The 72,089-nt window shown below is 38.5% G+C and overlaps 4 protein-coding genes across 4 annotated transcripts; 1 reads left to right on the forward strand and 3 right to left on the reverse strand.

Annotated features, from left to right (window-relative positions):
- Positions 1-1,181: 1,181 nt before the first annotated feature.
- si:ch211-171h4.5 (sialoadhesin) lies at positions 1,182-13,384 on the reverse strand. The gene is made up of 10 exons (XM_062435379.1): positions 13,202-13,384; positions 12,095-12,245; positions 11,389-11,549; positions 10,679-10,832; positions 8,185-8,321; positions 6,819-6,957; positions 3,928-4,018; positions 3,165-3,183; positions 1,598-1,669; positions 1,182-1,277 (listed from the first exon to the last, which is right to left on the reverse strand). The coding sequence occupies exons 1-10, from the start codon at positions 13,382-13,384 to the stop codon at positions 1,182-1,184; spliced, it is 1,203 nt and encodes a 400-aa protein (XP_062291363.1).
- A 14,299-nt stretch (positions 13,385-27,683) lies between these two features.
- Positions 27,684-30,352, forward strand: LOC133996681 (C3a anaphylatoxin chemotactic receptor-like). The gene is made up of 2 exons (XM_062436295.1): positions 27,684-27,878; positions 29,257-30,352. The coding sequence occupies exons 1-2, from the start codon at positions 27,699-27,701 to the stop codon at positions 30,148-30,150; spliced, it is 1,074 nt and encodes a 357-aa protein (XP_062292279.1). The 5' UTR covers positions 27,684-27,698; the 3' UTR covers positions 30,151-30,352.
- Positions 30,353-43,518: 13,166 nt separating this feature from the next.
- On the reverse strand, positions 43,519-51,485 carry LOC133995867 (chitin synthase chs-2-like). Its single transcript, XM_062435380.1, has 22 exons — positions 51,351-51,485; positions 50,695-50,883; positions 49,709-50,579; positions 49,206-49,389; positions 49,005-49,103; positions 48,583-48,768; positions 48,313-48,487; positions 48,156-48,210; positions 48,106-48,125; positions 47,796-47,931; positions 47,449-47,649; positions 47,223-47,338; positions 46,834-47,002; positions 46,555-46,734; positions 46,157-46,432; positions 45,859-46,036; positions 45,730-45,770; positions 45,552-45,616; positions 45,085-45,195; positions 44,782-44,993; positions 44,594-44,687; positions 43,519-43,623 (listed from the first exon to the last, which is right to left on the reverse strand). The coding sequence occupies exons 1-22, from the start codon at positions 51,483-51,485 to the stop codon at positions 43,519-43,521; spliced, it is 3,798 nt and encodes a 1,265-aa protein (XP_062291364.1).
- A 7,707-nt stretch (positions 51,486-59,192) lies between these two features.
- LOC133995868 (chitin synthase chs-2-like) lies at positions 59,193-68,058 on the reverse strand. The gene is made up of 22 exons (XM_062435381.1): positions 68,033-68,058; positions 67,397-67,532; positions 66,436-66,624; positions 65,450-66,320; positions 64,875-65,058; positions 64,613-64,711; positions 64,191-64,376; positions 63,921-64,095; positions 63,717-63,818; positions 63,463-63,598; positions 63,114-63,314; positions 62,888-63,003; positions 62,484-62,652; positions 62,205-62,384; positions 61,807-62,082; positions 61,516-61,693; positions 61,382-61,422; positions 61,204-61,268; positions 60,739-60,849; positions 60,436-60,647; positions 60,248-60,341; positions 59,193-59,324 (listed from the first exon to the last, which is right to left on the reverse strand). Exons 1-22 carry the CDS (start codon positions 68,056-68,058, stop codon positions 59,193-59,195), a joined length of 3,879 nt encoding a protein of 1,292 aa, XP_062291365.1.
- Between the last annotated feature and the right edge of the window lie 4,031 nt (positions 68,059-72,089).

A 72,089-nucleotide genomic window follows, 5' to 3' on the forward strand; every position in this document is an offset into this window, starting at 1 on the left:
TAAAAGGAAACATTTATCTGAGATCATTGTATCATTTCTGCATAGATGCTGTCTGTGTTGTTTTGGTTCCGAGGATTTTGTTTGTCGACGAATAAAATTCTGATTCTCATTCAGCCGGACGACTCTTGGTGATTTTTCAGTTTTGGACCTTTTGAAACTTTAACTTCTTAAAATAACGAATTATTGGACTGTTAATTTGCTACTACAAAATGAAAAGAAATTCTTGCTGAAGTTATCATAATTCATACATGCAAGGGTTAAATGCAACAAATTAGCGATGATTTAACATTTCCAGCATCAACACTGCTGATGTTGCTGCATTTCTGCAAATTGAAGTTCAAAGCAAGTTCATGTCTGGGTGTTTTTTGTTCTTGTTGGAGATGAGTGTTTGACATGTCATATAGGTCAGGAAAAGTGCATCTATGCATCAGTACTGCTGCTGATTGGCTGACTACAGGCAACTGTTGCCTAATGGTTAAAAAATAATTGCAAAATAACATCCTGCATGTTTATGTTTTTCCACTTTGCTGAGAAAGGTCAGCTTCAGGTTTTTATTCTGTGTCAGAGGAAATAAATGAGGTGCACATACTACAATTATTTTGTGTGTCACACAGGAGATCCTGTGACTGAAATCATGTTAACTCACTAACTCAAGCATAGCAAACATTCATTCTATGTTTTAAACCTTTTAATTTACAGTGTTTACAATTCTGCATCTCTTTATTTTGTTATATCAGTTTACTGTTGAAGTCCTGAAACTCAGCACAGTTCACTGTTAAGCTTTAGAGCATCGCTGGTGAGTAAGAAGGATATTTTTGTAGGGATTAGATGAAACTGGTTATAAATAGTCTTTAACCTCTTAAAAATCCAATGGAAAAATATGCACCCCTCATTCCATTTTAGCTCACTGGGTGGGGTCTCAATACAAAAGCATGTCTGGCATTCCTCACACTTACAGACATTTATTATAAATTCCAAACATATGATGACATAAAAGGGGGTTTATCTCCATATAACCATGAATCATTATCAGATCCTCACAGCAGGTAGACAAAGAAAGGCATTACGTACTGTGTTCTTCATTGTCTGGGTGGAAAATGTTATTTTTTATGTCACTCTAAAGCTATTTAAACATATGAACTGTATACAGAGCACGTCAATGAAAACTTCAACACATTACTTCATTTGTGCTTTGGCAGTGGCTGATTTTTGAGAATGGCTCGCAGGGCGATGGGGTTCTCATAGTCTGGAACATCAGAAATGGACGGCGATTTAGGCTGAAAAAAGAGAAATATATAAAACAGAAAAATAGAGTTCATACAAATAGTAGGCATAACATGAAGAGACATATATAAAGAGATTTTTGTGGAACCTGCTGATAAGACTGATACAAATCTCTTACATCACCCTTTCTTCCTGCCTCAAATGATCTTTAATCCTACTTTTCACATAGAACCATGACGCTGACACTTCTTTTCAAGTGGGTAAAAGATTACTCATTTTAAAAACCTAGATTAGCTTTGACTCATTTTAACATTTGTTGGAATCCAGAAGATTTATCGCTTTTAAAAATACTTAAACAGTGCTTTGCAGGTACCTGGATGTGGTCGTAGTCGGAGTCGACCCTCCTCAGATTGGTGTAGGTTTGCTCCTCCTTCAGCTCTATCTGCTGATAGATTAAATAAAAACATCCTATTAATTCAGTAAAGACCAACAGACCACACATCGCTACCTTCACATGCTTGTTTAAGAAGCTGACACACACACACACACACACACACACACACACACACACACACACACACACACACACACACACACACACACACACACACACACACACACACGTTATTAATGTTGGCTATAGTTTTGGGAAAGTTGAATAAAAGCTGCCAAAACCAACTCTGAATGCAATAATTGACGTACACTAGGGTTCACTCAGTTCCAGTTCAAGTTCTGCCTCAAGGATTTTAGGACGTGAGAACAAAATTAGATACCCGGAATGAATTTCATTGTTCTGTGTAATGTGGAAAAGAGAATGAATTTTAAGGAAGTAAGCATTGAACAGGCTGCACTACATGAATGTTTTACAACTGCATCAGTGCAATGAGATGAAAGTGTATTTATGTCATCTTCCTTTTTAGCATGCAGCACGGAAAGAGAAAGAAAAGCTGCCATTCACTCATTCATTCATGTTTTGTGCATGGAAACAGTTTCCCTTAACATCAAATGAACCAACACTCATTTAGACTTGTTTTCTGTCCACCTGATGAATGTAAGTCAAATATTCAGTCTACTTTTAGCTCTGTTTTGGTGCTCCACCGACTCTTAAGCTGCTAACTAATCAGTTGTTTTCTTTTTTTAAATAATCTATCGTTTGTTTTCTTAATTAATCTATTAGTTGTTTGACATTTAACATGTCACAAAATGGTGAAAAAGAACACTCAGTTCACTATTTTAGTGATTTTAGTGAGTTTGTGCTATTCAGCTTGTTATGGATTATGGATCAGACTTGGCTGTATGATGATGGTACAGTTATTATATTTAAAGGAGGTCTGGACTAAAACTACATGAGGAATCACAAAGGGGGGTTTTCAGTTTCGGTAACGCAAAAGTACTCTAACCAGTTACTTTTCTCAGAAGGTAATAGTTACTTTTTAATGGCGACAACTTTGTAATATAATTAGTTACTTTTAAAAGTAACTTTCCCCAACACTGGTTATAGGAATTGAAAGTTAGACGCGATTACATTCATCCATTCATCGCCCCGTCTTTCACGTCCTTATCATGTTTCCTGCATGTGGGCCTCTCTTAGGAAGACTGTGTATCTCACTTATCACGCACAGCACACACGCTATATTTATATTTTCCTTTTAAGGTCCTGAAAAACTTTGCAAATTTAATTATTTTGTGAACGCTGCAGGCGGAAGACTCACTCTGAGTGACGTATCATATGTTTAAAGATTAGTCAGTCTGACCAGTCTCAGAGCGGCTGAGGATGTAAGTGAGACCAGACTGTGAGTAGAGAGTGACGTGCACAGGATGACAGAAAGTCCTTATCAGATCTAATGTATTAGAGCTGTTCGGATAGTATTACACACTGTGTCTTGTCTTGCTCGAGCTGTCACTCTTTATGTTTGGCGTGAAAAAAAAATTCCACTTACCTCCAACCTCTTGGAAAGACTTCGGGGGAGATAAACAAGAAAAAGGAATGTTAGCAAAAAAACTACCAGGAAGGATTATTTAGCACTGAGATGTAGATGATTTGAATTGTCCATGTTTTAAAAAGGCTTCAAATTTTAGAATGATAAATATGCTTTTGTATGAATAACTTGCACACATTTTTTGTGGATCATCATAAAATGTCTGCTTTTAATCCATTTTGAGAGAATATACTAGAGGATTATGGCAAAAATGTCTAAGTGGTGTAACCATAAAAAACTTGCATTACATTTAATCTGGGGAATCATGTCAATCAGGAACCATTTGCATTTTCAAGTCCACTTAAATACAATGTAGGTGGATAAAATATTTTAGATTTATCATCTTTTTGTGGTTACACCATTTGACATTTATAAGGAGCATTCAGTCTTACTTTTGGTTAAAAAAAATCATACAAATGTTATTTCAAATGACATAAAACCAACAAAAATACAAAATGTACATTTTTACAAACCTGGTGCCGCTTTAAAGACAATTTTAAAGATATCTTTTATTTGTCACTAACCTATAACAGCAACATGTGTGTTTTCACTGAGAATGTCTAATAATAAAACTAAAAAGTCTTTAAAACGGGGCTTTTCAGGAGTAAAACGTCTTCAAATCTTCAAAACATGACGGGAGATGTCCAGGCAGGGAGTGAGAAAGTAAAATGTGCACAATCATAATAAAGAAGAAGTAGAAGAAGTATTTTCTTACTTTTGATACTTGCACACAACCACAACAACAGTCAAGATGTAGAGAAACACCACAACTCCACCAATAACGTAGGTAAACATCACGAAGCTATCGCTGCTGCCTGAAAATAGACAGAATTACAGAAAGACAGGTTATTAAGAGTCAGGAAATTTAAGTAAAATATATTTTTTTTACCAGCAGAAATAACCAGTAACAGTTCATTAATGCCAGATGTAAGATGTCTTCAATCTGTGATTTTTTTTGTAGTCAAGTAAGCTTGTTTTTTTTCTTTTTTTGGGGGCATATCAACTTTCTGTCAGTTTGCTTTGTTTGCTTTAGTTGGCCCTTTTATGTAATTTCTGAGCATTCCTTTCTTTTACCAGAGAAAGGCAACCAAATGTTAGGAGATTTTGACTCCTAATGACTCAGAATGTATCCTCAGGGTATGCCATATGATGCTATGAGATTGTGAACAATTAAAAAGTCTCCATGATACATCTTTACAGAGAGATTGTTAGTATTGCAGTGGTGTTGAGCAGGTAGTGTAAAAAGTGTTTTTAGAGTTTTTTGTCTGAAAGTGACACCATGAGAGCGCTGAACCAAAACAGTATGAGTGGATTTGCCGATTAGGTTCTTCACTATGAGCCACACATTACACATTGTTATTTAATACCTTGTTATTACTTAAAAAGTGCGTCTTCATGTTTCCTTACAGCATCACTTTGATTTATCATGAGGCTTTACTCACGTCATGAATGCTTCAGGTTCGTGTGTATTCCGCTCTAGATTTTTCCTCTGTTTACATTTTGCTAGTCTCAGTTATATTTCTACATCAGAAGACAGTGAATCATCTAGTCAACTGAATTCTTTTGACTTATGATGAAGCGGTTCACTGATTCACCGATTATCGCAATTAACGAACTGCAGTACAATTCCGAGGTATTGCATGACAATGTACGAAAACAACACATGTGCTCAGAGCTCTGTAGACTTTTAAAAGTGCAGCTGATTGTTTTGTGTGTGTGTGTGTGTGTGTGTGTGTGCGTGTGTGTGTGTGTGTGTGTGTGTGTGTGTGTGTGTGTGTGTGTGTGTGTGTGTGTGTGTGTGTATGTGTGTGTGTGTGTGTGTGTAGAGTCTAATTCAGTTTTTTTAAGTACACACTGGAAACCTGACACTGACAAATGACAAAAGACTATGTAGACATGGTTTAACTTGATGAGTTTGGTGTTGATGGAGAGTGAATACACTTTACTAATGTAGGTAATGACAGTTGTTAAAGAGAGAATAATTAATCAGGGTTTAAAGTCAGTAAATATGATGTATGTATGATGAATATGATCTTATTCCAAACTCTTTTAAAACAATCAAGGTGCTTACTACATTTACATTCAATTTAAATGTGTCTTTTTTATAATGTCTTTTGTTTCTTTTACATATTATCTTTATGTTTTATGTAAAGCACTTTTTGCCTTATTGTTGAAAGGTGCTACACAATATTAAATACAGTTCACCGGAGCTCAGGGAAGACCTTTAATGTGACCTGTAATTATCTTTTATTTATTCCTTACAATAACCAAAGCAAATTTCTTGGCTCTGAGCACTTCAGATCAGTCAGGTAACCAGCGATCTATCCAGCACATAACCCACGGTGTAACAAACAAAATATACTGTGGCAGTTAAAAAGCTTTAGAGGTCTTGGTAGGTGGATTTTGTTATCTTCACACAGAGCCAACCTTTTGCAGTTTCCAGTCTTTGCAGACTAAGATAACCAGGAATCTGTGGGCGGTAGGTTCTTGTTTAATGGATGTAAGTGAGAGTGATATCAAATTGGCATCTAACTTTCCGCCGGAAAGCAAATAATTTAACAAATATGGTTGGAGGAGGTGTGATTAGAGATTAAGATCATTTTTAAGATTAGCACAGTGGCATTGCAAGTTTCACTTTTACTGTCTGGCTCACAGAGGACTGAAATCACAGTGTGACCATATTTAAAGCATAATCAGTGCTGCTGGAAAGTATGTGAACCCTTTACAATATTTTCTATTTCTGCATAAATGAGACCTAAAACATGATTATAGTTTTTACAAAAGTCCTAATACTAGATAAAGGGAATCCAATTAAACAAACCAGACAAAAACAATTAATGTTACTACCACCACCATGTTTCACTGATGGGATGAAGTTCTTATGTCTGAATGCAGTGTTAACTCATCGCCAACCAAAATGCTTCTCTCTTTGCAACTCTGCCATGAACACCGTTGATGTTCAATGTTCTCCTGATGGTGGACTTATGAACGATGATTGTAGTCACTGTAAGAAAGGCCATTAGTTCCCTAGATGTTACCTTCAAGTCCCTTGTGACCTCCTGGACTATTATAGTGGGGTTAGGGTTAGGGTTAGGGTTAGGGTTAGGGTTAGGGTTAGGGTTAGGGTTTACAGTGATTCGGAACACCATCGCCTCAATGTCCTCCATTGTTTATGTGTTTTCTGTTGCGTAAAAAATGACGACCCCACCCACGTTGAGTAGGTACTTTTTTGTAATGGAAAAGGTCTGTCCTGGAACCGTACCGAGTCAAGTCGAGCCAAGTAGTGCTGGAACTGTATAGTGGAAACGCGCCATTACACACTTGCTCTTGGTGTGATCTTTGTTGTTCAACCTCTCTTGGGCAGGGTAACAGTGGTTTTGGATGTCTCCCATTTCTACACATTCTGCCTGATAGTAGACTGGTGGAGTCCAAACTCTTTCAAAATTGCTTTGTAATCCTTTCCTTTCTACTCAGTATCAGCATCTCTTCTTCTAAAGTTGTCAGAAATCTCCTTTGTTCGAGCCATGACATTTAGGTCATACTTATGCAGAAATATAGAAAATTGTGAAGGATTCGAGCAGCACTGTAGTTTCAAAGCTTGATTTGTGTTTTTACCTGCTGCAGAGATGACATCAAGATACACCGCTCTGGATCTCTGAGAGCCTTTCTGGTTTTGAGCTTCACACAGATATAACCCGCTGTCCCTCTTGGTGACCCTCAGGACCATCGTTCTTCTTTCACCCATCTTTGTCAACTGAGATGCATAAAGATGGTACATGCTGTAAAACCGTTGTTCCACTCAGTATTTTGGAGCAAAAACTAAACCTACACAAATTAAAATGGTTGTAGCTCCTGAACCACAGTGACTATATACACAAATAAAGTCTTTCCAGAGAGGTGGAAGTGTCAGAAACACTAGAGGTGATACAGAAGTCTGTCTGTAGCTTCATTTGTAAAGGTTGAGGGCAGTAAAGGGCTGTAAACTAAAAGGATAGCACACAGTATTACGAATCCTTTTCGTAAAAAAGCCCAGGCAGATTTATTTACTGCATATTTATTTTGCAAACACAGGGTCCTAATTACAGAAACCCACGAAGGGTTTGACTTCTCAAGAACCTGAAAGGGAAAGAGGGCCAACTAAGCAGATGCTGGAGTCCCTGTGGAGTTAGGAAAGTTTAAGATGTTGTTTGGCACATGTTAAAACTAGGGCTGGGCAATTAATCGAAAAACAATCGAAACCGACATTTAGAAACTCTAATCGACTTAATCTTGCTCATGTCAATGAATGGTGGTGTTCACTGTTGCCATGACAGCAAAGGTTGCATATCTTTAAGGAATTTGAAAACTTGTCTCCAGTGATCATTTTAATCCAAACCATGATCTTTACATACGTAGTTCTAATCAAGTAAACTAGACATTAACCACAGCGTCACACCTTAAAACATCATTATTTTCACTCCCTAAAGATCCTCATGTGTGAGGGCAGCAGTGTAAAATACAAAACAAAAGAAACTGTGAAAATTCATAATCGTTCATTAATCGTAATCGAGGTTAAAAGTTCAATTAATTGTAATTTTGATTTTTGCCATAATCGCCCAGCCCAACCCAAGAGGGTGAAAAGTTCATCAGAATACACAGCCTAAAAGTTCAGCGGGAGAATGTGGTTCTCTGCTTACTAAACAGGGAATGGTTCAATTATAGTTTCTAATAATAGCATATGCACTTATCCTGACACTTATTTGTATAGCCTAAAGGCACGACTGTCATGCGGAAATAGGAGAGAGGCTTTTCCAACCTGTTGCCAAGAAGTAATACTGTTAGTGCTTTTACTGATTTCGCTCAGGGGCTCAAAAATTACACAAAAGTATCAGGAGAGAATTATCTGTACATAAGTTTGAAGTAATGATCAAACACTTAGAAAGTAAGTAGCTACACAAATAATACATAAAAGCTGAATGAAGTGAAATACTGTGTGTCTTACATTTCCTATGTCATTTCTGTACCAGGTGTAGTTCCTCACGGGAGGGTTGGCATCACTGAAACATGTGAACGTCACAGTGCGGCCCTCAGAAACAGCACCGGGCATGCTGAGTGTCGCCTCAGTGGATCTAGGAGCATCTGGAGGGAGGAAGTAATATCTAGTGTTAAAAATGAAGCATGTAATTGAAATCCTAAGTAGGCTGCCTGGATCCTCCACATCTGAGAGACAAGATAAATTTTGACACATCTCACATGTCAGGTCATTTGTAAACTGATTGGTTGAGAAGATAACGGTGACCTTTAACCCTCAGCACTGGCAAGGCTGTGCCTGATCACCGTGGATCTTCTCCTTAAACACAGACAGGTCAGTAATCATCCATAAACGAGGGATTTTTGGCTATTTAAACTGACATATCACAACAATTTCCACATCCAGCAGCTACGGAGCAACGTTATCATTCATTTAGAGTCGTGTTTTTGTCCACTTGGTGAAAATAAGTCCAATATTCACTCTCTTTTAGCTCTGTTTTTGCTCTCTACCAACTGCTGAGGGAAATATCTGGCTCTTTAGCTGCTAAATGCTCCACTATGTTCACCAGCCAGTCTACAGCTAACTGTGTCTGTTGGCCGTTTCGCTTTTTGGGGCGTTTTTGCGTCCAAAGAAATCATTAAATGCAGGTTTAAAGTAAACAGAACTGGAGTCACATAACATAATCATCTTCATTCTACCATAAAACTATATATTTTCAATCAAAATGTACCTATAGAGCTAATATAATGAATTCAGAAAGTCATTTTTACAAATTGTTTGCAACTACTGAGCCAGGTCAAAAGTCACATACACTTTTTTGCAGGTAATAAATAAAAATACACTGCCTGTAATACAGTAACAATGACATTTAGTGTTCTGCTTTCAGCCATATACTACTTCAGTGGTCCATTACATCTGTCAGCACCAAGTTAAAACAAGTTCAGCTCTTCAAACACTGACAGTAAAGAAATGTTTCCGCCTGTGCCAAAAAAACATCAACACAAAAAAGAAAATCCCCTTCAGGTAAAGTCAGACAAAGTCATGTTGAAACAAGTCACCTGTGGTCTTAAACTGTCTTATATTATGTCTGACATATTCATCAGCAATAAAATCGATATGAGTGAATTATTTATGACATAAGTTTGGCAGGAAGGAAGCTGAAGGCGGGAAGGAACTAAGAACCTGTCAAATAAAATTTAATCCAGAAATGAATTAATCATCAATTTCTGGGTATTATTTAGTTACCCAAGAGGAAGCAACTAAATTACAATGCAGCTTTCATTGATTTATTACTGGATAAATATTTGCACAATTTTCAAAATTCCAGTTGCGTGTCTTAAGTGTTTTGACTTGTGTCTCCTTTAGCCAAAGCAACTCCTACTCGTGATCTCTTGTTAAAGGTTAAATATTAGATGTATAACAGTCTTTTTCGGCTGAAGTGATAAAACTATCTTGTGTTTAATTTAAAAAAATAAATAAACTGTGATAGTAGAAGCCTGAAAGTTTCTGATTCTTTGCTATTTGTAAAAGTTAAGTACATTAATGCAAATTTGACCGTTCGTGAGATGATTAAAGGAAGAGAAAAGAGGAAGAAATAAAGTTCTGATTCACAAATTTGCATTCATTCTTCAGACTTGAATTTCTGCTTTTAGTGAATTGGATGAGCTGACCTGTTTTGGCGTCAAAGATTTCATTTAAAGGTTATTTAAATTAAATCTTCTGAGGAGTTTAGCCTGTAAATCACTCTTTGGTTGAACTGTTAAGGGGCCGATATACTCCATCAAAACTGCTTGATGGTATTGTAAGGTATTCTATTGTGCTTAATTTCTTGTTATATTTTAGATATTCTTTTTGACTTTTATCTATTATCTTTTTCGTTTGTTGTGTTGCTGCAACATGTGAATTTCCATCCTGGGAATCAATAACATCATATTGGAGAGCCTTTCCCGATTTTATTACTTTAGTTTTAATTTCCCCTTGAATTTATTTTTTAAATCTCCTTTACATATAGTTTGTCTATTATTGATTTTTTTCCTGGATTGAAATAGTTTTTACTGATCAAATAGTTTTATTTGTTCTCTTATCTCTTATTTTATGATGTTTGAATTTGCTGCCTTGTGAATCACTTTGTAACTTGGATTTTAAAAAGTACTATATAAATACATTTTATTATTACGTCTTAATGTCTTTTTCATTTAATCATTTATTCATTTAGTACATTTTCTGTTCATCCCCATATAAAGAGCATTTTTCCCCTTCTCTATAAGCATCAATAGAGACCATTTGGACTGAATGTTCAGCAGCGGAGTGAATTTCTTAGACTACATGCTGTTCTTACTTTGACTCATGAAGAAAATTCAGTATAAACTTTATCAGTTAACTTTTTTGTCACTTTCACTTTAAAAGATTTTTAGGCATTATAGTACTTCCATTTCTACAAACACTGAGGTTTAGAGTCTCTCACAGAGGATGTTGAATATCTGAGTTGTTGAAGACGGCTCGGTGCTGCCCCCTTTTGCCAAAGGGTAGGAGACAGAACAGATGATGCTCCGGTTGTGAAGTTCGGCTGAGGTGATGAAAGTCAGCGTGGACGTCATGTATGTCTGTCCTTCTGGATTCTGCTTTATGAAAAGAGGAAGAAAAACACCTAAATGTGCTGAGTCAAAGCATAAGCAGCATTTTATTGGCAGCTGGTTGAGGTAGAGCTAGTTTGAGCGGCTTGCATTTCAAATGAGAGATAAATCTTGCTTTATAAGAAATGATCTCCCTTATAAATCATATCAGTATCCATGAAAAACACCTGAACTTAGATTTTTTTTCTAATAACAACTGAAAGGGGATTTTGGAGGGGACAAAAGCAGCAAAAAAAACGCAGCTTTTGGTCACTTGAATTAAACCTTAAACTAAAAGGTACAGTGTGAGGGATTTAGCGATATCTAGTGGTGAGGTTACATATTGCAATGACGAACCCTCTGCTCACCCTCTATTTCCAAGAAAACACAATGATTCTTGTTTTCAGGTGATTATTCATTAATTAAAACTTAGTGATGAATATTATATTCTATTTCTGCCAAGTCTTTTCTGCAGGATGCCGCTACATTCAGCACACTGCACCTTTAAATCTTCTGTGTGAGTGAATGAATGAGTGCATGAATGAATTAATAAATCCATCACCTTCAGTATTTCTGTTTGCTCCTGTCTGGAGTCATCCCGGGGGAGCCAGGTGATGGAGGGGGGCAAGGCGGGGCAGGGCACCGGGACTGAACAACGCACTCTCATCATCTGGACTCCCTCTAACACCTGAGTCACGGTGGTCATCTCGGGAGGGGGTGGGTCTGTTGTTGAGGACGCACGTCAGATAACAGAGGTAACAAAGAAAAGATGCAGAGTGGTGTCACGACAGAGAGCAAAAGTAAAAGTAGAAAACTAGTTCAAGGATAATACTTAACAGTTGCTCTCAGTCTCAGCAACATTCACAGGTGTAATTGAGAAAATGTAGGTTTCAAAAACTGAATATTGTAGAAGTTTCTTGTTCGACTATTACACAGAAAAATTTCCTCCTCATTATGTGTTTTAAGATCTGACAGTTCAACATTCTCAGTCTACGGATGTAGACTGTGGAATAGTGTAATCATCCTACCTCAAGACCACACTGTTGTTGGAGCATTTCTTTTCTGTTTAAGGTGAGCTATATTTTTGAAGTAGACATTTTGTTACCTCAGGCTCATCACACTTCTTTTAATTTGAAATCAATCATAAAAGGCATCTTGTTGTTCTTTGACAACAAAAGTATTTTCTTTCTTTCTGTCTTTTCTTTCTCTTTCTTTTCTCTCGTAAGTGAAGAACTACATCTGCCTCTGATCATTTCATCCATTCATACCTTGTTGCGTAATGTAGACTCCATATGGAAAACTGAACTTGATCCTCTCTGTACACTCCAGCCTGAAGAAGTAAATGTCGTCGTAGCCCTTTGGGAGGCTGTGAAACATTGTGGTGCAGTTTTTCTTCGTTAAATCCCCGAGTAGTTGCCCCTGAAGGAGTTTTGAGAGCAGTAAGTAGCACTGGGAGCACAAAATACTATCTATCTATCTATCTATCTATCTATCTATCTATCTATCTATCTATCTATCTATCTATCTATCTATCTATCTATCTATCTATCTATCTATCTATCTATCTATCTATCTATCTATCTATCTATCTATCTATCTATCTATCTATCTACAGTCCCAAATATGTAAGGCAGAATTTTGGTGAAATTACTATAAAATGAGGCACAAGACATTTCCATTTGGCATAAGAAATAGTTGAAAAAGTCTTTAAACATTTTCAGGCCACCCAGGACACTGTGCATTTCTGTTTATTGAATGGTTCAGGAAAATTCTGTCGACAACTTGTTGCCTCACTCACTTTTAGAAATGTTTATCTTACAAAATGTCAGGGTTTCTTGTTGCTAAATAGTTCCCCATTGCATTTCAAGGCAGATTGAAGGCAGAGAAGAGAAGATAGAAAAAGGAAACACATATATCACTCACAGCTGTCAATCATGACAGAGCTTAATATAAGTCTTCAAATCTTATTAATGGAGCAATAATTTCCAAAATAACCACATTCACACATTTTAAAGGGCTTGAATTTACCGATAGAAACCAGAAAGACTTGTTAAAAAATGTATTGATTTAGTATTTCTAGAGAGAAGTTAACACTTTTTGAATGGGAGCCAGCTGGAAGGTCTAGCAGCTGTTGGTGGTACGTTAAGGTACTTCAACACTGGCCTTAGCATCAAGCCGTGTTACATGCACATTTTTTTGTCTGTTACAAATGAGACGTCGTTTTTTACACTCCCAAAAGAAGGCACCAAAGTAAGAAATGTTCAAACCTGCACACCAGGGCTTTCGAGTATATAATCAAAGCATTACTTGAGAGGCTGCTGTCAACTTTCTTGATGTACAACTGATTCAAGACGAGAAAGAAAGAGAGGACTTACTTTTATCTGAGTATTGGAAATTGTTTCTCCATTGAAGACAGGTGGATTCAAAGCATCTCCTTTCTTCCAAACGGCACCTTTGGAACAGTTGAGGACATCTGGTTCAAATCCCTTGGGGACCTCATATTGACATGGGATTGTAACACAGGAGCCATTGATGGCCGTGATCCTTTGGGGAAGCATCACATTCCAGTTTTTAGAAAGGACAACTAGAAAGGCAAAAAAACAACAACCAATCTTTACAGTCTTTACAACACAGATTAATCCAGATGTATGGGATGATGCACAGGCACACTCTCTCTATCATCATATTCCTCATGCACATTCACACCACTTTATTTTGATACTTTCCGAGAATAAGAACAAAGCTGTAGTTGGATTTGACTGACAAAGGGAAAAAAAAACCTTCCACAAACAACAATAATGATCTATATACAGTATGTACCAATGAGGAACTACCAACCTTGCATTAGAGCGATTAGCAAAGTGACGACTGTAAGACCAACTGCCATATCAGCTGGAGGTTTAAATCTGAAATGAACCATCAGACATTTGAAAATTAGGTTGAAGAATAAATTATAAGAAGCAAATACAATTCAGCATGGTACTTTTTTTAAATAGTTGGATGTAATTTATAACAGTCTACTGAGGAATTGAACTCCTAACTCTACAGCTGCTGTAAAAAAGCTCAAAATAGAAGTTGCACTGTTGAAAAGGAGAAAAATATGACTAATACCTCACAAGAAACTTCAGTTACCCTATTTTCCGAACACATCTTGACTCAATCAACACACATTAAAGTTTAGAGTACTGAGGAAATATAAAAGTTAAACAACATTCTCAGGAAAAGCTAACTCCCACTTTTCTTTTACTGTTTTACACAAAATCCGCTCTGTGATCCAAGAAAACACATTTGAATACATTCATGTCTTTACCTGTCAGACAGTAGAGCAGCTAATCCGAGGCAGACTTCTATGTGTTTGTGTATTTGAGTGAAAGAGGAATGAACCTTAAAAAAAGGAAGTTTTAGAGTAAGGAACTTTGCTGGTTGTGTAAAGCAGTGATTTTGAATGTGTTGTAAAATCTGGACTGTGCGTGTTAGCAAATCTGATGTTTGTAATAAATATCTGAGATGATGTGTGCATATGTCTGTATAAATACACTGCACAGTATATACAGAGCCTCTAGAAAATCGCCATAGCCTAACAGTTATATAAATATAAATAAAATGAATACTCAAATTATCATAACCCCCCGACCCCCCTTTGTATCATACAAAGTCATTGTGTGGCCAAGTCAAAATCTTGATGAAAATCTGACTGAAAATCTGAGAGGTGGACCTGAGGAGAGCCGACTCACAACAGTTCATCAAGAAGAAATGAGCTAATCTGCCCGAATCTGGTTGCACAAAGCTGATACAAACAAACTAATGGCTGTAATTAAAGTAAAAGGTATTTAATTAAAAGTATTAAAGGTGGCTGAGCACTTTTCCAACCCTGTTGTTCTATTTTTTTGTTGTATTTAGGTAAAACTGTTTTTGCCTTTTTTTTTGTTTGTTACTTGGATGTTGTAAAGCACAATGTGTAAATAAAGCTGGAAAAAGTGACTATTTCAAATGTTTATAATGATTTCCTACAAACACTGTATATGCTATTTGGGTGTGTGTTCTGTCATGGAGACTTAGGACCCATTAACTGAGGACAGTTTGTGCCACTGGAGACAAAAGTTGTGTTCACAATTGGGAAAAGGTTGATTTTTGGGTAAGGGTTAGGGTTAGGCAGGTAGTAGGATCAGGGAGGGAGTAGGATTAGGGTAAATCTATGTAATGTCCCCAAAAGTGACCTCGGTGTGTGCATATGAAGCTTTACGGCTCATAACACAACAATTTAGTAAAGCTTCAAAATCTGATAAATCACAATGAAGTAATTTCACGTCCTGCCACTAGATGGCGGTGTTAGCTGGAGAATCAGACACACACACACTCAGACTCACAGAGGTTTGTGCATGGGTTGACTCCACTCATTTTGTACAACCTAACCCAAACCCAAAACAAACCCTTAAGTAAAGGTCCGGAACATCATAACATCGGTGTTATTTTTCAGTAGCTTGAAGTAGCATTGTAGTAACATCAGCATCTGTGTCGAGTGGGTAGATTGTAGACTGTCAAATAAATACAGTAGAATTATATAATATGGCAACAACATTTATTAGTATTTACACTCAAGTTGTTGGATTCAAATAAATACTACTAATAATAAAATAAATAAAATAAGAATTTAAAAAAAGATAAATACATTTTCTTTTCTCATATAAAATAAAGATGGCATTTTAAAATAGTGCATTACAAAAAGCCTTAGAAAAAGAAACCCTATTTTACAAAAATTAAACCATAAACTTAATCTAATAACTTCAAAACACGCTCCACTTCTACCGTCATAGATGGAGACGCTGCGGCCATTCACACAATTTAACAATCCTCAATATTTCATCAGTTATAGGTCTGGGTCCAGATCTGAACTGCAGTCCGCCTGTTCGTGACCTCTGACATACAGTAGACAAACAAACAACCATTCACACTCACATTCACACCTACAGGCAATTTAGGGTCACCAAATAACCTAACCTGCATGTTTTTGGTCTGTGGGAGGAAGTACCTGCTGTGTGTACAAGGTGAGAACATGCAAACTCTACACTGTAAGGCCCGAGCTGGCTGGTGGGTTCAAACCCAGAACTATTTTACTATGAGGTGATAGTGCTAATCACTGCACCACCATGCTGCTCTATAACCAATTCACACCTTATCCTTAACTTTAACCATGACCTCAGATATGACATTTTGAAGAAACCAGAAATGGTCCATATTAGGTAACAGAATCACACATTCACACATGTTTTAAAATTAGAAAACCCAACTCTAATGTCTGTACCTATATACCTGTCAGGACATTCGTTGACAGTGCTTTATCCTTAACATTAGACTTTAAGCATCACTATTAAATACTTTATCCTCAACTTAATTTAAAACTTTAACCGTTACCAATTAAAAATGTACTGTAAACATGTACAATGCACATGCTGCAAAGTGTATAATTTAACAAACAGTAAGGTTGAGTTCATATACTGATTATTTGTTGCTTTTGATTTTTAGTGCCAGGAATTGACTTTTACAATCAAGTAGGATTTAGCGACAAATCTTAAAATATGAGACGCTTAAAAGTTTGGTTGTTTGGTTTGTCAGGCTGCTGACGTCGGCCTGCATGATGATGATATTTCTGTCATGACAACATCTTGACAACATCAGGAGGTCATGTTTGGTGCGTCCTGGTTGACTGATAGGGACAGCAAAAGAGAAGGAAGAAGGCAGAAGGAAGTTATTGCACAAAATTAACTGGTGCTTGAAAACAGAAGGGAGGGGGAAAAGGTGGTTAATTAAAGCTGAATGAGTGAAGCCATGAACAACAGTAAATCACCTACTTAAGGATGCAGTGACGTTGTTCCCTGAGGCTAAATACCGAGCTGAACACACATAGTACACTTTTAGAGTTTTGTTTTTAATGTACATCTAAAACAAGTGAAATTCTGATTTAAAAGTACTATTTGTTATGAAAATACTATTTATATAGAAACTTTTTTTAATTTGTCATTTTTTTATTTTTCCAATATTACTTCGGAGAACTTAATTGCATCAGCAGCTCAGTTGCTGTTCTGCATTTGCTTTCATTTTTAATCTTTACTTTCAATTACTGAAAACCTTTCTGTGGAGGACACTGTTTACCATAACCTGCAGTGAACAGTTTACAATGCGTGGGACCCTAAAATCACACTGCAAACAAGTTTAAACCCCTTTTACTGACTTAAACCTTTGTATTTTGAAATGTTTATTCAGTGTGTATCATGATGCATCACTTGCACATATTCTCCTTGTGGGATACAAAGTTATTTGTTGTTATAACAGAAGGTCGTCGGCCTCCTTTGGAGGAATCCGATTGGTTGAAGACACTGAGGAGGAACGTTATAACAATAATGTTTGAAGCCAAGACGGCCATTCACTCTGTGTTTGTTTGTTAGTGTGTGTGTGTTTGTGTGTGTGTTTATGTGCAAGGGCATGGAGGCAAAGTGACTGTGGTCAAATGCAAAAAAGAGAAGAAACCAGAAAGGAAGACAAAACCAGACACATGAGTTTAAAAGAGGAAGGGTCTATATGTGTGTGTGTGTGTGTGTGTGTGTGTGTGTGTGTGTGTGTGTGTGTGTGTGTGTGTGTGTGTGTGTGTGTGTGTGTGTGTGTGTGTGTATGTGTGTGTGTGTGTGTGTGTGAGTGAGATAGAGAGGGAGAGAGAGAGAGAGAGAGAGAGAGAAAGAGAGAGAGCATGCACACACATTTAGCTTTTGGCAATAAAAATACACAGAGGAACTTCACTTCATTTGAACACACACATACATACACACACACACACACACACACACACACATATACACACACAGAGCTCGTGAAGCGTCTCCAATTCTGCCTCTGACCACCGAGACTGAAGCAGCTGACCTCAACGCTGCAGCGTCTGCAGGTAAGAAATCAGTATATTCACTGTTTTTTCATTAGCTTTTATTGACCTCTGATCTCCACACTCAGTATGATCACACTCTGAGTTTTGTTTGACATTTGGTCACGATAAATAAAGACTTTTGTTGCTTGATATCTCTCCTACTTACACCTAAAACTAAAGTAACAGGTTTAAGTGTTTGTTTTCCAACCTTGTTTCCCAGTATTGTGTATAAACTGAATGTAGGGCAGTGGTGGACTGAAGATTAGAGAGAGTGAGCTTGTGACAAGAAGGTAGTCAGTTCAATCCCTGGCCTAGCAGGATCAATCTTAGTCATTACCACACCTGGTTGTGTTTTTGACTATTTAAATAGCATACCAACACTTAAAAAAGCTGGTGTTGACCCATTAAATTAGAGCATCTGTAGACCAGTTTCTAAGCTGTCGTTTATAGGAAAAACACCTTAAATAAACAATGGCTCTACAACTCATGGCAGCCCTGAAAGATTACCACCACATATATAAAAAACTCAGTCAGGCTCCAGAGAAAACTGTAGCAGTGAGACTGAAGCAAATAATGTATTAAGGAGTGCTGATTCAGGTCATTTGTCGCTTCTCATTGTACTAGAGTTGTCCACAGTCTTTAATACAATTGATCACAACATTTTCAAGCAGCTCAAATGAAACAAGTGCCACACCTTCATGGGAGTCACAAGGACATGGAGGTGCAGGACTTTATCACTAAAGGCCGAGGTTCCTGTATCTGGTTAAATTTAGGTGTAAAAAAAGAGCACTTTAAGGAAAAAATCAGTGGTTTTGGTTCAATGTTGATAAAATAAATGCACAGTATTCTTTTTTTATTTTTTATTTAACCATGAGCACAATCTATCATGGACCCTAACCAAGTGCAGTGAATGCCTAAACATATCGTAGGTAACGTTGTCAGTCAACATGCTTGTGTGCAAACTTGACATCATCTGCAAAGAAATGTGCGAACTGATCTACTAACATGGTGCACTGAGGCTTGCGTCTTTCAACTGTGTTAATAATATAATGTAATAATAATATGTGCTGTCCATTTAGTACGCGTGCCATAATGAATATGTAATATGGGGCGTTTTCACCCCAGTGGGCAAAATACAGGGAGGAGAAAATGTAAAATATGTTATCTAGCATACGCATTGTGGTTTACCAAACTTGAAGGTAATTCTGCTGACGGTAACTGTGTCTATAAATAATAGGTTTAAAGGGCAGCTGGTAACCAGCTACGCACTGCGCACAGATGACCGCTGTTACTGTGGTGAAGAGGAGACGGAGGGACAATGACAGAATATGCAGAGAACGTGTTTCTCGGTTGATATTTTTGGAGTGGTATTTTGGTTTTATCAACAGCACTGACTTTGTCACGAATACTCTCCCATATAGCGCTTTTTCTGGTAATATTTTTCTGATGTAACTCAATATGTTTGTTAACCTCTTCGACTACAACCTTTAATTCCAAGGTGTCAGATTTCATTTTGTGCTTGCGGGCCTTTTGCTCGTCCAAACTCTCATTTAAATACCTGTTGTTATTTACGCAGTTATTTTTTGTACATCACCTGCAAAACGCACACTGACCAAATGTGGAATCTGTTGCACTGCACACGCAATTTAGGGACCTTTTTTTTTTTGGATCTTAGTAAATCAGGCCCACACTCTGTATTCTGTACTTCTGCTAAAAAGCTATTTCCAGTTGTGACATATCAACACATTTTTGTGTTCAAGTTTAGACTTCAGGTTTTAATTATTTTCTCATGAGCAAATTCATTTCTGGCATTTTGACTCATGACCTTCGCTTATACTCACGACCCCTCGTCCAATCAAGTCTGCCAGCAGTTCGACCTAACAGTGCATGGTGTTTCCTTCCCAGACAGTTTCATTTTAAGTTTCTAGTCTGCTGAAAAATGACAAAGAACGAAGACAGAAGTGAAAATGTGTAAAACTTCTTCTAGTGAAATAACCAGATTGTGGAAAACAGAAGTGATCCCTCGAAGATTGAAGTTGATCTTTTACGTTTTTACAGGTTGTAGATACAAATAGACAGCATTGACTGTCAGCTCGAAATTTAGATTCAGTTGAAATCTGCAAGTTTTTAGAAGTCTGAGTGACATAACTGTTTTAAGCATGCAAATGACTATATTCAAAGTGCACTTAAGATCTGTTTCACACTGAAAAACTGTCTGTAGAAATAATAGTTGTATGTAATCATTGTGTTCATTCAACTTTAGAGTACAAGTTGCTATCTATATGTTTTATTTAACTCTTTTTTTAAACTGCTACAAAAAGTCCCCCCTACTCTGTTTAGGCTACTTGTTTCCTTCCCTCTACAGATCAAAATAACTTTTCTCAGCTCATGCCATATAATATAATTTGTACATTTTACAAAGAGTCAAAACTGTTTAGTGTGTGTTGCAAATGTGAGCTTTCTTTACTGGACGTTTCTTTACTTAACGCTAATGTTACCCCTGACTTTGCGCTAAAGATTTATATTTTTAATATTGCTATTAAATGCAAAATGAAACTGTAAACAATCACAATGTTAACAATCAAAATGTCAAATTATAGTTGTAAATAGTTTCTGATGGGAGAAGAGTTATGATGACATAGCAGCTGATGCAGATGGTTTCTGGTAACAGTTTGGTTGGGTGAGAATTTCAACACCTTCATTATGAAACTGTTTACCGCAAACACTTTAGTGCATAATGCTACTGCATGTCATGTATAACCTACATCTAAAAACGTTCAAACTTCAAACATGTTTAGCCAAGTTTTAACTTAGATGCCTTCATTTTTTTTTACCTGTAAATCACCAGATTAAGGTGTACTGCGTAGACAAAATGATGATGAGTTTGCACGTTGAAAGAGTGAAAGTTTGTTCCTTTTAGGCCAAAGCTGTGAACTGCACAGAGCTAAAATCTATAAGAAAAATCTATAAGTAAATAAGTAAAATTGTTTATTTACAGGAAAGCTAAATCAGGTTCAATTTATTTCTGTCTATCACAAGACTGATATTATTGTCTGCTGTGTTGTTTTCAGATTGTCGGACTCTAAAAGAAGCATTTAATAACTTTCTGTTTTCATTGCAATCAGTCGGAAAGTTTAACTAGGGCAGTAATGCATCACAACCTTAGAGTTTACTCAGTGGTCTGTGGTTTAATGACACAGAACAAGACTCCGAGTTGAAACTGTGTTTGTGGTGAACTGCTGTTTAATGATCAGCAGTGGGCTCATGACTTATTTTGCTCAACTTCCTCTCAGCGAGCCCAGTGCAGCGATGCAACAGTGGATCATTTTCAAACATCTGCTTCACACTGACAAATGTCCACTTTACCACATTTGAATCCAACAATAAACACAACAACAACAACAACAACAACAACAACAGTGTTCAGCTATTTGAAGCTTTTAAATTGCAACTCTAAAAACTCCAATTTGTGCAAAACCAGAGGGACAAGGTCTATGATAAAATTATCTAACAAACTGCTGACGTCTGCAAAAAGTACCTGATTCTCTCCTTATACATTTGACACGGGTCGTTCCTGTCTCATGCCCAAATGTGATCCTCCTGGATTTTAAATTTTTCATACACCTTTGTTTTCTATCTAACCCCCTGCAACACTAGCTCCCGTTTGTCTGATGTTTTGAATAGGGGCTGCACCTGGCGCTTATCTCATGGCCTGGCTGTGATGCCCCCCCCCAAACTTTCTGCCAACATCATTATTGTCAAACCTTTGCCTTGGTTCTTTCCCTTTCCTTCAAAATACACCATTCAATCAGTAAGAGCATATTAAATCACATTAACTAAGCAGATGGGGGTTGGAGAGTGGCGCTACACTTCTGTAAAAACACAGACTGCCATTATGGTTGGGGACAGAGTTATTTACCTTTAATTCTTCTGCAGTCTCCACTCAGGACGAACACATTGAGGAATGGAGGACACTACTCACTAAGCCAATGTGACATGAATAGCCTCTTAGATGCTAATGTGAAGTGTGGAAATACTGAGGTCAAAAAAATGATCAAGATCATTTCAATGTATCATACGATAAGACCATATATAGACATGTTGATGTCGATCATTACGATATTGTACGATAAGTCAATAATTATTGTGACAGGCCTACCCAGTGACTTTTAGTGTGTAGTGTATCACCTGGTTGAGTCTCTGTCTACAAACAAAAGCACTAAAAAATGACCCTGATGAAATGGTACACACTCCAGATGATGACAATAATCATATGCCCTTGTTTTCCCCTTTAGAAACAGTGACAAACCAAAAGGCTGAAGCATTACCTTATATCACCTATCCTTTTTTAACATTCTATACACTGCCCACAATGTTGTAAACCAAACCCTTTAGTGGCAGTCTTTGTCATTGCAATAACCCTTTAGGCCACCTAATGATAGACGTCAGGATTGTTGATTGGTTTTGTTGACGCCCGCTTGCAAAAAATGTATTTGTGTACGCTGGACCACCCCTTAAATCCTTCACTCTACACTTTTGCAGCTGTGAAGGATTATAACCTCTAAAACAATTCCTCACACATATTTATCACAGAGAGAGATTTCCAAAGGGCAAAATAGTTGCGTGTTAACTAAGATAAATGCCACATGCCTTTTCAACTACTGATTGTGATTAATGAAACATTTTTTGGTTTCATTTCAAGAACATGGTAACACAATCAAACAGTCTGCAAACAAACACAAATTATTTTGACAGTGCAAACAAAGACAAACTATTTAATTACTGCTAAAACATTCCATAAATGTCAGATTAGATTTGATAAAGATGTGACCTAGTTTACTTCCTCCAGATCTGCACATACACACACCCGTGGCACAAGACAGGTATGATAAAAGTCTACTTTGATCTGTGTTAACAAGTCATGTTTGTGGTTAAGAGTTAACCACATCACAGGTGTGTCAGGAGTGGAAACAATGGGTTTGATTCAAAACAAAGCTAATTTTAACTGGTTGCATGTGTCACATTTTTTTCCAAAACATCATAATGGTGACAGTTACTTGGATCTGCTTTCTTTTTTTCTTTCTTGCCTGTTTATAACCAATCTGATGGAAAATTCTCAACCAAACTGATTCAATGAGCACATGATATATCAATTTAAAGGAGTTAAAAACTACTAAAGCAGCCCCTTAGTTCAACCTCTTTCCTTTGGACAACAGTAAAAACTTAGTATAAACTTAGCAACAAAGACTATTGAACGGACGGCTGTTTGTAGACGTGCGAAACATTTTGCAAGTTCGATTGGGAACATTTCTACATACATTCACCAAGTTTGATTTAGCATAGACATCTGACATGACATGACATGACATGACATGAGAGAAAATCATATGTGCCCTTTAAATAGTTGGACCTGTCAGTTATCATTACGGTAAAACATGACACATCTCCCGCCCTGCAGCGTATATCATAATGTGCTGTGATCAGTCAACTGGGTCATGTGGATACGATTCTTTAACCCTGACATAACATACTTTATATCTACATTTGACTGTATCTGCTTAGGCTAAAGTATAACTGACCCAACTGTCTTGATAGGCAGTATAATTTTAATGCCACTCTTATCTACTAGCCACAGTAACCCTCTGGTATGAGAAACTTTCATGAATCATGTCCCTTCATCTGCAGAAGTTGTTTAATCAGATTAACTTTCTGTTGTTGCCCTCTGAAACTCGTGAACCTCAACCACACAGAGATAACTCTCAAGAAAACACATGTGACTATCAATCAATTTTTATTCATATAGCGCTAAATATATAAATAGAGAGGAGGTTGTTTTGCAGACACTGTTAGGTTTATCTTTATCTCAGAATTATATTCTTCACATTAACCGCATAGTTTATGTTTCGATTCAATTCAATTTTATCTATGAAACACAAAAACAGAAGTTATCCCAAGGAACTTTTCACATTAAACAGGCCTAGATGGACCTTTTTATTTTACAGAGACCCAACATTCCCTCATGAGGAGCCCTTTGCAAGGAAAAACGTCCCTTTAACGGGAAGAAATCTCAAGCAGAACAGGGTTGGGTAGCCATCTGCCTCGATTGGTTGGGTTGAAAAAGAAAGATATGATACTAATAGAAGCGTAATTAATTGCAGGCGTCGGTTTTGGGCAGGACCACAGTGGTCCCCAGAGCCACCGTCCATGGAAGCCTGTGTCCACAACTATGGGGTCCACAACCCTGATCCACAGGAATCTGTGAGACAAGAAATCACAAAATCTCTGGGGAAGAAGCCAAGTTAGTCACATGCATTAATGGTACATGACTGTGCGCAAATGGAGTGAGAGGAGTTCAGTGCATCATGGAAAGTCTCCCGGTAGTGTATGCCTATCAGAGCATAACTAGCTCCTCTCTCCTCCTCTCCATGTGTACTCATTTATGTACTATAAATGCTTGTGACTAAGTTGAATTCTTCCCCATAGTTTTTGTGCTTTCTTGTCTCAGAGGTTTCTTCGGATCAGTGTCGTAGACGGCCTTGTTATGAATCGGGGGCTTCCATCAACCATGGTTGTGGACCACCTCCTGCTACAGTATAATTATTATTCTTAGTCATATTTGGTTTAACGCCATATTTGTTTGCTAGCAGTCTTCGTCTTCTTGCCTTCAGATCACACACTTCTTCCACTGATGCTGGAAACAAACCTCTGCAGAACCAAAACTGTCAAAACTTGCTGATTTGTCACATTGCAGCAAGACACGTATATAGATATGTATTTCTCTTGTTTTGCTGTCATGTCATCATCCTCCACTTCTTGTAGATCCTTCTTTATTGCTGGAGCTGACTGCCATCCAAACCTGTCATTTCAGAAATTTACCAAATCCTGGAGAAGTTTTCAAAATCTCATCAATTCCCCATCAAGCTCCGAAAGTTAGTGTTCTTCTCTTTTTAGTGGTTCTCATCTGTTGCCCTCAGAAGTTCATGACACCTTACATTTGTTGTTAGTCACATGATCTATTGGGTTTATCATATTAGGATGCAGCTTGGGCCATCTCTGCTCTCAGCTGCTACGGGGCACAGAGGTTTTTTTTCCCCGTTTTTTTTTCTCTCCTCTGAGTTTAAAGGAAGCAGTACTGTTGCTGCATTGTCTTCTTCATTTCCCCTTTCAAGGCAGCGGTCTCCCTCCTGTAAACTGCACAAAACTTTTTTATGCTTGTCTAATGCACTCTTCTCCTTTACTTTGAAGCCAAGCTGCATTTGACTGTACTGGTAAGGTTGCATCTAATTTATAAAATATGTCATCCTTGTTGTTTTTATCCTCTTTGACAGAATTTCTATACTTCATTTGACCAGCTTAGGCTTTCTTTGTCCTGTTCATGCTTAACAATACAACACACTCCACTGTAGCAGCTTTTGTCCTAAAAGGTTTTATGTTTACATGTCAGATTTCATTTTATGTGTCTCTGTGTTTTCTAGATCTGATACTGTACATATCCAATCTGTGGGCACAGACCAAAGCATGATCTGTCAGATTCATAGTTTTTTATAGGTCACATTTCATTGTACTTATAATACCAATACATCTACAAAAAGCCTCTAATGAGAATGTGACATGCATATACATACATGAATATGTCAAGTTTTCCACTTTGGAAAACCTCCATTCAATTAGGTACAAACTTGCTTTTAGAAGAAACCTAATTGGATGGTCTATTGTAGTGTATAGCCTAATAATAATGGGTCAGAATGAACAATCACAGATTTCAATATAATACACGTGTTATAAAGAGGACATTCAGTCAGTTAATGAAACCTCAGGCAAGGACTTAATTATAATAACCTTAACTTCTCACTGCTTGTGCTAAACATTGCTTACATGTCAGAAAGATTGGTGGATGGATTTAGAAAGATGAATAAAAACAGAATAAGGCCTATACAGCCATACTGAACACACTATGGATGGTTAATAAGAGCTGGATACTAGATTGAAAGTGGCGCCCATTCAGTCCAATAAGAGTTGCTCGCCCTGGTGCATACACCAATAAAAGCTTCTAACATTTGTGTTGTGTGGCCCACTGAATAAACGCAGTAGTGTTTCCCCTGCCTGCAAGTTCCTGCTCAGCTCGTAGACTTTATATCGTAATAATGTCACAGATGTTTAAATTTAAGCTTTTCTTGAGTCAAAGAAAGTTAAAAAAATATATAAAACCTTGATGGAATCAAAAATTCATAACATAAAGAGTCATAATTGATCTTGTTTACAGTTCAAGGTGTCCTGTCTACAATTTTACAGGCATCTCACTTACAGTGGTGGTCTAGGCCGGGGACAATGCTTTTAGGGCTGCAAAGGAAGTTTCACTGCAGTACCGCAAGTGGCCACTGGGAAAAAACCGTATTTGGAGCTTGGAGCGTATTCTTCAAAAAAATACTAAAACACATACACAAGAAAACACACAAACATTAACACAAACTCTGTGACAATTTGTGGGATTTCTTTTTTGCATTTCCTTAATGTTTGTGCCTTTTTCTTTGCATGTGTTTTGTCTTGGGGCCACCGTACCTCTAACTTTTGCTAAGAGAGAAAAATAGCTAATTTAAGGCATATAATGTGAACATACACGTCTGTGGTCATTTTTGATTGGCCACCGTGTTTAGCTACTGTTCCCACAGTCTCACAGTTGTGTCAGATGTTGAAGGCAGGATTGTATGTGTCATTTTCTCCAAAGATCCAAATCCAACACACACGCACACGCACACATACACATACACACACACACACACACACACACACACACACACACACACACACACACACACACACACACACACACACACACACACACACACACACACGTAGACAGTGACACAGAAACACATACGAGCTTCCAGTTGTATTTTAAACATGTAAATACACACGTGTACAGACTCCTCAGTATATTCTCAGACACCTCGGCACAATGACTCAGCTGGGTGCATCTGACTTGTCAAAATCATGCAAGTCACACAAACACACACACACACACACTTAAAATACATTTTCCTCCATCTTTATTTACAATCTCGTGTTCATTCATACAGCATCTATTTTTATATCATCATATACCGATTGAGGCTTGTGATCAGAAAAGTTTAGTCCTTTGAGAAACTTTTTTTAATAACTCAGCTTATTTTCCTCATCATGACTGTCTGGCTGCAGGTATGTGTCAGTACAAGCATTGTTTTTACTTTAAGGTTGGATTGGGTTGTTTTTTTAGCATGAAAGTAAAAGAGGAAGTGACCCAAAACCACACATGGCATTCTTGACTTTCCAGACCAGCTTCTAATTCAGAAACTGTGGTTGAACTTGAGCTTACATTTAGACTTCGCAGCTACTGCTGTGCTGAAAAATAAAACAAAAAAACAGGAAGGAAACAAGCAAAGCTGTATTTGTTATCATCACCTATTCCATTTTCTGTTAGGTAAATTAGAGTATTTATAGCATATTATGAATAGAATAGATGCTTTGAGAGATAATTGTCAACCTGCCTTGTTGACATTCAAACCAGCATTTTCTGTTTTTCATTTAAAACTGAACTGACTGGACAAAACAAGCTTTTGGGGCGTAACGTGTGAAGTTGCAATTTTGTGGTTAATGGTTTTTGTTTCGGTTGACACAATCGACAAGGGCATTAACTGCAGAGAGTCACAACAGTGTCACTAAGTAAGCTGCTTTATTTATCTATTTTCCAGCTCCATTTCTGAGGTGTACTACACCTTTCCCTAAATGGTCATTAGGTCAAAACTGCTCTGAACGAATGTAAGTGTTATCTGTGACATTCAGTCGCGTATTGGATATAAGCATCTTCATATAGCTACTATATTGGATGGTCAGCTTTTATGCCTGGTGTTTCCTCATGTTCTGTTTGGATAATGAAGGGTTACAGTTTGATTTTCTTGTATTCTCTCTTTTCCAGCCACACCATGTCTGCCAATACCTCCAAGCCTCTCCAAAACATAAAATCTTCCAAGAATGGAGAGGCGACAACGATCGACATCGACGACATCATGGACAACGTCAGCATCGTCCTCTATACACTGACCATCGTGATCGGTGTCATAGGGAACTCCATGGTGGTCTGGGTGGCTGGATTCAAGCTCAAGGTAAATACTTTTTTAAATTAATGAAATTATTCCCTAATGCTCTTCGTCTTCTTTATCTTCATGTCTGGGGATTAACAGTATTTATAAAAGGACACATTTGAATCAAATCAGATCAAAATCACATAGTATCATATATTCATAGTATTTCGTAATAGCTTTTATAAGTTAAAGCAAAAGATAATCTAAACATTGCTGTATACAGAAGTGTTTTGACCTCCAGCATAGGTCCCCCGCCGGAATCGAACCGGGGACGCTGCCATTATGTGCAGGTTTGGGGAGTAACGGAATACATGTAACAGTGTTACGTAATTAGGATACAAAAAAAAGGTAACTGTAACTTCCGCTACAGTTAGGCTACAGAAAAAAAAGACGTAATCTAATTACAGGTACATTTAGTAAACATGGGGATTATTCAGCAGGATTACAATTTTAAAACACATTTTACAATAAAGAAAGATATACCTACTATTATGCACTTTTAAAATACCAAACTAAACAGACCAGATACGAGAGGGAGTATTACAGTAGTAATGCAGTATCTGCACAAGCTATCTGCTCCGTTTTATGGGCCTACGCCCAAATGATTTTTGCGCTAAACTGCAGCTGATAGTAACAATGTTGCCTGTGTGTCAAAGTTGGCTGCGTTCGTTCAGCAGCTGAAACTAGAAGTGTGTCTCCAAACTGAGACAAAGGTTGTGCGCATTTACGCACGCTGTACAGCAGTGGTAACCACTTGGCAACCAAGGTGCTCCACAAGTGCTCTTTTTAAAAATAAATAACTCAGTTATACTGTGACTGAACATCAGACTGATGTTAATTAATGTGTGATTTCCCTCATAAAGTAAAGTCTCTCCATTTTCTTATTTATATTTGAACTGTGTGTCTATAGTCCAATTGTACATGTAGTAGGAAGTTTGGAAAATAGCCCTCAAATAAGACTTTCAACAGAAGGACGGTGGTGGTCCAAACACAACACACAGAATATAAATTATTCTGTATATTATTCTATAATTCTGTATGCTGATAACAAACTCAATATTTGTAAAGTATTCAGAGCACAGAATATCCTTTGTATTTAAGTGATAAATGATCCAGTCTACTAATTAAAGCTTTCATGTATGTTGCTGATATAAGTAAAATCACAATGATGGCATCATGTTTTCTGCTGTGTTGTGGTTATTTCATTTTGTAGAAGCTGTTCCTAAGTTGCAAGACTACTGTGTACAGATACAAAACATACAAAATATATTGCTGCTGATTTTTGATAGCAAAAATACTGTGGAGTTTTCTTTAAACATGTATGCATGAGAGTAAAATATATTATTCCCTGTCCATGCCTTTTCTTCATTGATTTTCTTCTTCTCTTTTTCCTCCTCAGCCAAAAGTCACCAACGTGTGGCTGGTGAATCTGGCGATTGCAGACTTGATCTTCTGCTTCACGAGGGTCTTCTCGCTTGTTAAGAAACTATTCTTTGACTACTGGCCCTTTGGCATCTTTGTCTGCAAGTTCAACGGCTTCTTCAAATACGCCAACATGTTCTGCTCTGTGTTCCTGTTGGCTGTAATCAGCATGGATCGAGCTCTGTGCGTCTGGCGACCAGTCTTTGCCAAGCGCCGACGCACCCTATGTGTTGCAAGGATTGTGGCTGTGTGCGTCTGGGTTGTCGCTATAATCTTTAGCACTCCGTATTTTGTGGCCCGCCATATCTACCTGGGGAAGAACAACGCAAGTAAGTGCTCTGTGGACTCGAAGGATGGAGGTGTGGGGAATAACGGCGCCAAATTGGCTCTGTACACTATCCGCTTCCTGTGTGGCTTCATGTTGCCCTTCATGGTCATCCTCATCTGTTACATCATGGCCGGACTTGGCATCAGACGCACCCGCCTATCAGGGAAATCCCGCCCTCTACGTATATTAGCATCATTGGTCATTGCTTTCTTCGTGTGCTGGGCGCCGTACCACTGCCTCCTGCTGGTGAAGATGGTGAACAGTAAGAACAAGGTGGTGAAGATCTGGCATCCTCTGGCAAAGGGGATCGCCTACTTCAACAGCTGTGTTAACCCGCTGCTGTACTTCTGCATGGGGCTGGACGTGAGGGGGAGGTTCAGGCAGAGTCTGGCGGGGGTTTACAAGAGAGCTCTAGCGGACGATGTGGACGGACAGACGACTCAGTCAAATGACCGATCTTTGGATGACAGCGCAGTGTCGAAACACAGTGCTGTTGTGGTGTCAGCGAGGAATCAAGCTTTAGAGGATGTAGCTAAAGTTTAAGTCTTTCCCCAATAACTCTTAACCTTTAAAGGACCATGCAGGTATTTTTTGTCAAATCATAAAGCCGCTAACTTTCTACCTTTTTTTTTATTGTCAACAAACCTCTGACTCTTACAAGTATTGTGTGTGTATCTTATTAATCTGTGTCAAAGACCTCCGTTGTTCTCCAAAAACTATATTAAAAACACTTCAATGACACATGTTCCTTCACCCCAATGAGTTCGGTCATGTCAATTTGTTTAGAAAGGGCTCCAAAAACTAATAACAGTGATCACCTTTTTAGTCTCCGGAGAGTAGTTCTGTGTAAAGCTGACGCCACCAATCCAATGCACTGGAATACAGTTCTGTTTACAGCTCTGCTAGCTGGCTGTGATACATATCACAACATTTTGACTTTGTATTACATTGGTAATTTCTAACGTCACCATAATATTCATAATGAAATAACATTTCACCCAGTGCATTATGACTCATTATCATGTTTTTTGGCTGACAAGGGACATCTGGGAAGAGGAATAAGATATATCAAGCTTTGTACAGACACACAATACTTGTTAGTAGGATGAATTTATTGTTGGTTTGAGTCTGCACAACACAAACAAGTCGCCAGTCAAATCCTTCAACTGCAATTACAGCTGGCCATTTTCTGTTGGCTTTCTGAACCGCATATTTTCTCAGCGATTCAAATAGATCTGGTGTTGTGCTCGTGGGTGGCCGTTTCCCTGGTTGGTGAATGGAGGAAACTGTCCTCCCAATATAAACAAATGGATCAAACAAACTTAAGTTCAAGTGACTGGCGTCCTCTTAGCAGTAAATATGACAGGAGAAAGGGAGGAACTCAGATGACAAACAACAATCCTCTAAGTTAAAGTTTAAGGTTTTGTAATTGTGGTTATAATAATAACCACCATCACACTTTAACACAGTAAATCGTTTTGGTTTCAGTTTTGGGAAGCACAAATGATGTTGTCTTGCTGGTTTATAGAGCCCCCTATAGCCCCCTACAGGGGCTTCACATCACAAAATACTTCTATGTGTATTATTTAATTTAATTTAGAGGAGTTGGTGGAATGGGACTGACCTGCTTTTATTTACAGGTTACCAGGGAAGACAAATAAGTTCTGCATCAATCTACATGACATATGAACATTTTGCCTTTTAACAGCTGAGACAACCCTTCTTTTGAGACCAGTGTAAGTATATTTTCCATCTCAGACAGAAGCACATTTTTGTAGATACATTTGAGAAAATTGCTCTGGTCCAAAAGATGAGGGAGGTGCTAAGTGATTTATGGAACTAAAGTTAAATGCTAATGTATGGGTTTTTTTAGCAGTGTCTAGAACATTTGTTGTACATATCTAAATTCATTTAGAATTTTATTTGACCTCTATGCTGGATAAATGTTGACTGTATCATAAGTATACTTAGGTCAAATGTAAAGTTCCCTCTAAAATATTCCATCTGATAAGTTTCACATTTGAAAAGTGGAACTGTGGTGAGTCTGAGGAGACGAGAAAGAAGGAAGGTGGAAGTGAAACTAAAGTCAGTAATAACTTTAGTCTTGGGACTAGTGTTAGATTAATTGAAAGTGCACAGTACTTCAAATCTGTTCTGTCCATTGTATTTCAAAGTTTGTCACTGTGTTTACTATGTCTATGTATACTTTCGTTTTCAACCCATCATATCACAAATCAAATGGCAATTTGTCAGATTTGAATGTGACTGAGTTGTTATGACAAAATGACTGACCAAGATCTCAGCACTGAACTGTGTAGAGCATTTACGGCTTTTATGCATATAGAGAATGAAAGAGCCGACAGCTGGTCAACTGTTAGCAACTAACAAAGCAACCTGCTCATAAAACCCAGCTGTACTTCTGTAATACAGATTACTTTCACATCACTAGGATACGTCTGTGCTGTCAGACTGTTTAGCTTGGACTCACTGTTCTTTAAAGGTTTAATGGCTTTTCTGCTCTGCTCTGTGGCAGCGGTAACATGTTGAGGGGCATGGTCTTGAACTCACAGTATTACACTTAGTTTTACAGCGCACCGCAATAAAGGATCATAAACTTAGTTGTTTTATTTGTTGTAAAATGAAATTATATTGCTTTGTAAATACTGCTTTAAGATAAATAGATTTATAGACAAACTGTAAAGTTATGACAAAAACCTTTAAAGGTTTAGGAAAGGACATCTTTATTTAATCTGTTTAATTTCTCAAAGTTGTTAATATGTCAAAAACTGCAACAAATCCATCAGCGTTGGTGGTCCAGTAAAAATAAATGTGATGTGTTTAATGTGTTTTTCAGTGGTTGAAAAGCTTATAAATAAAGATGAATTGTATGTGTGCCAATTAAAGTTTAGTGCCAATGCAGGAAGTAGCGTGTCCAGTACGTACCAAAACAGAAAGTGTGGAAGGTTGAGTTTATTTAATGTCACACCGTCACAGACCTGCAACTGACATTTGCTTTGATATTAACCTTCCCTCAACTTTAACCAAGTGGTTCAGTTAAAATCATCATCAGCAACCTTCGTCTTATGTGTGTCAATCAATCAATGTATCGTTGTCAAGGCTGTTGCTGTGATGCTTAAAGCTGTTATTCTGACAGAACCTGTCAATATGCTGCCATGCCAAAGAGAGAGTTGGTCTTTTCTAAAGAGCTGCAGTAGGCTTACTTCCTCCTTTATCAAGTAATGCTGATAAAAGTGCAGATATCAAAGATTATATTAAGACAGCCAAAACGATAATCTTTTTAAAAAGTAGTTAGTCCCAGTTATGCAACAAGATATGTAATTGTCCAAAAATAATGAGGCATGACTATGATAAAGATTTAAAGACATTACTTAGCTCTTTGTCTCTGCCACGTGAGGCTCAACTCAAAGAAATTAGGTTACTTTAAATAAAACCAATATGCCTGATCAATGCAGATAAATAAATAAAAACATCACACAACATATAATGGATACATTTCAATGTGCAAGTCAGTGTACAGTTCCTCATCCGATCAAGAGGATGTAAACTGAAAGATGAAAAAAAGAAAGAGGATGTTTTTTCTTTCCTTTTTTTGGTAACTTGTTCATGTTTATGTTCAAGCCACAATACTGCATATGAAAGTGGAAAGGGAATTTTTTGGCAGTTTCTATTTGCAATATGCGTTACAAGACTGACATGCAGCATGGCAATCAAAGGTCCTCTGTCTCCTTACAGTAAGATAAACACTGCCACCTGTGTACGAGGCAGTAGATTACAAGCAGTTCCTATACATGGAAAGCATGAGCACACACATTTACACCTCACATGTAAAACTAAATTCAGTTGCAGCAAAACAACTATGAGTGTACCTCTAATTATACGACAAAAATGACTGAAAGATACAATCTCCTTAGTGGAAGACATATAAAAACTAGAGTCCCACAACTCATGTATCAAATACTTGTTCTTTGTAGTGATGGGAGTATTGAGCCAGATCATTTGGCTCTTTTGGCTCCCAAATGGCTCTTCATTAATTAATACCACCGGCTTTTAATAATTCAGCCAAATTTTTAAAAAATCTTAGATTTTGTTACAATAATAAAAAAAAAGCTCTTGGAAGGGAGCCAGCTCATAGAGCCGACTCGGTCACGACCGACACATCCCTAGTTCTTTGTCCTCCTGCATTAGGCCACTGTTCACTGCATTTTATTATATTCTGTTGTTAGCCTGATTTCATATTGAATAAAACCAAACCAAACATTTGCCATATTTTTCTTTTTAATTAGAAACTAAAAATAATGAGCCCAAGCTGTCAGACATTAACAGTATTGGATTTACTCCTTTGGTCTTGCCTGTTGATTTCACTTACACAGAATACCCAACACTGCCATAATGAGGCATAATCAACCAATCAATCAATCACACTTTATTTATATAACACATGTAATACAGGTTAATGTAGCTCAAAGTGCTTCACAGTTGATTGACAAGCTGATAATGACATGTTTATGAAGCTTTTGACAATTACAAGTTGTTTTGTAACAAGGAAATTACTAATAATGAAGGTTTCATAAGAGTCAGTGCGTGAACGCCTTACATCACAGCAATGAATCTGATGGGGCATTCAAGATTTCAAGATTCAAGATTCAATACTTTATTGCCATGTCGACATAGTCGATTGGAATTTGTTGCAGTGGGTCTCACAAATACATCAACATTCACTCTGAGCATTCCAGGATAAAAACAAGTGCATTCAGGAGGTTCCTGTCAACTCAAAGGTTCCAAATTCATCAGCAGAAACTGGCTTTCAATCAGTGAACAGAACTGAATTTGTTAGCAAACAGTTGCTTATTTCCACATCGAGCAGGAGCAACATTATTGTTCATTTGGAGTTGTGTTTCTGTGACTTATTGTCATTTCTATTTTCCGAATCTGTTGTAGTTGAGTGTTGAAATCCCTCTGGGTTCATTTAGAGGGTAATTCAGAGGACCTGTTATGCAGCGTGTGGGGTAAATGAAAGCAGCTGGGTGCTTTCCCCTCTTGGCCAATCAGGATGTGGCCATGTCCTTTTTCTGCGTTTTAAGAAAGGTGTGAAATTGCACACCAGTGTCATTCTGGTCTTTCGCTCTCAGCCAAAAGCTCTGGTCTGTTCAGGCCCCTTTTGAGTCTTCATTAATGTGCTTTGCATTTCTGATTGAGGTCGATTTTTGAGCATTTTGGAGCCGAGCATGAGAGAATATTAAAAAAATAACCTTTTTGACTAAGGCATTAGGAAAGATCTTAGTGCTATACGTACCAATTTTTTTGCTCTTACTGCAAAAGTGAAAAGAACCCCAGTATCAAGCTTTTTGCAGCTTCTCAGGGAGCTCCGCATAAAGTCTACCTTACTACTAGTAAAACACACCAAAATCTCTGATGTGTCGCTGGTTGAGTTGCATTGTGGATATTGGAGGTGCCAGCTTTGACAAGGAAGAATGCATTGAAAAACAAAGACAGATCCCTCTGCTTTTCTCTTTTTTGTTTATTTTTTAAATGACCGTGACACTGACAATGTAACGTTAAACCTGTAATAAAACTTTAAATCTTTTGGTGTTGTTCTAGAAACTGGATTTGGTTCAGTCAACATTAACTTAACAAGCCGTGCAATATCAAAACAGTTTGAGTGTTTATGAGGATACAGTCTGTTTTTCTAACGACATGATTTTGATGTGTTGTGACACGATAAAGAGGAACAACTCTTAATGCTAATAACCCGAGGCCACTTCAGTTTATTTGCATAGAAGAGTTGATGTACCAGAGCAGGAATGCATTGTCACAATGTCTGTTTGCATGTGTGGCTGAAGTGTCTGCAGAAATATTCACCTCATTATATGATGATGTGTGAATCTTTGTAATTAAACTCTGTATTTCCTTTTGCAATGTATTTATAATGTAAGTAATGGAGCATCATATTAGCTTAAGATAAACCTTTAAGTTTTGCACAGAAGGACTGTGTATTTTACAGGATCTTACAGGATCTTCTAATTGTCAGTATGAACAGTAGTAATGATTAATGGTTTTTTTTAGGTCACACTTTGTGAAAAATTGTGAACCTAAACTTTAAAAAAAAAAAAAAAAATTTAATCAATTTATTTTCAAATTGTACTGATTTTATATTTCGAGTTTCTTCACCAACTCTTCCGCTTCCTATGTGCAGCAGCACCTGGACCAAAGTGTTGGCACTTTAATCTGCACACTGGTCTGGATTTAAGAATAGATGTGAAGAAAAAATGTCAAGCTGTATAAGGGGCATTAAAACAAACAAAACCAGATGAACGCAAATTGTTTGTAATAGATGTTTCATGACATTTTTTTTCTTTAAACACTAGATTTTTTTTGTGTCAATTTGTGTTTGGTTTAGTTCATGACAGGATGCCAAATTCTCAGAAACCATGCATCCATTTTGAAGTTTAATGCTAACATAATGTGTTAGGACTTTTCTCACACATATACTTTAATATTTGTGTTTTTGTTTTTTTCTTTTTTTAATGAAATTAATGACACAATAATAACAAACAGTGGTGAGGGAACCAGAAAAAGCTGGTAAGCCAAACAAAGTACTTGAGAAACTGATATGTTGTAATCTTTTATATCTTGAGGATAAATAAATTTTAAAAAAACATTTAAAGCCATTTGTAAGCAATGCATCACTCAGGTGTCGTGTGGCTGGATGCCATGGAGCTCTTCCAAAAAACTATTTATAAAACGTAATTGTCACACCAATTTATGATGTGACAATTATTTCAGCTTCTGTCTCTGCAGCATGCCACACCTTAATAAAACAGTTTCTGAACCATGATGGTACTTACTTACTTATGAAGTAGGTCAGATGTTTATTGCCACTACGTGATCAGAAGAAAAATACACACACCCAGAGCTGTTTTTGAAGTGTTGTTATAAGTCATCTGGGTCTTTGACTGATTCCCTGTTAAATACAGAATTGATTTTAAATTACTAACAATTAACCCTTATTTAACAGAACTCCTGTCCCCATACCACACTGACCAGGGACTCCTGTCTGTCCACAGATCCAGGGCTAAGTGCTATGGGGACAGGGCATTCTTCATTGCTGCCCCCAAAATGTAGAACTATCTTCCTCCCCCCATGTGTTTCTCTCACACCATTGAACTTAAAAAAAAACCTTATAACTGTGTATGTATTTTATGATCATGTATTCTGATTTCTTTTTTATTGTGTTTTCTTTTTGTGTGTGTGTGTGTTCTTCCTCTTTGTGAAGCACTTAAGATCAACCATGTTGTTTTTAAGGTGCTATATAAATAAAGTTGAAGTTTGAATGACGATCATTACATTATATGACCAAATGGTCTTTGGTGTTTTTAGATGGATCTGTAGTGTAAGTTTAGGCTTAATTTTAAGCACTACTTATAATTCTACAACATCAACTAAAAGCCACCCACAATCATTTTAAATTATTTGCAAAAACTATTTGTTAAATCTACAATAAAGACAAGAAATAAAGAAAATGAGGATTTTTTTCTATCAGCTTATATCCTGAATAATGGAACGTTTTTGCAAAGCTGTCAATTGAGCTTTCCCATTTAATCTAATTAAAATCTTTCCTGAAGACATTTTATTGGAGGACTTCTTCAGTATTACTCTGTTATCTTTGTGAAATTCAGAGCCAAGGTTAATGTCACTATCTATTCCTGTGAGTGGTCTGGAAGTTGAATGTTGACCAAGGAGATCAGAACGATACGTTGGTGCCATGTAACTCTCTCACAGAATAGATTTGTTCATAATTCATATAGGTCCACTTTCATTTTCTTGACTTTATATTTTGTTGTGTTTATTCTTCCTAGTTATTATCTTTCCTTGTTTGTTTTACAGCAGCGTGCAGAATTCCCCTCTGACTAATCTCAACATCACCTGATTTCCCTCTTTGCTCCCTGTAATAATTACTGTGACCACTAGGGGGCTTTGTCACTTGAGGATTTGTTACTAGGTTAGGCTATAAACGTTGTCATGCGGCATAAGTTGAAATATACTTTCATATACAGTTGCAATCAGAAATATTCAACCCCCTCACCTCAAAAGACATTTTAGTGATGTGTATGAAGGATAATGACAATAAGTGACAAAAAACCTGATTAAACAACAAAAAATATTTATTGATACATATTTGAGTTATTTTGAGAACACAAGTTGACTCAACTTTGAAGTTCAAATGAAAAATGTAACTATCTTAACAAATGTGCATGTGCAGTATTATTCAACCCCCAACTTCAGTACTTTGTGGAGTATCCTTTTGCTTTTATAACTTCTAACAAACGTTTTCAATAGGTGCTGACAAGCTTCTTACACCTCTCGATCGGAATCTTTGCCCATTCTTCATGTGCAAAAGCCTCTAGCTCAGTGATGTTTGATGGCTTCAGTGCTGCAACTGCCTTCTTTAAATCCCACCAAAGATTTTCAATCAGATTTAAATCTGGTGACTGAGAAGGCCACTCCAGGACATTCCAGGATCTATTTCTCAACATAGCTTTGGTTGACTTGGAGATGTGCTTGGGACCATTGTCCTGCTGGAAAGTCCAATGATCACCAAGGTTCAATTTGTCAACAGAAGACATCACGTTCCTCCTTAAAATGGCCTGGTATTTCTGGGAAGCCATGATTCCAGGTACACGGTCAAGAGTGCCAGTTCCTGCTGCAGAAAAACAGCCCCACATCATCAATGATCCACCTCCATGCTTGACTGTGGGGATGGTATTCCTGTGGTCATAAGCCTGGCCTTTCGCATGCCAGACATACTGCTGGTCCATATGTCCAAACAGGTCCAGCTTGGTTTCATCAGTCCATAGAACTGTCTCCCAAAACTCTGTAGTCTTATCCAAATTCCTCCTGGCATATTCTAGGCGACTTTTGATGTTCTTTGTGGTCAAGAGTGGAGCGTGTTGGAGTCGGACCATGAAGTCCTTGTTTATTCAGTGCACGTCTTATTGTTGCCACTGAAGCACTTTAGCAGCCTTCATCAGGTCATCATGTAGTTGTTTTGCAGTAACATGGGGGGTTTCCTCAGTTGTCCTGACTAAGTTGCTAAGGGCCCTTGATTAAATGTTGGGCTTTCTTCCACAGCCAGGCAGGTTTGCAGCTGTTCCAGATGTTTTGAACTTCCTTATGATCCTCCCAATGGTGTCTCTTGGAATGTTGAATGTTTTGGAAATCTTCTTATACCCAAAGCCCTTCAGGTGTGATGAAATAATCTCCTCTCTCAGCTTTTGTGGAAGCTCCTTTGTCTTTCTCATGATTGCAACTCACCTCGGATACCTTCATGGATGGGGTTTATATACGCATCACAGCTGAATCAAATGAAGGATCATTGTAGAGTTCCCAAAGGCTTCATTATGTTTCAACTCCACTTTAGGCAATAGAAACTGGCAGATGGCTTTAAAAACAACAATATTATATAGGGGTTGAATAATTGTGACATGGCTATCTTAACAAAATATACTGTTACACACAAATACTACATCATTTATTTTCTGTGTTTATTTTATGTATCACTCAACTCATAAAGAATTCATCCAAAGCAGAATCTTGCTCTTTGAAAAAACTTAAATAGATAAATCCTTAAAATCTTTGGGGGGTTGAATATTTCTGATTGCAACTGTAAGTAAAGATTAAATAAATTCATAAATAAACACAAATATATGTTTTTGGGTCTCTCTCTTTCTCTTAGAAAATATTGACCAATTGCTGTTAAAGTAGCCTAGTGGATGAGATCATTTGGGAAATTAAACTAGGTCAACCACACCCTTTCTCTGTGATTAGATCCTCATTCCTGGCAGTTTAAAAGCAATGTTGGCAGCATTTTCAAGAACTCAGTAATGTAGGGTTTGTTTTGTTGTTGGTTTTTGTTGTTGTTGTTTTTTTCAAGTCTGCAGCCAACACCTAGAGGGATGATGCTGTAAATCAAGCTTAACATTTTCTTTATTGTGAACTCAAATTAAATGGTTGACATGGCCATGTGACATGCCTGTGACACCTGGCAATGCACAGAAAGCAGTTGGTCCTGACCTTTTGAGCAGCTGATACCATGAAGGTTTGGTTAAAAGAGCCAGTGGATATCAGTCGGGTGGTTGGTCAGTGGATCACTGAAACTGGAGACTGAAATATCTCACCTTATCGACGCATTGCTAATGAAATGTTTCAACAACTATGGGATGGATTGTACACACATTTATATTCATCTCAGGATGAATTTTGATGACTTTGGTGTCCCCCTAACATTTTAATCCCCATCAGTGTCAGATGTGCTTTGGGTAACATGGTGGACATGGTCAACATTATACCTGCTAAACATATGCACGTTAACTTTGTCATTGTGAGCATGTGGGCATTTAGTTCAAATAACCACCGTGCAGCGGCCTCACATTCCAACTGTGTCGTGACTGTCAGAGTTAATCAGCTATTCAAGCACTGATGGTGGTTTGTGGGCCATCAGAACTCATTGACACGTCCAAAATCAAAAGTGCTCATTGTAGTTCCCAATGGCTACACTGGTCAAGGAAATAGCTAGCTCTTATAGAGAGGTTGGAGAAAAAGATTGCCAAAAGATCTCTTTTAAGTCTTCATAGCAAAACAAGCGTAGATGTAAAGTACACAAGATTTATGATGGCTCAGTGACATTTAGGCATGTCAGTAATGCAGTGCATGTACCTGATTACTGGAAATGGAACGCTGAAAGTAAACAGCCGCCATAAGAAAAACCCCTTATTAACCAAACCTGTCTCTGAGCCAAAACATCCATCATAAATGCCTTCAAGTTTCTCTGGAGTGAGCTGTAAAACAACCGGGGGAAAAAACATGACATTAATCCTTTATCATACCCAGTCAGGTTTAGTTTCTGGAAGGTTCGCACAAGGAGTTTGTTTTTTAATAAGGGGCCATCTAGTTATAAATATAGTTGTGTATTTTATTAAACTTTATTTTGCACCATTAATCCACAAAATATGGAGTTATAAATGCTATGCTGTTAACAGGGTTTTGGTGAAACTGTGCATTGGGGTGGTCATTTTCAGCTAGATCAAAAAACATATGAGATAATATCAGTTTTTTTCACAACCTGGAAATCCAAACCTTCTAAATGTCTCAAGTAATAAATGTCACTGTGACACAAATGTGACTTTTTTCACTCTGTTGACAGAAGATATCGTAGCAGCCTTTTACATATAATCTAAATGGACTTGCAGCATTGTAGCAGGATAGGGATCTGGACCCTGCCCGATCCATTGCTGAACCACAGTTTGGAGAGTAAATAACCACAGAAAATAAAAAAATAAATAAACAGTAGCCACCAGTTTAAAGGGTCACTCCAAATGATGAAAGTGTATTTATTAATTTATTAAAAAGAATCAAGAAGATAATTTAACTGTGGATAACACGGGCAAGCATTGCTTTGATCTTTTATCTAAAATTAATATCAGCCACATTTATTATGGTCAAACTAGCTCACACAAGTACAGACGTCATGTGTGTAAGACTAAATACATCATTCCTTGTAAAACTAAATTACCTTTTTTTAATCATCCGTTCTGCTGAATTCTGACTTTACATGTTTCAAGGCGTAGTCATTCACAGTAGCTTCACATGATCATGCTTTGGTTTTGAGAGGTCAGCATGTGACATTTCCTACAATTGACAATGCTTATTCCAGTTTTGCAAGTTTTGCAGCCAGAGAATTCATGTAAAGTGAAAGGGGTAACAAGGTGCTGGCTCTAAGGTGATCTGATAAAAACACAAAAGTCTGATAAGGAACAGAAGGTTGAATGAATGCCTTCAACGATTTATCACATTTTATATCACAACAACAATAATTATGCGTTATACAGTAGCTTGAAAAGTTCAGTACTTAAATTTGTCAACACTGGAAATGTAATAAAAGTACAGTATGTTGTGATATTTATTTATTTGAGATTAATAAAGTCACATTTTCACAGATATTTCTTGACTCACATTAAAAAAGGTGGAAGAATTACTAAAGTTCCTACTAGTGTTTTTATACCATGTGAAAGAATTAGTTTACTCCTCTTTTCCTCTCACGAATATCTAAACAGTTTTCAGCTATTTTACGACTGTGCATTTACTACCACAAAATGAGCAGCATTTATTTTTGTGCAGTATTTGGAGTAGATAAGCTTTGTTTAGTTATTTACTTAAAAAGAATTCTCATTGCAAAGTGCTTTAGTGAGAAACAAGGGGACAATACAAAGCGCAACAACACAAACAAACGTCTTAGGATGGGTTTCGCCAACAAGGATGAATTTTTCATCCTGATAAAATCATGGTTAAAATGATCTTTTAAAAGAAGATTGAAATCTCCTCCAAATGTTAGTTGGGTTTTATATGTGATGCACCAAAACTCCAACTTAAAATGTAATCTAGTATTAACTTTAAAGTTACACGGAGGTTGTGGAGGTTTAACGTATAAAATGACCGCTTTTTTAAAGATTTTGGACAACAGTCAGCTCTGTTCCTTAATGGAGAGCCAAACATATGACGGCTATCATGGTTATCTGTGCCGCTCATCCCTCATGACTTCACTTTTGAACCCCTTCAAACACCAGCTGAGAGAAGGAACAACTTCTATCAGATTACAGTAAAAGGATTGATATAATCCTTAAAGTAAGGAAGATGAGATTCCCTTGAACCAAAAATAGAATTCATACAAAACTACAATACCATCTTCATTATCATTGTAGCAGTAGAGGTTCATACAACTATGAAAGGAAGCATAGGGATGACCTACATAAGGAAGCAGATGAGAGCTCACGTGTGAGGACAGACAGAGGGTGTGAACAGAAGTATGATTATAATGCAAGCAGGAATGCTGTGAGGCAAACTTGAAAAGGAAACCACTTCTCCGACGAATTAAGGTGAGTATAAATGTGCGTGTTAACAACATGGGAGGAAATTAATATTTCCACCTTTTAAAATATTCAATACTGTCTTTGTCTTGAGAAAAAACTAACTTTAAGTTAGTAATGCTAATAATGAAGAGCCAAGAGACAAATAAAAAAGAGCCAATGCTTTGACCTACATAATATAAATGGATAATATTTACACAAAGTTAGAAGAAAGTTTATTTATTGTACATTACTGTGCAAACACATCCCTCTTTAATTCAGTCCCACTTTAAGATACTGGAAAGGATGCAAACATTTTATGCATAATGTTGTACTGTGTTGTTGATTTACTCTGATAATTGCAAAAAAATAAACATGTGGAAAAAAATGCAGAATCAAGTATAAAAAAATCTGTAGTAGGTAGGGTTACATGTGCAACATAGAAAAATAATTTAACTTTGGTTAGTTTGATTTCCTTCATTTAAAAATAAATACAAAGATAAATATCTATCATTTGCTTGTTCGCGCTACAGTTTTTTCAATTGTTCACTTCATTTATTCCTTTTTTTTTTTACACTACTGTAAACTTTACACTTTCAGCACTTTTAGTGGAAACGTAACAGCAGCAAACTAAAAGAACAACTACAAAAAAACACTTTCCAAGATTTACAATCCAAGGTAACTTCATATCCTTCATAAATAGCCATTGTCACACAATGATTCATACTAAGTTTATAGACTTGTTGTCGCTCACACAGACACACACACACATCCCTGAGTTGTTTTCTTTTGTATACAGTGTCATTTGTTTCCTCTGAAGCATTCGGTGACAAACTGGTTCAATACAAACTTTTCTTATAAATAAATCTCACTCGACTTAACATAAATAATATACAGTACAGTTCATAATAAAGACATTTTTTGGTGAAATCTCACTTACAGTGGATATTTCAAAGTGCTAAAATGTTTGGGTGGTGCACAAAAAGTCTGTTTACACTAGTGTGCTACCCTGTCGGTACCGTATTGAAGTGTAGATATCATCATCATCATCATCATCACTGTCCTCGCTAGAGTTGGAGGTGGAGTTCGACTTGGGCTGGAAGGAATTTGAATGAAAACATAAATGCCACAACACCTGTAATACTTCTGGCAGGTGACTAAACAATTCAAGTAAGAATGCAGTTGATAGCATGTCAGTGCATTAAGTCTCCACTGGCTTTGTTAATTACGGAAAAGTATGTAAATGTAGCACAAGCCTTAATAATTGGTGTTATTTAATCAAAACTAATTCTAAGAATAACAACAACAAACAGTAATTTATCTGGGACATATCATCTTTAAGTAGATGCACAAAGACGTATTCATGCAAGTAGGCTTTCTTTAAAATACATGCCCCTGGTTTTTCTACCAAAACTATGTTAAAATATGATTAACAAACATTTGTGGCTGCAAACAAACTCATTGACTGGATATTGTTCATTTATTGGGTCTGCTTCTTCTTTTCAAACTCAACAAGGCCTTTAAAAACATATTGTTTTTTTTTTAAATGTTAGAAGTTTAATCAATCAGAATGAGAGGTAACTTTATTTGTGCCAAAAGTGTGTCAGGAGCTTGATTGGCTTTATTTTACACAGCTGCTCCCTGTGCATAGAAATACCAGTAGAAAGCATGATTGCCGTCCCTTGTTCAGTAGGTAGAAAACAAAGCTGTGTCTCGTTCTCATTATCTTGTCAGCTTCCTCTTTTGTTAGGGTTTGTTATTTTATTTTATTTCATCTAAAAGGCCTAAATGATTGCTTTATTGGTATTTGGTTAGGGCTTTATAGTTTTGAGTTTGAATGAGAAAGTGCGTGTCTGAATCTTATCATTAAATAACTAAATAGTAGAAAAAATCTTACAGAGTTTTGTGCCATTTGCCAGCAGTGCTATAAACCAAAGACTTATCATTATTAGTATTGTTGGTAATCATAGTATCAGTTATAGTAAATGTAATAAGTGAGTTTTGTAACAATTATACATTGTAGTAGCAGTAACACTTGTTCTAGTTATAGTATGAGTAGTAGTTACCTTTTTGCCTGCCAAGTACTCATCTTTGCTTTCAGGCTTTGGGTCTTTGCGCTCTGTGTCCGTAAAGGCTACATAATGAATCAGGGTGTATATTCTGGATAAAAACACAAAAGGAAAGTTAGACTTTAACCATTTTTAACGTTATGAGCATCAAAAACGTGTTGAAAAGAGGATTTGGTGTTTTGTACCTGTGGTAAAACATGGTGAGGAACTGGATCAAAATGGACAAAGCGAATCCGAGAATGAACATGAAGCCAATGGGCTCCACTGTGATATCGCCATCTTTTTCCAGTAGGAGGTTGATCTTGGGGATCTTGATGGTCAAGGTGGTGCCGAAGAACTGGAGGGTGAACGTCGCCACCAGCCACAGGGCGTTAACGATGAAGAAGGCAAAGTTTATCTGTGTGTTTATGACAAAGATAAGCTTCAGTTAATCACATTGAACATTGGTTTCCTTTTAAGTATATAACAGTTCATCATACCGACTATACCTTGTTTCTCAGCTCTCGCAAGTCATCAGCGATTTTTTCCTGTGTCTCTTTGTCAGTAACCAAAGGTTTCAGGTACTTTTCCTGCAGCTCTTCAAAGAATTTCTCCTCCTCCTGCAGAGAAACGTACATATAACTCAATTAATTATTCTGAAGATAGATCATGATGAAGCAGCTTGAAACTCATATAGCAGGTAGAGCAAAAAACTAAAAAAATGTGTATGTATTTAGCCTCCTGGTATTCCCAAAGATGTATTATTGCTTTCACTGTTTGAGTTTAGCCGCAACAGTATAAATAACAACACAGACACAGCAAATAACAAAAGACTAATTCTATTCCTCAGTGGTATGTAAAGTCAGTTTTTGCCCCGAAACTGAATATGGTGAGCATCATTTCGACATTAGACAAAGGTGATTAAAATATAATTTGAGACAGATAATCATACTAAACTGATAAAACAAAAATGCACCTGGTTGAGTGTGTCATCCTGCAGGTGCATGTCATCAGACAAAGACTTTAAGTCTCTGACCCAACCTGAAGCGAAGAGCAAGACAGGAGAATATTAGAGAACATGACATCTAGTGTGTTGGAAATCAACATTTTTGCAGCAGATTCATACTGATTTATGCCAAATCATCAGGACTTACAGTGGGGTTCTTCAGGACAGTCCAAAGAAGAGTGCTGAGGCCTGAAATGCAATCAGAAATATTATCAGTATCATCTCACACTTTTTATGGGTGACACAATAAATTTCAATCTATGTTCCAGCAAAATACCTCTCCTCTTCCTCGGGGATGTGCACGTCCTCTACGATAGTGTTTTGGGGATGAAGTTCAGGCTGTGTGTGCTCTGGGATCTGGTTCTCTTGGCTGACATTGAGCTCCTCACTAGCTCCTTGTCTGGACTTTTTACAACATTTGATCCACGAGAGGAAACGTGTGAAGGTGCTTATGGCTGCAGGGATGAAAATTACTTCAGTCAGCTCAAGCTCTAATACTTGTTTGGTGTTACTCTGTGAATAGAATAAACGCATGTATTTTTTCAACGTTATGTTTAGTTGTATCTAGTATCTACCTTTCTGGGATGTTGTTTGCGGCTGGGTGGTTGTAGGGGCAGCTCCAGTGGCAGGCTTTGTCTCCCTGGTGCCCCAAGATGAATTGGTCATGTTAACCATGGAGTAAATAGTGAGCAGGAGGTAGGCGCTAGGGACACAGATAATGTAGAGAAAGCCGTGGAATAACAGCAGAAATTCCTGTGGATGCATCATCGCAGTGATGATGTACATGAGCGCCATGGCCACAACAAAGAGGCTGCTGGGGGTCAAGATGGTTCGGTCCGTCACCATTGATGCTGATGGGAAGTAAAGTGGTGGAGAAATATTGAGATTAACGCAGCATTAAACAGGTCTTCATGTATAAATAAAGTAGCTACATAAATGTCTGCATAGTTATGCCTGTTAACATTTAACTCACCTATAATGGACATCGTCACCACCAACATTAGAAATGCATATAAGATACTCAAGATTGCTGCAATCGTGACCTGAGTATCTGGTTTGAGTTTGAAGCAAAGACCCAGGTAGATGACAGGAGGGATCACAGCCATGATGATGGCAACATTCGAAGAGAACTTGAAGACCAAGCTCAAACTTCCTGAAATACACAATAGATGGGCCAAAGTTTTACATATTCTTCTTGCATAAAAATCCAGTGGATCTCAAAATTATAGTTCACAAAGGATTATGTTCTAACCTGCGATCAAAAGGCAGATGGTGGCGGGTGCCAGTATGGCTGATACCATTGCAAAGAGCTGGTAGAACATGTAGAGTTTGGACATGGATCTATTCTTCTTGGCAACTGTGTTGGTGGATCCTAGCAGATCCACAACATTAGCCATTGTGGACGGTCCCCAACGCCGACGCTAATGATGCAAAGGGCCATTAGCATGACTGATGTGATGATGTGATTAAAATGATATGAAAAAATACAAGCACTGCAGAGGGGCACAGGTTTTTCCAGCTAAATCACTTTAAACCAGTGAGATCTACAGTCAGAAATCTATCTGATTTGGATATGTCGATTTTGGAATGGAATATGTTTTTTGTTTTTTTTTTGAGATTTTGATCAGTCCCTGCACTCACTTGGTTGTAGAGTTCTTTGAAGTCCTCTGGGGCATTGGTGTAGGCATCAGATGCTGCAACATACTCCACTCTCCATCCCTGCTTCAGCAGTAGTGTACACAGCCAACGGTCTTCACCTGCAGGGTACAGAGAATTCATTTGTATAAAGGAGGGACTGACGAATCATAGAGGATGTCAGTAAGACTGAGTTCTAAGACAGGAAGTTCTAAGAAACAGAATCCCTTACCTTGATCGTACTGGATGTGGTGACTCGCCTCGGTGGGTTTGGTGGAGTATCTCTTCATCACGTTGTCGTCCATAAGAGCAGCTCCTCTGAACAGGCTGAAGCACCCAGGGCTGCACAGCACACAACCGATCACGTGCTCTGCGGTCTTTTGTAACCAGTGGCTGATGGCATATTCAAACTTCTGAAACCAAACTGCAGGACCTACCCAGGAAATACACAAGCATCGTTAACCTCAGTTCAACGATGCTACCCACTGCTGCCTGTTGCTTTTAGAGGTATTTGTTTTGTTAGTCCCTCTCTGGTAAATCTCTCAACTGTTTTTAAAAATGATTTTACTATGTGCCAACCTGAACCGGTGGGGTGAATCCTGCCACATGCTGCCCCGACATGAGGGTACATTTTCATACGATCGATGAGCAGCATCACAGCAGCAGGCTGGAAATCTGTGTCCCCATCCAAAGCAAGGATGTAGGTGTTGTGCTTCTCTTTCTGAAGGAAAAGGCATAGTTTGCTCTGTCTTACAGTACATTTATGTCAAAGCTATTTAATTGAGAAATGCTATCCATACATTAAACAAAATCCACAAAATATATACACAACATTTAGATTGTGAAAAAGTTGGCAGTGTTCTTGCATGTGCATTTCTGCTTTTCTCACCTCGATCTCTTTTTGCAGATCTTGCTCATTCTCATCTCCTCTCTGCCAACGTTTGTAGTATTTGGTCATAAGTTTCCAGCCCAAAAGATAAAAAAGGTACATGACCTAGGAAAGATAAAAGAAGTTAAAACACATTTGTCTCATGTTGCATCGTTGAGTTGAAGAGATTTCAAAAATGTATGAGTCTCCAGCAAGTCAGTTCCCTACTTGAGACCACCTCTTCTTGTGGCGGATGAGCTCTTTGTTCTTGAAGTGGACCACAATGTTGTTGCCGTGAGGCATGGTGAGCACAAGACGACCTCCATACGGAGTCTTTATGATCTTCTGATCAGGGACCTGCTGCTGCTTTTTGAAGAACTTCTCATCAATGTTCATGAAGATGCTGGTAACAGAGAATAGGTGATAGTGATTTGTACTTCATGGAAAATGTGTGTTTAATGCACCATCATGGCAGACAATTTGTTAGGTGGTTCATACCCGTAAACTTCTGTGAGGACTCCCACAAGGGTTTTTGCATATTCGTTAAGTTCAGGCCCCTGACGCCCCGGAACAGTAGTGAATGCGTCATCAAAGTAGATATGGGCTTCAAAGGTGAAATCATTGAACTTTGGGTCTTTCTTTGAGTCTTTGTCTGAGTCTTCATTTGGTCTGTACTTGTCCAGTCTGCAATAATCAGAAAATCACAAAGAAGAACAGTGAGAAAATCCACTGTATGGAAATAATTGATGAAGTTGTTAACAATGTTCTGTTGAAACTGGCTGAGCTGAGACCTTAGCTCTGAAATCTCTTTGGTGTGAAGTAGTTCAAAACATAATTTACCTCAAGGATTCCACAGAGAAAGAAACTGTTGTAAATGAAGGTAACGTTAAGTAACAGCTAAATTACAGAATGTAACTCACCTGAAGATTGAAATAATGATTTTATTCATCTCATCGAAGTTCTCATGCCACATGGTTGCACACAGATACACCATTGCTTTCTCCAACCCCTGTAAGCCTCTGAAATGAAAAGATTTGCAAATTTGCGAAATTCTTGTTTCCAGTCTTAGCTAGATAAACTCTTTTTTGATGATTACTCCTACACGGAGACCTCAGACTTACCTCCTCGATTTGTCTTTGATCTGAATGTCAAATCGGGTGTTGAAGAGAAGGGACTGTTCGATAAAAGCTCCTTCATAGAGCCTCCTGATGAACAAGTCCTGGGTCCTCTGAATGCGATACAAGTGGAGGTGCCACAAATGGATGGTGGCCAACACAAGACCGAGCCACCAAGCCACTGCCGAACCTGATGGAAGATAAACAAACCATTTAAAGATTTCAACCTCTGACAGGAGGAAATATTTTAGTGTATTCAGAAAAATACTAATGTAGAGCTTTTGGTCATTTCTAATTCTGTTTAAAGACAAATTTAAATCATGATACAAAGATACTGAGACTAGACTCTTTTTCATAAAAGCCTTTCATAAAAGCCTACAGAACCTCCTCATTTGGGCTACATGCATATTAAAAATAAAGTTTTGGTCTGGTGACCCTTTCTTGTAACCTTTACATTCATAATTTGTACCAAACTACATTGTAGAGGATACAAAGTTCAAGTCTATTACCTGTTAGTAGACCAATGTCTGTTATGTTGGACATATCCAGGAAGCACAGAGTGTGTGTAACGTCCAAAACCAGATGTGGGAACACACTGCCATTTAGGCTTTGGTTTCTTGCAAACACAGCTTCGGTGCAGTAGCCTGTGAAGTTGACGCTTGCAGTCCCGTTCAGACTTATTCTGTAGTCCTGATAGTAAACAATAACGGGGATGATCAGCAGAGCCATCACAGCCAGAGAGGCCAGGTACAGAGGCAGGATGAAGCATCGTCGCAGGGCATGCATCTTACAAGCAGTAACTGCAAACCAGTGACACAGTGCTGAGCTAATTAGCTGGACTCCGATGGTGATGACTATAATCCTTGTCTCACGACTCGGGATGGAAGTAACTACATCCCAGTCCATCTTGGACAGAGGGACGTATGCACCGAGCACAGAGGCGGTCACCCCGATTCTCAGAATGCTGGAGAGGATGTGCAGTATGTTCTGACTCCTTTTCATGTCTTTGCAAAAGTTCTTGAGGAAGTTGGATTTGCTCTTCTCACCGATCTGTCTGAAGTAGTTCTCCCACCAGTTGAAAGACACCAAGAATGACCCACCGACAGCCAGTCCGACCCAAATCGCTGTCTTGGTATCCTTCATGATGTATAAGACAACGAACAAGACGTAACCGATCAAAATGAGGATGAAAGCAGTGATTGACGGCAGCATGAAGCGGTTTCTTTCTTCGGCGGTGCACTGGGCAACCACCTGCAGGAGCGCAGAGAGGATCCCTATGCTGTTCAGTATGGTCACGTTGGTCACGATGTCCAAGTGTGGCATGGCTACAATAGTGAGAACTGCTGCTCCCAGAGACACCAGAAACTCGAAGAACAGAACCTGAAGGAGAAGCAGAAGAAGGTGAGAAAAAGGACTAAGACACATGCTGTGCTCTGTTTTTGGCATCAGCTAGAGAGTAAAAACAGTTACATAATATAACTGGAACCTGTCTCACCAGAGCAATAGTTGTTTTTCTTGGAGGCTTTGATGTTTTGTAACATGATTTCCAGAAGCTTTTGAGGAAAAGAAGGACGCTGGGTGCGATGAGAGAGCAGCCTATACACAGCAGAGCGACAGGTTTCTGGTTCGCTGGGAGGATCTTTGTGTCTTCATTGGCGTAGGTGATCATGAGGAGGAAAGAAGTCTAAAAATGATAAATGAAAAAGCAGTTATTGTTTAATCTGTTGTTAATACTGCAATGTGAAATGAGCGTCTGCTACCTAGTCAATGACTTGGTGGGACTCAGTTAATATGACAAAATTAAGTTTATATTCTATGATTGAAAGCAGGTATGGCCAAAAATTATTATTATTATTATTATTATTATTATTATTATTATTATTATTATTATTATTATTATTACTATTATGATTATGATTATTAATATTATTATCATTATTATTATTTTTCTCAAGTCAAAGTTTATTTAAAGTGCAAAACCACAGCAGAATATGAATTTAAAAAACAACATAATAATACATCATAGAAAATTCATAGAGGACTCAATACACAGAAAATCATTTGAAATTAGTGAATCATGCAACACACGTTATCATATCAATACCAATGATGAATATAAATTTTAAAATATAATAATAAAAAATGACAAACCTTGCTACTTATTGCCAATCCGAACACGAGCACACCGACTACGCTTAATGAGATAAACTTTAGCAGCTTGATCAGTTTCCATGGCGTCTGTTCATCTTCAATGACCGGGACCTCTCGACAGGTATCCCACGACATCCTGATTAAAGATACCAAAATGTCAGGTATGTACAAAATTGGTGAGCTAAGAAAAATATACACATATAAATAATATATGATTAATTAATAATGATAATAATAAATTATGTAATAAATAGTTAAAACAGACACATACAGTAGCTATATAAAAATTGATAGATATGGATATGAATAAGCATGTAGATATGAAATGGAAAAACGTTGTAATATATTGCTTGAAAATATACAGTTATTAATAAATATATTATTTGAAACTACTGCAGATGAATTGTATCTTTAAACGTATCCCAAGAAATTTTACTTAAAAAGAAAAAATCTGCATTCACTTTTTCCCTCTCTGTGTATTCCTAAAAAAAAAACCAATCTAAGTTAAAAGGAAAATCTTAATAAAAAATCTTAAACATCAAATAGTGAAGTCAATGAGGAACTATTAACAACCAAAATTAATGTTAATAAATACATATATATGTTTAATTATTTTACTTACTTTGGCATATCTCTGTCTTCCTCCATGATTTGTGTTGCAAATGAGTTACCTGTGTCTGACAGTCGAGCTTTATAGAAGTAAGCACCTGAAGCTATGACTCCTGAAAGTAAGCACCTGAAGCTATGACTCATACCTGGCTGGCACCACCCACCACCACCCCCCAACACCTGAATTAACTGTACATGTGTGTGTACCACTGTACCAGCATATGAAAGTAGAGACACTTATATTCCCAGTAGCCAATTGGTTTAAGAAAAACTACAATTACTAAACTATTAACCAGGAAATGTAAATAACAAAGTAATCATACATGCAGCATTAAAGTTTTTGTGTTAGTTTTTTCTTGCTCTTGCTCCAGTACAGTGTCAACAGTATTACACCAATGGGGAGCCAGGAGAGAGAGGTGAAGTTGAGGGGCAAGTTGTTGGAAATGAAGGAGGGACAAACCAGCATAAGGAACACAGAACAGACACTGAATAATGACCAGGGTGGGCAGGATTTGCCACCGCAAATTTAGACCTGGGAGTCTTCATGCAGCTTCACCATCATTAAAGAGAATATAAATTTGGATACACCAATAGAAGTTGTTTTATTATTATTAATCCAAGTGTTGAGTGTTACAGTAAATCTAACAGTCCCTATAGGCTGCAGCAGGTTGTTGCTCCTCCCATTGTTTTGAAGTGTTGCACCATGTCTTCAGTTCAAGCATTTCAGACACTTTAACAGCTGTGAGGTGAAAATAACATGAAATTATCCTCAGGCAGTTTAACACTCATGGACAGTCTAAAAGGAGCGATTTGCACATCAGATTGTTACATTACTCGTCTCTTAAGTGGAAACATCAACCACTCACTAAAAGTGAGATTGATTCTTTTGGGATCATAAATATTGACATCACATTCCATTAGAGTGCTGTTTGAGATATATTTTTGTAAATGTTTTGCAAAAGTGTGGGTCAAAGATGGTTTTTAATTTAACCTTAAAGCTGCAATTCATAATTTTTTTGTGCTCTTTCGGAGCAAGTTATTCTAACAATTATCTATTCTCTCACAGTCTAGCACTATGAATACTTGGGACATTGTTAGACAGCAGATTGTCCTACAAAACAATTGTTGAACATCTCACTAAAAAATGATAAATTCATATTGGACTTTTGTCCTTAAACTGCTAATGTTTGAAGTAGTGTCTCTGTGAATGTGTATAATGATGTGACTTCTTCTCAGTTCTCTCATGCAAAAGAGATCATGATGTCAATGAGATTTTCTGAACAAATAAAATGTATTAATTATTTCGATTTTACTTTTTAACTGATCTTACTAACTTTTCTTTCTTTTGCATTATGTAATGTACTATCCTGCACAATTCACACGATATGAAATGTAAATATAACATTATTTTTTTTATTTCTTTCCTCTTTCTCTTTTGTTGCTTTTTGACATTGATGTATTATCCTTCTTCTCTTCACTTCCTTTTGTTGTAACAGTTGGAGCTGCATTTATTGTATGAAAGGTGCTATACAAATAAACATCTTACGTCAACGTCAATTACGCCCTAAAGCTATGGAACAAACAGGAGGAATGATTACAGCGAGGAGGTTTCACTGTTCATTTGGACACCTGACTGCTGCTTTAAGACACACTTGAAAAATCGTGGATCAGCCCTTTAATGACAAAAGTTAAAATAATGACATGACTAAAATGAAATATTACGTAAAGACATCTCAGCTCAGTCCAGAATCATCCTCAGTACGAACGTCATTGGTCAATACTGATCTGACCCTCGTCCACAGACACATTTCCCCTCATTAGCTGCCATTAAGCCACTCTTAAAAAAAACAACGCTGGATGCCTTCATGTTAACCAACTACAGACCTATCTCAAATCTTCCTTTTATAGCCAAGATTGTTGATTTTAATCAACTCAGCAATTTCTTGAACTCCATTGGACTTTTTGACAAAATTCAATCAGGCTTCCGACCTCATCACAGTACAGAAACAGCTCTTATTAGAGTGTTAAATGACATAAGGTTAAACACTGACTCAGGCAAGGTGTCAGTTCTGGTCCTGTTGGATCTCAGTGCTGCGTTTGACACTGTGGATCACAGTATACTGTTGAACAGGTTGGAAACTTGGGCAGGACTCAACGGAACAGTCCTAGAATGGTTCAGATCCTACTTGGAAGAGCGGGTTAGGGTTAGGGTTAGGGTTGGGGTTGGGGTTATTTTGTGACTATTGGAAGTTATGAATCCGATCGAGTGGCTATGACATGTGGAGTTCCTCAGGGGTCAGTTCTTGGACCCCTTCTGTTCAGTCTATATATGCTGCCTTCTGGTCAAATTCTGCAGAACTCTAATGTAGACTATCACAGTTATGCAGATGACACGCAGATATACCTAGCACTGTCCCCAGATGAATACAGTCCAATACAGTCATTGTGTCACTGTTTAGACCAAGTAACAAATTGGATGAACCAAAATATCCTTCAATTAAATCAGGAAAAAAATGAGGTAATTGTTTTTGGCAATAAAGAGAAGAGGATTGCTGTCAGTAAACATCTCGAGTCACTCTCTCTAAAAACTAGCGACCAAGTCCGAAACCTTGGCGTGTTGATAGACTCAGATCTGACCTTCAGCAGTCATATCAAATCAATCACCAAAACAGCCTTCTATCAGCTTAAGAACATATCCAGAGTCAAGGGTTTTATGTCTCAAACAGACCAGGAGAAGTTGATTCATGCTTTCATCTCCAGTAGACTCAACTACTTTAACGGTCTAATGACTGGACTCCCCAAAAAGCATTAAACAGATGCAGCTGATTCAGAACACTGTAGCTCGAGTTTTAACCAGAACAAAGAAATCAGAGCACATTACTCCAGTTCTAAAGTCTTTAAACTGGCTCCCAGTCAGCTATAGAATAGATTTTAAAGTTCTGGTACTGCTCTACAAATCAGTCACTAAATGGTTTAGGTCCAGAATACATGAATGACATGTTAGTAGAATATAAACCCAGTAGGGCTCTGAGATCTACTGACTCAGGTCAGATAGTGGAGCCCAGAGTTCAGACTAAACATGGTGAAGCAGCTTTTAGCTGTTATGCTGCACACAACTGGAACACACTACCAGCAGAACTGAAATCAGCCCCAACTGTGAACATTTTTAAATCCAGGTTAAAAACACTTCTCTTCTCCTGTGCTTATGATTAAGCTCTTTTAAAGCACTTTAAATGTAATCTTTCATTTGCATTACATGTCATTTTAATGATTTTAAGCAAATCATTATGTTATGCTGCAAAACTCTATTCTAGTCTAGTTTTTATTTTATTTTTCTCTCTTTCTATTTCTCTGTATGTCTTATGGAGAATATCTTTTTTTTTTGCTCTGAAATGTGTTGCGGGCGGCTTGAATATGATATGTTGAGACACGAGCGCTCACTCAGTCCTGAAAAGGTTGCATTACATTCTCTAGATCAATGCACTGACAGCACATACTGTACATTCAGATGACTTACTGTCAGCTTTCTGCTGCAGCAAAATTTACGACAAGCATTTGGAAAAAAATGTGGTTTTCTTGATCGGACAGGAGACAGCTACTGTTGAGGTAGTGTCTTCAGTGTTGGGTTTCTTCTGTTATGTTATGCAGTACAGACAGATGATTTTTTAAAAAGCTGGTTTGACTCAATATCTTTAAATATGATAGATGTTAGGCCAACAAATAAGTTTACCTAACATAAATGTTAAAATTTTCCCCAATAGAGTTCTTTGAAATATGATTTAAGCCACGGTGCACAGAAAATATAACTGAACAGATACATTAATAAACATAATCTAAAAAAAACATAACAAAAATAAAATTAACTATCTTTTGTGTAACATTTCTTTGACGGTTGGAGCTGAGCTGTGGGACAATCCTTTCTGGCATGGGCCCACCTGAGATGTGGTGTGTGAATCTTTGTAATTAAACTCTGTATGACTTGTGTATGTGATCATTGGGATTACCCTTTGCAATGTATTTATAATGTAAGCAATGGAGCATCATATTAGCTTAAGATAAACCTTTAAGTTTTGTACAGAAGGACTGTGGATTTTGGCTCCTATCACTTATAAAAGGATCTTCTAATGGTCAGTATTAACAGTATTAATGATTACTGTTTGTTTTTAGGTCACACTTTGTGAAAAATTGTGAACCTAACCTTTGTAAACCTAACCTTTAGCAAATTGTACTGATTTTTTATTTCGATTTTCTTCACCAACTTTTCCGCTTCCTATTTGCAGCAGCATCTGGACCAAAGTGTTGGCACTTTAATCTGCACACTGGTCTGGATTTAAGAAAAGTATAAGGGGCATTAAAACAAACAAAACCATATGAACTCCTGACAAAAATTGTTTGTAATAGATGTTTCATGACATTTTTTTTCTTTAAACACTAGATTTTTTTTTGTCAATTTCTGTTTGGTTTAGTTCATGACAGCATTCTCAGAAACCATGCATCCATTTTGAAGTTTAATGCTAACATAATGTGTTAGAATAATGTGTGTAATTACACACATAATAATTACACACAGTGGTGGGGGAATCACAAAAAGCTGGTAAGCCAAACAAAGTACTTGAGAAACTGATACAGTATGTTGTAATCTATTATATCTTGAGGATAAATTAAAACAATCAAACATTTAAAATCAATTTGTAAGCAATGCCTCACTCAGGTGTCATATGGCTGGATGCCATGGAGCTCTTCCAAAAAAAAGAAAGGTGTGACAATTATTTCAGCTTCTGTCTCTGCAACAATCCCAATATCTCACCACAGCCAAGAAAATGACTAAGACATATGCACAAAGTCCAGCAAGTTGAGGCAAGTGACTCTGCAAACAGAAATATGTTTAGGCAACTAAATACAATATAAAAATACAAACATGGCATTGTTGAATGTCTCAACAACTACAATATGGGATGGATTGTACACACATTCATGTTCATCTCAGGATGAATTTTGATGACTTTGGTGTCCCCCTAACATTTTAATCCCCATCAGTGTCAGATGTGCTTTGGGTAACATGGTGAACATGGTCAACATTATACCTGCTAAACATATGCACATTAACTTTGTCATTGTGAGCATGTGGGCATTTAGTTCAAATAACCGCCGTGCAGCTGCCTCACATTCCAGTTGTGTCGTGACTGTCAGAGTTAATCAGCTGTTCAAGCACTGATGGTGGTTTGTGGTCCATCAGAACTCATTGACACGTCCAAAATCAAGCTCACTGTTGGTCCCAATGGCTACACTGGTCGAGGAAATAACTAGCTCTCATATGGCGCTTTTCCACTACACAGTTCCAGCACGGCTCGACTCGTTTTTTTTGCTTTTCCACTAGGGATAGTACCTGGTACTTTTTTTATATACCTGCTCTGGTGAGGTTCCAAGTGAGCCGAGCCGATACTAAATGTGACGTCAACAGACTGCCGGCCACTGATTGGTCAGAAGAGTTGTCGTCATGAGCCGTCCCAAACAAGAATCAAATCCGGCATTTTTAAATACCGGCAACAACGTTACCCCCATACGGCTCAATTTTCTTGCTTTGTGTTTGACAGAAAGCCACATACAGCAGCAAGTACACCACTGCCTCAATGTCCTCCATTGTTTATGTGTTTTGTGTCGCGTATAAAACGAAGTCACAGCAGTTTCACTGAGCCGTGCTATGACAACCCCGTCCACGTTGAGTAGTTACTTTTTTGTAATGGAAAAGGTCATTCATGGAACCGTACCGAGGCGAGGCGAGCTGAGTAGTGCTAGAACTGTATAGTGGAAAAGTGCCAATAGAAAGGTTGGAGAAAAAGATTGCCAAAAGCTCTCTTTAAGTCTTCATAGCAAAACAAGTGTAGATGTAAAGTATATAAGATTGATGATGGCTCAGTGCCATAATGTAGTGCATGTACCAGATTACTGGAAATGGAACGCTGAAAGTAAACGGCCCCCATAAAAAAAAAACGTATTAACCAAAGCTTTCTCTGAGTCAAAACATCCATCATAAATGCCTTCAAGTTTCTCTGGAGTCATGTGAGCTGTAAAACAACTGGGGGAAAAAAACATGATATTAATCCTTTATCATACCCAGTCAGGTTTAGTTTCTGGAAGGTCCGCACAAGGAGTTTGTTTTTTAATCAGGGTCATTTAGTTATAAATATAATTTCGTAATTTATTAAACTTTCTTTTGCACCATTAACCTGCAAAATATGGAGTTGTAAATGCTATGCTGTTAACAGGGTTTTGGTGAAACTGTGCATTGCTAATAATGCTTAAACAAATAAAAATGAGCCAATACTTTGACTTACATAATATAAACTATTTTTCACAGGGTGGAGCATAGAGAAGATTTACACGAACTTAGAAGAAAGTTAATTTATTGTACATTACTGTGCAAACACATCCATCTTTAATTCAGTCCCACTTTAAGATACTGGAAAGGATGCAAACATGTTATGCATAATGCTGTACTGTGTTGTTGATTTATTCTGATAATTGCAAAAAAATGAACGTGTTGAGAAAAATGCAGAATCAAGTATGAAAATCATTAGTATTGCATAAAGTTAGGATTACATGTGCATAGAAATAGATAGATTTATTTGACACAAGCAATACATAGGATTTAAAAAGCAAGCAGCATAGATAAAATATTCCCCTCCTGTCCCTAGTCCTATGTTTGAAGAGGGCTCTATTTCCCCGACTAGCTCTGATACACATGACATTACCACCACCAATTTATTATTTTTTCAATTGTTCACTTCATTTATTCCTTCTTTTTTTTACACTACTGTAAACTTTACACTTTCAGCACTCTGAGTGGAAATGCAACAGCAGCAAACTAAAAAAACAACAACAACAAAAACCCTTCCTAAGAATTACAATCCAAGGTAACTTTATATCCTTCATAAATAGCCATTGTCACACAATGATTCATACTAAGTTTAGTGACTTGTTGTCGCTCACACAGACACACACACACACACAGATCTCTGAGTTGTTTTCTTTTGTATACAGTGTCATTTGTTTCCTCTAAAGCATTCGGTGACAAACTGATTCAATAAAAGCCTTTTCTTATAAATGAATCTCACTCAACTAAACATAAATAATATACCGTACAGTTCATAATAAAGACATTTTTGGTAAAATCTCAATTACAGTGGATATTTCAAAGTGCTAAAACGTTTGAGTGGTGCACAAAAAGTCTGCTTACACTTGTGTGCCATTCTGTCTGTACCACATTGAAGTGTAGATATCATCATCATCATCATCATAATCACCATCATCACTGTCCTCTGGCTCAGAGTCCTCCTGGAAGCTAGAGTTGGAGGTGGACTTGAGCTGGAAGGAATTTGAATGAAAACATAAATGCCACAACACCTGTAATACTTCTGGAAGGTGACTAAACAATTCAAGTAAGAATGCAGTTGGCAGCATGTCAGTGCATTAAGTCTCCACTGGCTTTGTTAATTACGGAAAAGTATGTCAATGTAGCACAAGCCTTAATAATTGGTGTTATTTAATCAAAATTAATCCTAAGAATAACAACAACAAACGGTAATTTTTCTGGGACATATCATCTGTAAGCAGATGCACAAAGACGTATTCATGCAAGTAGGCTCTCTTTAAAAGACAAGCACCCGGTTTTTCTACCAAAACTATGTTAGAATATGATGATTTGTGGCTGCAAACAAACTCATTGACTGGATTTTGTTCATTTTTTTAAATGTTAGAAGTTTAATCAATCAGAGAGGTAACTTTATTCGTGCCAAAAGTGGGTCAGGTGCTTGATTGGCTTTATTTTACACAGCTGCACCCTGTGCATAGAAATACCAGTAGAAAGCATGATTGCCGTCCCTTGTTCAGTTGGTAGAAAACAAAGCTGTGTCTCATTCTCATTATCTTGTCAGCTTCCTGTTTTTTTTTTTTGTTATTTTATTTTATCTTTGAGGCATAAATGACTGCTATATTGATATTTGGTTAGGGTTAGTTTAGGGTTAGGGCTTTATAGTTTTGAGTTTGAATGAGAAAGTGCGTGTCTGAATCTTATCATTAAATAACTAAATAGTAGAAAAAATCTCACATAGTTTTTTGCCATTTGCCAGCAGTGCTTTAAACCAAAGACTTATCATTATTAGTGTTGTTGGTAATCATAGTATCAGTTTTAGTAAATGTAATAGCTGAGTTTTGTAACAGTTGTACATCACAGACAACTAAACGATAGCAGTAACATTTGTTGTAGTTATAGTATGAGTAGTAGTTACCTTTTTGCCTGCCAAGTACTCATCTTTGCTTTCAGGCTTTGGGTCTTTGCGCTCTGTGTCCGTAAAGGCTACATAATGAATCAGGGTGTATATTCTGGATAAAAACACAACAGGAAAGATAGACTTTAACAATTTTTAACATTATGAGCATCAAAAACGTGTTGAAAAGAGGATTTGGTGTTTTGTACCTGTGGTAAAACATGGTGAGGAACTGGATCAAAATGGACAAAGCGAATCCGAGAATGAACATGAAGCCAATGGGCTCCACCGTGATATCGCCGTCTTTTTCCAGTAGGAGGTTGATCTTGGGGATCTTGATGGTCAAGGTGGTGCCGAAGAACTGGAGGCTGAACGTCGCCACCAGCCACAGGGCGTTAACGATGAAGAAGGCAAAGTTTATCTGTGTGTTTATGACAAAGATAAGCTTCAGTTAATCACATTGAACATTGGTTTCCTTTTAAGTATATAACAGTTCATCATACCGACTATACCTTGTTTCTCAGCTCTCGCAAGTCATCAGCGATTTTTTCCTGTGTCTCTTTGTCAGTAACCAAAGGTTTCAGGTACTTTTCCTGCAGCTCTTCAAAGAATTTCTCCTCCTCCTGCAGAGAAACGTACATATAACTCAATTAATTATTCTGAAGATAGATCATGATGAAGCAGCTTGAAACTCATGTAGCAGGTCGAGCAAAAAACTAAACTGTGTATGTATTTAGCCTCCTGGTATTCCCAAAGATGTATTATTGCTTTCACTGTTTGAGTTTAGCCGCAACAGTATAAATAACAACACAGACACAGCAAATAACAAAAGACTAATTCTATTCCTCAGTGGCACGTAAAGTCAGTTTTTGCCCCGAAACTGAATATGGTGAGCATCATTTCGACATTAGACAAAGGTGATTAAAATATAATTTGAGACAGATAATCATACTAAACTGATAAAACAAAGAATTAACCTGGTTGAGTGTGTCCTCCTGCAGGTGCATGTCATCAGACAAAGACTTTAAGTCTCTGACCCAACCTGAAGCGAAGAGCAAGACAGGAGATTATTAGAGAACGTGACATCTAGTGTGTTGGAAATCAACATTTTTGCAGCAGATTCATACTGATTTATGCCAAATCATCAGGACTTACAGTGGGGTTCTTCAGGACAGTCGAAAGAAGACTGCTGAGGCCTGAAATGCAATCAGAAATATTATCAGTATCATCTCACACTTTTTATGGGTGACACATCAAATTTCAATCTGTGTTCCAGCATCATAAAATACCTCTCCTCTTTCTCGGGGATGTGCACGTCCTCTACAATAGTGTTTTGGGGCTGAAGTTCAGGCTGTGTGTGCTCTGGGATCTGGTTCTCTTGGCTGACATTGAGCTCCTCACTAGCTCCTTGTCTGGACTTTTTACAACATTTGATCCACGAGAGGAAACGTGTGAAGGTGCTTATGGCTGCAGGGATGAAAATTACTTCAGTCAGCTCAAGCTCTAATACTTGTTTGGTGTTACTCTGTGAATAGAATAAACACTTTTTAACCTTATCTTTAGTTGTATCTAGTATCTACCTTTCTTAGATGTTGTTTGCGGCTGGGTGGTTGTAGTGGCAGCTCCAGTGGCAGGCTTTGTCTCCCTGGTGCCCCAAGATGAATTGGTCATGTTAACCATGGAGTAAATAGTGAGCAGGAGGTAGGCGCTAGGGACACAGATAATGTAGAGAAAGCCGTGGAATAACAGCAGAAATTCCTGTGGATGCATCATCGCAGTGATGATGTACATGAGCGCCATGGCCACAACAAAGAGGCTGCTGGGTGTCAAGATGGTTTGGTCCCTCACCATTGATACTGATGGGAAGTAAAGTGGTGGAGAAATATTGAGATTAACGCAGCATTAAACAGGTCTTCATGTATAAATAAAGTAGCTACATAAATGTCTGCATAGTTATGCCTGTTAACATTTAACTCACCTATAATGGACATCGTCACCACCAACATTAGAAATGCATATAAGATACTCAAGATTGCTGCAATCGTGACCTGAGTATCTGGTTTGAGTTTGAAGCAAAGACCCAGGTAGATGGCAGGAGGGATCACAGCCATGATGAGGGCAGCGTTCGAAGAGACCTTGAAGATGAAGCTCAAACTTCCTGAAATACACAATAGATGGGCCTAAGTTTTACATATTCTTCTTGCATAAAAATCCAGTGGACCTCAAAATTATAGTTCACAAAGGATTATGTTCTAACCTGCGACCAAAAGGCAGATGGTGGCGGGTGCCACTATGACTGATACCATTGCAAAGAGCTGGTAGAACATGTAGAGTTTGGACATGGATCTATTCTTCTTGGCAACTGTGTTGGTGGATCCTAGCAGATCCACAACATTAGCCATTGTGGACGGTCCCCAACGCCGACGCTAATGGTGCAAAGAGCCATGAACGTTACTGATGTGATAATGTGATTAAAATGATGTGAAAAAATACAAGCACTGCAGAGCGGTTTTCCAGCTAAATTACTTTAAACCAGTGAGATCTACAGTCAGAAATCTATCTGATTTGGAAATGTCGATTTTGGAATGGAATATGTTTTTTGTTTTTTTCCCAAATCTTTGTATGTAATCTATTGAGATTTTGATCAGTCCCTGCACTCACTTGGTTGTAGAGTTCTTTGAAGTCCTCTGGGGCATTGGTGTAGGCATCAGATGCTGCAACATACTCCACTCTCCATCCCTGCTTCAGCAGTAGTGTACACAGCCAACGGTCTTCACCTGCAGGTTACCGAGAATTCATTTATATAAATGAGGGACTGACAAATCATATAGGATGTCAGTAAGACTGAGTTCCAAGACAGGAAGTTCTAAGAAACAGCATCCCTTACCTTGATCGTACTGGATGTGGTGACTCGCCTCGGTGGATTTGGTGGAGTATCTCTTCATCACGTTGTCGTCCATAAGAGCATCTCCTCTGAACAGGCTGAAGCACCCAGGGCTGCACAGCACACAACCGATCACGTGCTCTGCGGTCTTTTGTAGCCAGTGGCTGATGGCATATTCAAACTTCTGAAACCAAACTGCAGGACCTACCCAGGAAATACACAAGCATCGTTAACCTCAGTGCAACGATGCTACCCACTGCTGCCTGTTGCTTTTAGAGGTATTTGTTTTGTTAGTCCCTCTCTGGTAAATCTCTCAACTGCTTTTTTAAAAATGATTTTACTATGTGCCAACCTGAACCGGTGGGGTGAATCCTGCCACATGCTGCCCCTACATGAGGGTACATTTTCAGACGATCGATGAGCAGCATCACAGCAGTTGGCTGGAAATCTGTGTCCCCATCCAAAGCAAGGATGTAGGTGTTGTGCTTCTCTTTCTGAAGGAAAAGGCACAGTTTGCTCTGTCTTACAGTACATTTATGTCAAAGCTATTTCATTGAGAAATGCTATCCATCCATGTTCTTGCATGTGCATTTCTGCTTTTCTCACCTCGATCTCTTTTTGCAGATCTTTCTCATTCTCTCCTCTCTGCAAGCGTTTGTAGTATTTGGTCATGAGTTTCCAGCCCAAAAGATAAAAAAGGTACATGACCTAGGAAAGACAAAAGAAGTTAAAACACATTTGTCTCATGTTGCATTGTTGAGTTGAAGAGATTTCATAAATATATGAGTCTCTAGCAAGTCAGTTCCCTACCTGAGACCACCTCTTCTTGTGGCGGATGAGCTCTTTGTTCTTGAAGTGAACCACAATGTTGTTACCGTGAGGCATGGTGAGCACAAGACGACCTCCATACGGAGTCTTTATGATCTTCTGATCAGGGACCTGCTGCTGCTTTTTGAATAACTTCTCATCAATGTTCACGAAGATGCTGGTAACAGAGAATAGGTGATAGTGATTTGTACTTCATGGAAAATGTGTGTTTAATGCACCATCATGGCAGACAATTTGTTAGGTGGTTCATACCCGTAAACTTCTGTGAGGACTCCCACAAGGGTTTTTGCAAATTCGTTGAGTTCAGGCCCCTGACGCCCCGGAACAGTAGTGAATGCGTCATCAAAGTAGATATGGGCTTCAAAGGTGAAATCATTGAACTTTGGGACTCTCTTTGGGTCTTTGTCTGAGTCTTCATTTGGTCTGTACTTGTCCAGTCTGCAATAATCAGAAAATCACAAAGAAGAAAAGTGAGAAAATCCACTGTAAGGAAATAATTGATGAAGTTGTTAACAATTTTCTGTTGAAACTGGCTGAGCTGAGACCTTAGCTCTGAAATCTCTTTGGTGTGAAGAAGTTCAAAATATAATTTACCTCAAGGATTCCACAGAGAAAGAAACTGTTGTAAATGAAGGTAACGTTAAGTAACAGCTAAATTACAGAATGTAACTCACCTGAAGATTGAAATAATGATTTTAATCATCTCATCGTAGGTCTCATGCCACATGGTTGCACACAGATACACCATTGCTTTCTCCAACACCTGAAAGCCTCTGAAATGAAAAGATTTGCAAATTTGCGAAATTCTTGTTTCCAGTCCTAGCTAGATAAACTCTTCTTCTACACATTCACTTTACTAACCAAGTCCAAACACACCTTGAAGAATGAAAGATCTGACTTTTGATGATTACTCCTACACGGAGACCTCAGACTTACCTCCTCGATTTGTCTTTGATCTGAATTTCAAATCGGGTGTTGAAGAGAAGGGACTGTTCGATAAAAGCTCCTTCATAGAGCCTCCTGATGAACAGGTCCTGGGTCCTCTGAATGCGATGCAAGTGGAGGTGCCACAAATGGATGGTGGCCAACACAAGACCGAGCCACCAAGCCACTGATGAACCTGATGGAGGATAAACAAACCATTTAACGATTTCAACCTCCGACAGGATGAAATATTTTAGTGTATTCAGAAAAATACAGAGCTGCCTAATAAATTGAATGTCAAGTCTCCATTTTTCCATGAAAATTATGCACTAACAAAATAACAATGTAGAGTTTTTGTTCATTTCTAATTTGTTTATAAACAAATTTACATCATGATACAAAGATACTGAGACTAGATTATTTTTCATAAAAGCCTTGGCTCTTTCATAACCATGAGCACTGTTGCTGACAGGTATATAGGACGGGTTGCGATGGCCTACAGAATCTCCACATTTGGGCTACATGCAAATTAAAAAATAATTTGTGCCAAACTACATTGTAGAGGATACAAAGCTCAAGTCTATTACCTGTTAGTAGACCGATGTCTGTTATGTTGGACATATCCAGGAAGCACAGAGTGTGTGTAACGTCCAAAACCAGATGTGGGAACACACTGCCATTCAGGCTTTGGTTTCTTGCAAACACAGCTTCAGTGCAGTAGCCTGTGAAGTTGACGTTTGCGGTCCCGTTCAGACTTATTCTGTAGTCCTGATAGTAAACAATAACGGGGATGATCAGCAGAGCCATCACAGCCAGAGAGGCCAGGTACAGAGGCAGGATGAAGCATCGTCGCAGGGCATGCATCTTACAAGCAGTAACTGCAAACCAGTGACACAGTGCTGAGCTAATTAGCTGGACTCCGATGGTGATGACTATAATCCTTGTCTCACGACTCGGGATGGAAGTAACTACATCCCAGTCCATCTTGGACAGAGGGACGTATGCACCGAGCACAGAGGCGGTCACCCCGATTCTCAGCATGCTGGAGAGGATGTGCAGCATGTTCTGACTCCTTTTCATGTCTTTGCAAAAGTTCTTGAGGAAGTTGGATTTGCTCTTCTCACCGATCTGTGTGAAGTAGTTCTCCCACCAGTTGAAAGACACCAAGAATGACCCACCGACAGCCAGTCCGACCCAAATCGCTGTCTTGGTATCCTTCATGATGTATAAGACAATGAACAAGACATGACCGATCAAAATGAGGACGAAAGCAGTGATTGACGGCAGCAGGTAGCGGTTTCTTTCTTTGGCGGTGCACTGGGCAACCACCTGCAGGAGCGCAGAGAGGATCCCTATGCTGTTCAGTATGGTCACGTTGGTCACGATGTCCAAGTGTGGCATGGCTACAATAGTGAGAACTGCTGCACCCAGAGACACCAGAAACTCGAAGAACAGAACCTGAAGGAGAAGCAGAAGAAGGTGAGAAAAAGGACTAAGACACATGCTGTGCTCTGTTTTTGGCATCAGCTAGAGAGTAAAAACAGTTACATAATATAACTGGAACCTGTCTCACCAGAGCAATGGTTGTTTTTCTTGGAGGCTTTGATGTTTTGTAACATGCTTTCCAGAAGCTTTTGAGGAAAAGAATGACGCTGGATGAGATGAGAGAGCAGCCGATACACAGCAGAGCGACAGGTTTCTGGTCCGCTGGGAGGATCTTTGTGTCTTCATTGGCGTAGGTGATCATGAGGAGGAAAGAAGTCTAAAAGTGATAAATGAAAGCTGTTATTGTTTAATCTGTTGTTAATACTGCAATGTGAAAAGAGCGTCTGCTACCTAGACAATGACTTGGTGGGTCTGAGTTAATATGACAAAATTAAGTTTATATTCTATGATTGAAAGCAGGTATGGACAACAATTATTATGATTATTATTATTATTATTATTATTATTATTATTATTATTATTATTATTATTATTTGATTTGATTTATTTCGAACGTTTATGAGTAAGACAAAAAAAGTAATCAAAAAAACAAACAAACAAACAAAACCAATGAGAATAGTCAAAACAACAATAATAATGTGAACCCAACATGTCCGAAAAGGAGTTCCCCACCCAATCTGTTCCACAACCTCACTCCACAAACAGAAACACAACAACTTTTTAATGTTGTGCGTGCCCGCTGATGTTTTAAATCGATTATAACCCCCAACTCTGTTGAAAAACTATTTCTGAATATTTCCAGGAAATATATTGCTTTGTACATGATTTGTGCTGTTTGAAAATGAACCAGGTCTGTGAGTCATGAGAAATCATTATTATTATTATTGTCAAGTCAAAGTTTATTTAAAGTGCAAAACCACAGCCGGATATGAATTTAAAAAACAACATAATAATACATAATAGAAAATTCATAGAGGACTCAATACACAGAAAATCATTTGAAATTAGTGAATCATGCAACACACGTTATCATATCAATACCAATGATGAATATACATTTTAAAATATAATAATAAAAAATAACAAACCTTGCTACTTATTGCCAATCCGAACACGAGCACACCGACTACGCATAATGAGATTAACTTTAGCAGCTTGATCAGTTTCCATGGCGTCTGTTCATCTTCAATGACCGGGACCTCTCGACAGGTATCCCACGACCTCCTGCTAAAGATACCAAAATGTCAGGTAGGTACAAAATTGGTGAGCTAAGAAAAATATACACATATAAATAATATATAATTAATTGATAATGATAATAATAAATTATGTAGTAAATAGTTAGATACAGACACATACAGTAGCTATATAAAAATTGATAGATATGGATATGAATAAGCATGTAGATATAGATATAAAGTGGAAAAACTTTGTAATATATTGCTTAAAAATATACAGTTATTAATAAATATATTATTTGAAACTACTGCAGATGAATTGTATCTTTAAATGTATCCCAAGAAATGTTACTTAAAAAAATGTGCAATCACCTTTTCCCTCTCTGTGTATTCCTCCAAAAAAAGAAGAAGAAAAATTAAAAGCAAAGTTAAAAGGAAAATCTTAATACAAAATATTAAACATCAAAAAATGAAGTCAATGAGGAACTATTAACAACCAAAATTAATGTTAATAAATACATATATATGTTTAATTATTTTACTTACTTTGGCATATCTCTGTCTTCCTCCATGATGTGTGTTGCAAATGAGTTACCTGTGTCTGACGGTCGAGCTTTATAGAAGTAAGCACCTGAAGCTATGACTCCTGAAAGTAAGCACCTGAAGCAATACCTGGCTGGCACCACCCAACACCTGAATTAACTGCACATGCGTGCTGTACCACTGTACCAGCATATGAAAGTAATTACACTTATATTCCCAGTAGCCAATTGGTTTAAGAAAAACTACAATTACTACACTATTAACCAGGAAATGTAAATAACAAAGTAATCATTCCTACATGCAGCAGTAAAGTTTTTGTGTTAGTTTTTTCTTGCTCTTGCTACAGCAGAGTATAGTATAGAGTATTAACCCAGTATTACACCAATGGGGAGCCAGGAGAGAGAGGTGAAGTTGAGGGGCAAGTTGTTGGAAATGAAGGAGGGACAAAACAGCATAAGGAACATAGAACAGACACTGAATAATGACCAGGGTGGGCAGGATTTGCCACCGCAAATCTAGACCTGGGAGTCTTCATGCAGCGTCACCATCATTAAAGAGAATAAAAAAATTGGATACACCAATAGAAATGTTTTTATTATTATTAATCCAAGTGTTGAGTGTTACAGTAAATCTAACAGTCCCTATAGGCTGCAGCAGGTTGTTGCTCCTCCCATTGTTTTGAAGTGTTGCACCATGTCTTCAGTTCAAGCATTTCAGACACTTTAACAGCTGTGAAGTGAATACAACATGAAATTACGTCAACCACTCACTAATAGTACAAAGATTGATTCTTTTGGGATCATGAATATTGACATCACATTCCATTAGAGTGCTATTTGAGATATATTTTTGTAAATATCTTGCAAAAGTGTGAGTCAAAGATGTTTTTTAATTTAACTTTAAAGCTGCAATTCATAATTTCTATCTTTTTGTGCTCTTGTGAACACCATCAACTGCACGAAGACGAGGGAGGCGTTAGTTAGCTAGTTTTAATGGTTGTAGTTAACATCAGTATAGGGGTGAGGCTCCTGTTCACCTGTTACCTCAGGTTTGGGTTTTCTGTGTGTCCCAGTCAAGGTTTGTAACTTGTTACGCTATTTGTTTTTGAGGATGGCTTCCCTTGTGGAGATTTTCATCCAGGATCCTCCACAGGCTCTAAGCACTATGAAGTTTACATTTCAGATAAGAAGTTAAAGGAGAGTGTGAAGACTTGCTTAAGGGATGGTCTGTTTGAGGCTGGAGTCTTGTGCCGGCAGCCAGTTAACAGTCCAGTGACCAGTGTAGTGCCTAATCCTGGAACTCTAACATTTAAACAACAGAAGGAGTTGCTGCAGTTGCAGTTAAAACAGCAGTTAGAGTTGGAGAGGTTGAAATTTGAAAAGGAATTAGAATTGGAAACTATAAAGCATAAACCTGAGTGTGCAAAGTTGGAAATGCAACAGTATCAATTACAGCTGGTAAAAGAGGGTAAACTTTCAGATATGGGCAGAGCTGATAGTTTTGAGGCCTCAGGGGGCAAGTCTTCTCAGTGTGACCTGGTTATAATCTCTGCCTGCTTCCCAGGTTTAGTGAGTCTGATCCAGATTTTTCTCTGTTTGAGAAGATAGCAGATGCTCGAGACTGGCTGGACTCAGACAGAACGATGCTGCTACAGTGTTTTCTGACAGTATACCCCTCCCTGAGCTACTACCTTATCGTGGTGGAGGGGTTTGCGTGTCCCAATGACCCTTGGAGCTCAGTTGTCGGGGGCATTATGCCCCTGGTAGGGTCTCCCATGGCAAACAGGTCCGGGGAGAGGGACCAGACAAAGCTTAGCTCACAAGAACCCATTATGATGAGTACAATAAATGGTTCTTCGTTTCCCCTGCCCGGGCGCGGGTCAACAGGGGCCCCCCCCTGGAGCCAGGCCTGGGGGTGGGGCTCGATGGCGAGTGCCTGGTGGCCGGGCCGGGGGTTGGACTCTCTTCCACTCTGGGGTTGCCACTGGTGAAAGGCGCCGGGCAGGGGTGGCAATACTTATTGCCCCCCGGCTTGGTGCCTGTATGTTGGAGTTTACCCCGGTGGACGAGAGGGTAACCTCTCTCCGCCTTCTGGTGGGGAGACGGATCCTGACTGTTGTTTGTGCCTATGGTCCAAACAGCAGTTCAGAGTATCCACCCTTTTTGGACTCCTTAGAGGGGGTGCTGGAGAGTGCTCCCTCTGGGGATTCCCTCATCCTGCTGGGGGACTTCAACGCTCTCGTGGCAGCAACAGTGAGACCTGGAAGGGTGTGATTGGGAGGAACGCCCCCCCGATCTGAACCCGAGTGGTGTTTTGTTATTGGACTTCTGTGCTCGTCAAAGATTGTCCATAACGAAAACCATGTTCAAGCATAAGGGTGTCCATATATGCATTTGGCACCAGGACACCCTAGGCCGCAGTTCAATGATTGACTTTGTAGTCGTGTCGTCGGACTTGCGGCCGCATGTCTTGGACACTCGGGCGAAGAGAGGGGTGGAGCTGTCAACTGATCACCACCTGGTGGTGAGTTGGCTCCGATGGTGGGGGAGGATGCCGGTCAGACCTGGCAGACCCAAACGCATTGTGAGGGTCTGCTGGGAACATCTGGCAGAGTCTCCTGTCAGAGAGAGCTTCAACTCCCACCTCCGGGAGAACTTTGACCATGTACCGGGGGAGGCGAGGGACATTGAGTCCGAGTGGGCCATGTTCCGTGCCTCCATTGTCAAGGCGGCCGACCGGTCTTGTGGCCGCAAGGTGGTCGGTGCCTGTTGTGGTGGCAATACCCGAACCCGCTGGTGGACACTGGCGGTGAGGGATGCCGTCAAGCTGAAGAAGGAGTTCTATAGGGCCTTTTTGACCTGTAGGACTCCGGAGGCAGCAGGCAGGTACCGACAGGCCAAGCGGGGGGCGGCTGCGGCAAAAACCCGGACATGGGAGGAGTGCGGTGAGGCCATGGAGAACGACTTCTGGACGGCTTCAAAGAGGTTCTGGACCACCATCCGGTGTCTCAAGAGCGGGAAGCAGTGCACCGTCAACACTGTGTATGGTGGGGACGGTGCGCTGCTGACCTCGACTCGGGACGTTGTGGATCGTGGAAAGAATACTTCGAAGACCTCATCAATCCCACCGACACGCCTTCCGGTAAAGAGGCAGGGCCTGGGGACCCGGGCATGAGCTCTCCTATCTCTGGGGCTGAGGTCGCCAAGGTGGTCAAAAAGCTCCTCGGTGGCAGGGCCCCGGGGGTGGATGAGATCCGCCCGGAGTTCCTCAAGGCCCTGGATGATGTGGAGCTGTCATGGTTGACACGACCCTGCAGCATCACGTGGACATCGGGGGCAGTGCCTCTGGATTGGCAGACTGGGTTGGTGGTCCCTCTTTTTAAGAAGGGGGACCGGAGGGTGTGTTCAAACTATAGGGGGATCACACTCCTCAGCCTCCTTGGTAAGGTCTATTCGGGGGTACTGTAGAAGAGGGTCCGTCGAATAGTCGAACCTCGGATTCAGGAGGAGCAATGTGGTTTTCGTCCGGGTCGTGGAACTGTGGACCAGCTCTACACCCTCTGCAGGATCCTTGAGGGTGCATGGGAGTTTGCCCAACCAGTCCACATGTGTTTTGTGGACTTGGATAAGGCATTCGACCGTGTCCTGTGTGGGGGGTTCTCCGGGAGTATGGGGTGTCAGACCCCCTGATATGGGCCGTCCGTTCCCTGTACAACCGGTGTCAGAGCTTGGTCCGCATTGCCGGCAGTAAGTCTGACTCGTTTCCAGTGGGGGTTGGACTCCGCCAGGGCTGCCCTTTGTCACCAATTATGTTCATAATTTTTATGGACAGGATTTCTAGGCGCAGCCAGGGCGTTGAGGGGGTCCGGTTTGGTGACCTCAGGATTGGGTCACTGCTTTTTGCAGATGATGTGGTCCTGTTGGCTTCATCAGACCGTGACCTCCAACTCTCACTGGATCAGTTCGCTGCAGAGTGTGAAGCAACCGGGATGAGAATCAGCACCTCCAAATCCGAGTCCATGGTCCTCAGCTGGAAAAGGGTGGAGTGCACTCTCCGGGTC

The sequence above is a fragment of the Scomber scombrus genome, chromosome 16 (genome assembly GCF_963691925.1).
Source record: "Scomber scombrus chromosome 16, fScoSco1.1, whole genome shotgun sequence".
Taxonomy (NCBI): Eukaryota; Metazoa; Chordata; class Actinopteri; order Scombriformes; family Scombridae; genus Scomber; species Scomber scombrus.

Coding starts and splice junctions, on each gene's coding strand:
- si:ch211-171h4.5 (XM_062435379.1), bottom strand. CDS start 13,384: ATGCTTCCCCAAAGGATCACGGCCATCAATGGCTCCTGTGTTACAATC. Junction 12,246..13,201: donor TTTCCAATACTCAGATAAAA/GTAAGTCCTCTC, acceptor AAACTCCTTCAG/GGGCAACTACTCGGGGATTT. Junction 4,019..6,818: donor TGATGTCATCTCTGCAGCAG/GTAAAAACACAA, acceptor GTCTATTTTCAG/GCAGCAGCGATAGCTTCGTG.
- LOC133996681 (XM_062436295.1), top strand. CDS start 27,699: ATGTCTGCCAATACCTCCAAGCCTCTCCAAAACATAAAATCTTCCAAG. Junction 27,879..29,256: donor TGGCTGGATTCAAGCTCAAG/GTAAATACTTTT, acceptor TTTCCTCCTCAG/CCAAAAGTCACCAACGTGTG.
- LOC133995867 (XM_062435380.1), bottom strand. CDS start 51,485: ATGTCGTGGGATACCTGTCGAGAGGTCCCGGTCATTGAAGATGAACAG. Junction 47,932..48,105: donor ATCTGCAAAAAGAGATCGAG/GTGAGAAAAGCA, acceptor CTTCAGAAAGAG/AAGCACAACACCTACATCCT. Junction 45,617..45,729: donor CTGTCCTGAAGAACCCCACT/GTAAGTCCTGAT, acceptor TCTTCGCTTCAG/GTTGGGTCAGAGACTTAAAG.
- LOC133995868 (XM_062435381.1), bottom strand. CDS start 68,058: ATGGAGGAAGACAGAGATATGCCAAA. Junction 66,625..67,396: donor GATTGGCAATAAGTAGCAAG/GTTTGTTATTTT, acceptor TATCACTTTTAG/ACTTCTTTCCTCCTCATGAT. Junction 62,083..62,204: donor GGTGACGATGTCCATTATAG/GTGAGTTAAATG, acceptor ACTTCCCATCAG/TATCAATGGTGAGGGACCAA.